General features: G+C 40.2%; 2 protein-coding genes across 3 annotated transcripts in view; both read right to left on the bottom strand.

Moving 5' to 3' along the window:
* The window catches only part of znf512b (zinc finger protein 512B), a 26,812-nt gene extending 18,247 nt beyond the window's left edge, over nt 1–8,565 (bottom strand). Inside the window, exons 1-2 of one of the 2 annotated variants that reach the window (XM_053318428.1) lie at nt 7,625–8,565; nt 6,006–6,140 (exon numbers count right to left, since the gene is read on the bottom strand). In XM_053318428.1, the coding sequence (XP_053174403.1) occupies nt 6,006–6,138 (133 nt within the window). In that variant the 5' untranslated portion in view covers nt 6,139–6,140; nt 7,625–8,565. Of the gene's footprint in view, nt 1–6,005; nt 6,264–7,624 lie in introns of those variants that run through there. The other variant, XM_053318427.1, reaches the window with a different exon arrangement.
* Nucleotides 8,566–14,693: 6,128 nt separating this feature from the next.
* LOC128357607 (sterile alpha motif domain-containing protein 10-like) lies at nt 14,694–67,594 on the bottom strand. Its single transcript, XM_053317972.1, has 6 exons — nt 67,497–67,594; nt 62,389–62,501; nt 39,048–39,232; nt 27,634–27,802; nt 21,613–21,753; nt 14,694–14,716 (listed from the first exon to the last, which is right to left on the bottom strand). The coding sequence occupies exons 1-6, from the start codon at nt 67,592–67,594 to the stop codon at nt 14,694–14,696; spliced, it is 729 nt and encodes a 242-aa protein (XP_053173947.1).
* Between the last annotated feature and the right edge of the window lie 4,495 nt (nt 67,595–72,089).

Raw genomic sequence — 72,089 nt, 5'->3', positions numbered from 1 at the left:
TCAGGGTATGACTCGCTCCCAGCTGTCTGCAACTGTTGCTCCGCACTGGTTAACCCTGACAGAGGAGAAAAGTGAGAAGCAGTGTAGAGAAGAGAAGCGAAGAGAAGAGAAAAGAAGAGAAGAGTCAGGACCCAGGAGTGCTGGCAGCTGCCTAATGATCTCAAATAACCTCTGAGTTCTCCTAGCTACGCCTGCAACTGCTCCCCCTGAGTGCAAGGGTGCACACATTACCAACAAACACACACGCACAGAACAGTCATTTGTTTTCCTCGACAAACACTCACACAGGAGCCTTTGTCTGTGTCTGCACAGTAGGCTTTAGACATACTGTAGTTTAGAAAGACAACACACACAAATACAAACAGCACTCACCGCTGACACAACTCCATGGAAAGGAGTCATAGGATCACTACTTCCTCAATCTCAACGGACAATAGATGGGGAAATTGATACACCTTGACACAGTGCAGGGTAAACAGAGTGTAACCGTCTCCTGTATACGTAAACTACCCTGGCCAACAGTTTTTCCTCTCTGTTTTTACTTTTACTTAAGTTACCATCTCTCACACATTTATTTGTTTAACAGCATGTCAGCCACTTTCACACACACACACACACGCACAAAACACCTCCTACTACTTCCTACTTTCCTACATGTTATATTTCATCCTGTGCTCTCATTTCCTCCCTTCTCTTACACACACAAATACACACACACACACACACACACACACACACACACAGTACAAACCTTTCCATCATATACGCACCTCTCTTTGAAGACGTCCCCATAATTCCCTCCCAGCTAGGCCTGATTCCAGACAGTGAGTAAGAAGAGGAGAGGTGGAGCAGCACCAGAGCAGTCTTGTTACCCAGACACTGACTAACTGAAGGAAAACCAGACTCTCTGGCTCTCACTCACTTGTTTTTCCCCCTCTCTCTATCTATCGCTCCCTCTTTCTGCCCTCCTCCTCTCTCTCTCTTTCTGTATGACTCTTTCTGCTAACCTCTTCCATACTTACACTTGTTGATGCACACAAATACATTTTTCAAATAATGTGTTATTTTTTAGAAATACTTGCATTCTTTGATATTTAGTACAATAAAATAAAACTTTGCTGGAAATGTTTATCAGCCTGTAAGTGTTACCGAGGGTCATGAATAAATATCAGAGATGATAAATACATTCTATAATCTGTTATGATCTGACTGTACAAAAGAAACTGAGGGGTGCCTGTGTCGTCAGATTTCCAAGGTTATCAATTTCACACAAAAATCACAAATCTATTACTGATAAAACTTTATGATGATAATGAAAAAACTTCTTGTCAAAGAACTGGTAATTAGTGGCCAGTCAAAGAAAAGTTGGTGTCCTAAGCAAAACATATTTTCACTGTATTCAGTGGTCTGAACTTTATGTAGAGGCCAAGACTCACCACACAGACCCGTGGTAGACTATCAGTGTACTAGCCCCACTAAACCACACTTAAAGCAGTCAAATCAAAGGAAAGAGCTTAGACTTGAGATTCCTGCTACATTATCTGGTGACTCACAGTACCTCGGCAGCCTCTTCAAACCTGCATTGATTTTACAGCCTTCCACATCAGCTGCATGCTTCATATTATTGGAAACCTAATCTATTGCCTGATGCCCATTTGGCCCATGGCCAATAATGTGTTTAGTGACATCCAATCACAACAGCTTTGGATGACAGGCCACATATGTGGCCAGCAAATTCCTGGGAGACAACAGGTGAACTGACAGTGAAGCAAATAAAACATTTTCAAATCTAAGACTGACTAGACCTAGGATCAGAGAAATATACATAGATCACTAAGGCATGTTGTGGCATACACACAGTGCATATACAGTCACTAATAAAAAAAAAAAAGACGTGTTTATGCAACAGTGCATATACTATATGTGAGCCAGACAGACAATGCCTGCTCCAGACTGTTTGCAGTGCCCTCCTTATGGACAGTGACTCACCAACTCAATCTCTCTCTTCTTCCATTTCCCTGTACTCCTTCTCATCTGCCATCCTCAAGCCTGCCAAATAAAGGTGTGACAAATATGACAAAGGACTCTCCTCAAAACGAGATGCAGCATCAGGCTGAGAAAAGCACCAGAATTCAATTTCATCCCAAAACAAACATTCCACGATCTATAGCTCTTTATTGATTTTATCTTTTGGTATTTCACCAATTTGAGAGACTTAGTGCATCAGTGGGTCGAGAACTAGAAGATATAAGAAATGTGAGACATGAAAAAAGGGAAAGAGAAAAGAGATGAGTGGTGTGGATAGAGGGGATACTGGGTGAACAGGGTAGCGGGATGGAATGGAAGGTAGTAGAAATGGCGAGGTATGATAATGGTAATAATAATAAGTAGGTATGACAAGGAAAAGATGAAGAGTTTGAGGGAAGATGAAATGGAAAGGACTGACAATTATGTGTGAAGAATAGGACCACAAACAACTGAAAGAGACAGAGAGAGAGAGAGAAAGAGAGAGAGAGAGAGGGAGGGAGAGAGGGAGAGAGGGAGAGAGAGAGAGGGAGAGAGAGAGAGAGAGAGAGAGAGAGACGACTGAGAGGCCGAGGCAAATATGCAGGGTCAGCAAATGGGGACTGTAGGCCTGAAATGAAATGATGTTGTGCAGCCGGTGTAGTTGGCCGTTATTTGAGAACACGCATACGTATGTGCACATATGCTTACATAAACACACAGACATGTAAACACAGACACAAAAAAACACACGCACAAACTAGAACATTGAACATTCACACATAACCAGAGGCATACAAACCTGTGCAGGCATAATCATCTAACCCACTTATTACCTACTCCTCCCCATACTGATAGAGACAGCACCTTGCAACACAGGAGCACCCACCACCACCACCACCACCACACACAGCGTGCCCACTATACAATGTGTCCTATGGTCAGGTTGGGTACCTCACCACTCTCCATCAAAGGAGGAGGATGCTCACACATGCGCGTGCTCGCACACACACACACACACACACACACACACACACACACACACACACACACACACACACACAAACCCCTAGATTCCACTCATTATGCTTGCATTAATCTTTGCAGAAACGGGCCTAATCTGAGGGCTTGCCTAAAGAATTTGGCAGATCAGTATTAGCTCTGTCCAAATACGTTTACTTTAGCTAGCTCAGAGCATTGGCAGAGAAAAAAATGACAAAACCATCAAATAAGATGTTACTGTGAAAAATATCTTAAAACGATGAAGAAAGAGAGACAAAAAGAGAGAAAGTCACCCTCAAGACCACATCCTTTCCGGAGGTGTCTGGTGTGGCAAGGTGACAGCTCAACCACACCACTTACACTCTAGGAAAGCCCACACATCTAATTTGCAGTCTTTGTTTCCATGTATGAAAACACAGTAGATTTTCCAAAAACCACTAGCACGAAAACAGTCCAGCCAGACAGTTTTTTTCAGAGTTACATCATGCAAACTTTCAGCCGGGGACATTTACCAATCAACCTGACAACAGAAAATAAAAAAGCCATTTTAAGTCCAAACATTTCACAGGCATGGAGTGAAAAATGAAAAGCAAGCAGCGGGAAGCGGGCAGATTATGTGGTATCTGGTTATCTGAAGAGCACACTGTGTACAATGGGCATAGACTGAGTACTGAAAAACCTCCACAGGGAGCCTTAGATATTGATGCCTTTGTTTCCCCAAACCGAGGCTCATGGCCCCCTTGGGATAGACAAGCTAGCGCCAGACTCATTATGATTAGCACTGTAGCATTTCTACTCATCATTAGATATTGAAAGCTCGAGCCAGTCACTGATGAGCAATAAGTAAAAGGAGGCCAAATTGAAGAAGATGGTTTGGTGTATAAAAAGGCTAAGTATTTATATATACACAGATCTGGAATTTTCCTACAGGAAGCCTTATCACACTGACATGACCCCTTCCTAAAATATTCTTGCCTCACCCTCAAATGCACATATGAGGGTCATAACACACACCAGTTATTGTATGGTGGATAGGGAATACAAATGGCACAATCATCAGGCGCTTAGTTGAAAAAAAAAAGAAGTAAAAATCCTCACGCATCTCTTTTGTTTTGAGTCTAAATTAATACATACTGTTATACAGATGCACCAGGAAGTGTGTGTGTTCCAGTAGTGGCCTTGTGTTTCCCCTTAAGGTTGCTGGGTGTTCTTAGAGAACCACATAAAACTCACTGGCAATGTTACAAACTAGGCCTCTTTAAAGGCTAGGGAAACCCCTGGTAATGTTCCAGATAAGAGCAACTTTCCAGCCAAACAAGACAATTCTTCTAATACAACATAGTGGAATGTAGATTCATATCTTGGGCAATCAAATTGCACTGGAATCTGTCCTTAGCTCAGACATTAAAAAAAACAGTCTTGCAGTATCAAAAACACTGATATAATTATTATAGCCGTATTTCCGAGAAGCTCTGCATTAATGAGAGTCAAACCAGATCTACTGTGGAAAAAGAAAAAGAAATGGCAGTAACAGTAGAGTCTAAAGTTACCAGAAAAAGTCCCGTAAAAACCAGGACCAAGTCATCACCTGAGATAGCATTACCTTGAGACACACACACACACACACACACACACACACACACACACACACACACACACACACACACACACACAAACTCCCACAATCATCAATGTTGCTCATTACTAAACCTCAGCCAAGTGTGTTTCACTCAATTCTAGCCTTCAGTCTCAAAACAATCAAGACAGAACCCACCACCAAGTTTGCACTGATTGATTTGTAAACACATCTTGTTTATGGAGTAATAAAGTGTAAAAAAATCTATAAAACATAAGACTTTGAGAGGCTGCAGAGAAAAACCTGTCACTCAAATACACGGTGTTCTGCTACAATAAATTCTTCAAGAGAAAAAAAAAAACACACATCAACCAGCAGCCTATATACAAAAAATAATTGGAGACCATACAGCAACCCTGTGAGTGTTGACCATAGTAAGGTTAGACAGATAATCAGAAATTGACATAAAAATGAGAGCACTTCAATAAATGGATTCACTAATGCGAGGGAAAAAACGCTCCTATGCTTTCCTGCACTCTTCTCTCTTGGAAAATAAGTTTTGTATTACTGTCCACGGCAAGCAACCAAACACATACACACGTACACACATGTGCAAGAACCCTCACTAGCATGCAGATCCAGCCTAGAGGGATGAATATTAACACGAAAAGAAAACAAATTGAAGCACCTTAGTCTAGTTTTGGTGCTGTATGTGTCTGGGTTTGTGAGGCTATTTTGTAGCAACCAAAACAACTGGGTCATATTAGAACAGCCCCAGTTTTCCAAGACTCTATTAACAAAGTCATAATGATCTGCTGGTTATTGGATTGAAACATAATTCTCCAGTCCGGCTCCCCCATTCCAAAATCTTCCATCTCCATCCAGATGGCTTGGGGTTTCACTCATGTCATTGCTTGGCAATACTTGTTTGTTTGGTTTTCTCACTGTAAGGCAGTCTGAGGAAAAATGTTGTAGTTTCCAGGCCTTTCTGTGGCGCAAGGGGTAGAATTACACCGAGGCTGGGAGAACCATTGATTCTTAATAAAATATAACCCATTCAAAAAAAGCAGCAGAGAGAGTTATGTGTATGGTATGTTGATCAAAACCTTTGGAAACAACAGCAAAGTCCTGAACAGCGAGTCTAGAATGACAAAAGTGCAGCCAATGGAAAGCCAAAGAGACAAATGTGCAACAATACAATAAACTGCATATGTGTTAATATGTCATGTAAGCAAACAAGAGCTATTCTTACGCTGCATCACCAAATGGAATTTATCCTGGAATCAGTCCAGGAGCAAACCTGGGTCACACAAACAAAAGCTCCCCCAGTTCCCACATTTCAAACAATCTGTGGAGAAATGCTGCATGGATCTAAAGTCGTGCATTGTTTTTATTTAACAAAGTGCGGCGGCTTTTCACTCACTATGTTTGTTGTTGTTTTCGGGGCCTGTCGTGTTTCTAACAGGCTCCTGGGGATGTCCGTGTTTGGAGGTCCGGCCCCTTGGCAGCCCTGATGAGGACAGCTTCCCAAGCCTGGGGCCACTTGGGCTCTCCATGCCTGCAATGATAGTAGAGGGTGTAAAAAACACACAAGAGATATAGATAGCTGGAGGCAATATTTGGACCCTTTCTACTACCGCTCATTAATCCTGTTCCATTGCTTGTCAAAACATTATTAGCAATGTCCACTGCATCAATAGTCTGTGATGATACTGTCTCCTTGTTCTACAAAGCAGTTTCTTCATGTCGGCCATCGGTGCTGTCGGACTGAAGGTTATCTGAGTGGAGGTACACACATCATCTGCAGAGGTAATGAGGGTGTGACCTTCCATGTTTCATTTCAAAATCAATATTCTCACTTACACACTAACTCCATGCTCTGCCCATTAGACAAAAGGTGAGCCACAGAAAGGGGAGGGGATGGTGTGGGTTGGGGGGGGGGGGGGGGGTAAAAGCTCCTTTCCTTAGCTGCCTAGTCCTCTTTCTAATTAAAACCAGCGATGCATCTCAGGTCACATGGTCAGCAAGATTTTTTGCTTTAAGTAGGCTAATCCTTATTTGTTGACTACTTGATAAATTACACAGAATTGTCCACCACTGTGTTTTAAATGTTGTGCCATAGCATCCACAGCATGTCATATGTCAGCTATGAATTCTGGGTGCTTGAACCCTCATTCCCCCATCAGCATGGGACAGTCTAATAGATGAAGACAATTGCTAATTATGGTAAGTGGGACTGATTATGATCCAACATGCTTTCTCTTAGCACACATTCATGTCACTCTCCTAATGAATTACAACAGCACACAAAGGGTCACCCAGTGGGGGCCACTCAGTTTCAGTTAACACGCCATGCCATTCTCTGTACATTGAACACTGATGGCTCATTTGTCACTCTGATAATTTGCACAGAGTTTGTTGTTAATAAATCTGACTTAAGAGGCATGGTGAGCTCGCTGCATGGTGCATTTTGCAGAAATATTGCACACACCTACAAAAGACGCCTTCCTGTTCCTGTGTGAGATGTGAGAGTGTGAAGAGAGAGTTGAGAACTACAGACTAGCAATTAAAACTCTATTACTGGTGGATAAAATAATAAAAAGCATTTAAATATCCTTTAATAAACAGTATGCCTGTTATATTTAATGGTGAGATTCAGTCATGATCTCTGTACTTTTTGTACACAATGCATTTTTATTTCTTATATCATTCTTGTAGAGGATCCAACATTTGTTAGCTTTGCTCTGCTCTTGTTTAAGATCACTCATTTCTTTTTAGCTGCTGTTTTTTTTTTAAAGAGTAATTCTACAAGTAAATGACAACCCCACATTATCATACCTTTAGCCAGACACAACAAACCCTGATGACTCCCACTCACATCTCCTCACACAATCTGCTGACAAACCAACCTGGAAATAAGTATTTTAGCTCCGCACGTGGCACACTGCCATGCTGTGTGTGTCAACGGCAAGGTGGTTACAGAGTTGCCTATTTATGTGGTTAACATGAGAGACTTTCTCCCTCCTGCTCGGCCACACCTACCTGAACTGTCGGGCAGTCACCCAGCGCTAGGGGCCGGGTGGCCCCGGGTCACCCACGTGAGGGAGGAGGAGGTCAGCAGACAGGCACCTATAGTGGGCGTTTTTCCACCAATGTTATGTTACATGGCAATCACACCTGCTGTGCGTCAAGGACCGGTCACACCGGGGTTAGGGGGGGCCTGAAAGGAAGCGGACAGTCGTCACCGTCGTCCTGTACCCCCAGCTCTGCAGACGACGACGAGGTGGAAGAGAAAAAAAGAGCACGGGCAGGAGAAGAGAAATTACAATTTCGCCTGTACATGAAAAGAAATCCTGGATACTTTCACCTTATTCCCAGTTTGCAATTGCCTTGCCCCCCTCCTCCTTTCCTGCATTAATATGTATACCACGAGGCACTTCTCCAACCTCTGTCTTCTCGTTAAACACTCCAGAAATATTAGAAATAGCCAGGAAAGATAGGTAGCTCCCCGACTCCTTGAGGAAAAATATTAGAATACGGGATGGTTTATATAGGCAGTGAAGCAAAATGGCGACTTTATTACGAAGGAGGAGTAAAAAAAAAAAAATCCTTGCGCTGGCTGGAGCTAAAGGGAGGCACAAAAATATGTTTAGTGCATTAATTTCGACGACTGCAAGACCGTTGGTTAGAGTAAAAGAAAACAAAGCGAAGGAAAATCAGCAGAAACGCCAAACCTCGGTTGGTTTTGGTACACTCCTCGGTTCCTTACCTCGGGATTATTTCGGTTTTGGATATTATCTCGGCGGCCGTGTACAGTATTACAGTAATGTGTGTTGGGTCATGCGCGTATCCACTCCACCTTTGACAGTTGCAACTACAGTCTTGAGGCAACTTGCAAACTCTCGCGTTATTATTATCTATATCGACCGGATTAATATTGGGCTTTTTTTTCTGTCAAATAAACTCGCTGCGATACCGGTTTGCGCTGCTCTTCCGACGTAACGGCGCTCGTTCCTGACGAAAAAAAGGGGTCAGGGCTTAAATTCCTTAAATCAACCTTCGCCAAGTATTTTGATCTAGTTGCTGCTATGTTCTCCCCCATGCGTCCTCCAGCCTATAACGGCTTCAACAAACGAAAAAGAGAAAATGATAATAGTCCAGTCTGTTGTGGGCTCTTCTAGTTGCCATTACCTTATACTGTAGGCCGATGCTTTCAGTCACTGCCCTCTCCAAAAACCACTGGAATAACAAATATGCCCAACATTTGCGAAAACATATGCAGAATTAAAAGAAAAACGCTCTACACAGCAACATATAATTCATGTGTTCAACCATACCTTATATTAAAGTAGGCTTTTAAAATAAACTGTCATCCTCAAATTCAAGGTCAATATTAAGGCTATTAATCCTATGAATGTTAATGGCAGCGCAGACCTTTTTTTAAGTGTTTAAAAACAGGCCTGTTTTAATTGCTGTTTTAATTGTTGTAGCTGCAGGTTGGTCACTGCTGGTTATATGCACAATACTCAGTTCCTCAGCTTATAATAAATGTTTGACATATGGTGTGAACCCACATCTTATCACAGCTCACTTTGTGAGTCATTCATGGCATCATTGCCACCTCCCTCAGTTTCAGTCAAAACACACACAGAGAGGGTCTCTCTCTTTGATTGGTGCCAGTTATTATGACCTAATATTCCCTATTAGTGGAAATCATCTGAAACCATGATGTAATCTATGTGTAAAAAAATGTTTTCAGCATTGCCAGTGGAGGGCAGGAGAGCCTCATTTTTGTTTCACAGTGATGTATCAGCCCACAGTCTCACTGATGTTTAAATAACTTGAAGTCTGTTTGGTTTAATTAGTATTACTTTTAAATCAAAGAGAGAGAGAGAGAGAGGGAAATAACATTTTCATCCACTGATCACAAAGTGCCATGCAATACAGAGCAGCTTTCTAATATTAACCTGCACACAATTTTATATTTACAAAAAAGGTCACACAAGAGAAGACAGAACTAATGAAGTGAATGATTAAGCAATAACCTCTTTAAAATACATTTAAAACTAAAAACTAAAGATATGAATTATTGCATACATAGGATATGTCTTAGTTTCCTGTAAGAAAAACATAAAATGTCTCTTATTCTTATTTAATAACAATATTCGACGTTATGCTTGGTTGTAACTGCCAACAAATTACTTCCTTTAATGTCCAGTCTGGGTTTGTCTGCATCAGTTTTCCACTAAGGGGCACTGTTGTCTTAAGATTCACCAGGAGCTGCACTTGCATGTACCACAGGTTGTCTGTTTAAAACATGTATTTGGTTTACATCACAATGCCATGTGTGTTAGTAAAAATGCATCTTGGGACTTACCAAATATCTGCTCACTAGACTTGAGGGGGTGCTCAGCTGGTTCATGATACACTGAGCCTGAAATGGTTTCACTGACTGACAGTTGCCATTCCCCTGCAAAGTCTGTCCAGCTGTCAAAGGTAAATCTGCCTGCTGTTCCCTTCAATGGCTGCTGATGAATTGTTCACACAAGGCCTTGTTTGACCCGTGATTAATCCTTTTACCATGGCAGTGATTTATGTTCCCACTCTTCCTCTGCTGAGTGAGCAAAACGCTACTTAATGGTTTTTAAAACTGACCAGGTGAAGTGGTCTGTGCCCTAAAAGGCTCTTCAAGAGTCTATCCAGCAACTGATTGTTATTCATCTTTTGACATTTCAGGTAAAAGTAGAGTGAGCACAAATGCACTTTTTTCATACCAACTTGCTTTGTAGTATCAGGATTAACACTACCACAAAATTAGTCTTTGGCTGTTTATGCCACTGGGCAGCTCCACTGAAGCAGCTGCTTAAGGGCTCCTTAACAATAGTTGAAGACAGAAAACAGAGTGTTTCTCATTCTCTTTCAGTGCTGTCAGAGGACTGAGATCCAGCTGATCAAAGCCACAAGCAGATAACGATAAACAAGCTGGATGGGGAGCCTCAGCGTTTGGGTGTTTTAAAGAATAATGACGAAAGACAAGCTTTCAAAAATGAATTGCACATTTCTAAACATCACGGGGAGAAAGAAAAGACACTTAATATTAAACAGTGCCCAATTAAATGCAGTATCCAACCATCTGCTCCACTGATTTATTCCCTGTCAGGGTTGAGAAGGCCACTGTTCACTGAATCTGTTTATCATACATGTGCCTTGTTATTAACAGGTGAGATGCTTCAAGTCTTTCAGTAATTGGATCCTAGTCTGTGTAGGGACAGAGACTCAGTGAGTGTGTCTCTTTAGGCAGGCAGCACTATTTTGCATTCACAGAGTTAGAGTCGTGACTTGTGGACCTTGAATGACAGGTGACAGCACGAGTGCAAGTTTGAGACATTTTCACTAACAAATACAATGTTCAACCCCTGATATTCATCTCTTTATTTCATACTCTTTATTCAGCTTTGCTTTATTGGTACTTTTTCTTGATGCCAGGATTATTTTTTCTCAACTGATTTTTTTCTGTTTTTGTTCAGGGCCTTGAGTTTCCTTCTTATATTGGAAACTATGGTGGCCGAGACCCGCCATAGCTGCAAATAAAAGCAACGCTGCAAACAAAAAGAAACGCTGCTGCATATAAAAGAAACGCTGCAAATAAAAGAAACACCGCAGCAAAAAAACCCCCAAAAAAACACCGCAGCATATAATAAAAAAACAATGCAAATAAAAAAAAGCCACAACGGAAGTGGATTACCGGGGACTGTTTTTGCCGAAACACCGGAAGAAGAAACAACAACAACAGGACTACGAATTGGAAAACGAACTAGAAAGTAAGTGAAAATGGTAGTGTTTAATGTCGCTACATGTACTTTTTAATGTGTTATTTGGTCAGGCGATGTAGCCCCAGGTTTGAAGTTGAACTGGAGAATGCCGGTGTATTGTTAGCTTCGGCTGCAGACACTTAAAACACGCTGTTCCGCCTACGGGACGGGTCGGAGGTTGGGAGGTAGCCACAAGTCCTTCTGAATGTTTTAAACACCAACCCTTAAACATATTTATTTATGCCGTACATTGTTATAAAGCATAGGTTGCCCTGATTCATTCAAGACCACTCACGAATTATATTGGTTGCTCACAGCCGTAATAGTATTAGCGATTGGCTCGGCTAGCCACTCAGCTAAAGTAAAAACAGATATGATCTCTACATACCTTCAAAGTCTTCCCTTTATCCACAACGATCATCTTATGACTTAGGACTTTCTGTACAGCTCGCCAAGTATCCATTCTTGTGAAATATGAAATCCGTTTCCATAACATCGAAATACTTTCCTCAATATGTCCATGAATTTAGTCCAACACGTAACGTAATAACACAAATAACAAACCATATACGGTCCCTTTTACGTCTTTTCCTGACCTGCACATACAAGCAACAACAACAACGACAGTAATAAGCTGCCAGAACTATGTAGCCGTCAGTTGTTTCCACTCTCGTTAGTGGTCTCCCCGTGTTAGCCGAAGCTAACAATACAACAAGTTCGTTTTCCAATTCGTAATCCTGTTGTTGTTGTTGTTTCTTCTTCCGGTGTTTCGGCAAAAACAGTCCCCGGTAATCCACTTCCGTTGTGGCTTTTTTTATTTGCATCGGTTTTTTTTATTATATGCTGCAGTGTTTTTTTTTGTTTTTTTTGCTGCGGTGTTTCTTTTATTTGCAGCAGCGTTTGTTTTTGTTTGCAGCGTTACTTTTATTTGCAGCTGTGGCGGGTCTCGGCCACCGTAGGAAACTCATTAATGAAAACATACAATTTTATTATGATAATTAATGAATAAATGAATAAGGGAAGGGATAAAGCTGTGGTGAAAAGATAGCAAAAAAGAGGGAACTTGACAGACATATTCAAGATTTATATAAGTTTCCAATTAGGAAGGAGAGCTGTGGATTTTTGTGCCCCATCCCTTTTTCAATGTTCATATGGGCACCTGACTATTGCGAACCTGTCCTTTAAATAAAATCATTTGGTTTTGTCATTTGCATGTGTGTATACTGCTTGTGCATAAACTGAAAATAACACTTGTGGGAAATGAGAGATGTTGCAGTCTCTCTATAGTAAATACAGTAAATCAGGGGTTTTCAATGTCTGAGACTGTGAGCCTCCCAACAGACAAAGCTTGGAAAAACACAAAGGTGTTCGCTGTTTGACATAATTTAACACCACATCAAATACATTAAACTGTTTCTGCCTCTGAGAAAGTGGGAAAAACAGTCAAACCTATCTATCTATCTATCTATCTATCTATCTATCTATCTAAATCACACACATTTAGGTTATTCTATGTGACATGTTACAGTTAATGTAATAAATAATCTAATATTTCCATTTCCTGAAACTGTTTAGAGTCCACCAGGAGAGTTCCACCTCCCACTAAGAAAACCTCTGCAGTAAATTCAGTTCATTATAGTAATAGAATTGAAAATCAGGACCAAAGCTTCATATCAATTAGTTTATTCTAAAAAGACAGCTTTCATCATGTTCCATACCGTATGTCTTCATATCTGTAAAGCAGATAAATATTTTCTTTTTTCTTTTTCAAACAATCCATCAATCATCTCACAAAGTAAACCAAAAGAGTTCATATTTACAGTACATCAGGTAATCCAAAAATAATACAATGTGTTTTTCTCCCTTTAAACAGTCAATTATTCACATTTCCCAAACTCCTTGTGAAAGGACAAATGGAAGGATGTTGGAACGGGAAGTTTTGTTTGTTGGAAGTTTATTTATTTATGTGACTCTAAACATTATCATCATCACACATAGCTGTCTGCTGCTGTCTACGGAGCTCACTTCAGTCACACTGGGTAGACGCTTGCGTCTGGGTAGCTGTCAATGCATTCTGATTTCTGAGCATTTGAAATCACAGTGTCAGTCAAAGTGGGTAGAGTTCAACAGAGGCTTGTCCTTTCTCTTCATATGTGTGTGAGAGATGACAAACACTACGGTAGCACACACTAAGGGAGTAAGTATTCCCTCAGCAGACACTAATACTGAAGATTTCAACTCATTGCAAAAAAGATTATAGTTATTCCTCTTCACTCAATACCAATGGAATTATTGCTTTATCAAGCACAGACAAGCAGTGACTATCACATTACAGCAACTCTGTGTCCTCCGGATTTATTCTATTGGTAAAAGACTAAGGTACTGTTAAAGTATACATAGATTTACAGTGTATGTTATTCTACAATTCTGTATCTATATATGTATATATATATATATTTCTCTAATTTCTCACTGACATACTCCAGATCAGTCACAATACAAAAAGACTGATTGTGGGAATGACATTCGGCTTGAAGTGTTATTGTTTACCCACCAAACCTACAATTCCAAAACAAGTCCTGAGAGGAAAATGCACTATGACCTGTGGGGGAGGAAATTATCAGGATTTTATTGGTGCTAGTCAAATGTATTTAAAACCAACATTATTCTTTTTGAACCGGCTTGGTTTTGCAGCTTCAAAGGAAGATGGAGATCAACTGTGGTCTTCTTTCACTTCATATCCAGTGGCCAAATGGTGGCGCTGCATGTAAATATACTGCCTAATTCACACTATGAGACACTGTTTTCAGTGTCACTGGGTTCAAAGGTTTGAAACCATGCTGAAGAATTATTCATGTAATGACCTTACCCAGAAGAGAGAGAGAGCACACATGTAAAGTTCATGTTATGTCAAAAGAGCTCCTGTTAAAGTTGCAGAAGTAGTCCAATCTGAATGAGACAGAAAACCAAAAGGGAATTTGCTGTGATCTAGCATACACCAGTGGCAGGCCTACATCATCACTTGGGTTGTGATTCTTACATCTTATCACTATATTACAGTGGGTATCCCTTCCTTGAGCAGGGGCTTTGTCTCTGTCTCAGTGTCTGTAAACCAGATTGGCTGTCTTGAATGAGAATCCTCCAGACTGGTTGGCATGTAGTCTATAGCTGGTCCTCTTTCCTTTCACTCGTTGACTCCCCGCTCCACATATCTGAAGACAGCAGTGCTTCCATGGCTCCTAGAGACGTATTGTGATGGGGAATGAGGGAAAGGGCTGCCAAATGGATCTAAGGATGAGCTAAGAGAAGTTTCCAAAGGAGGCTGCGAAGAGAGGGGAGAAAGAGAGAGGAGATGGGGGATACATAATTAGGATTCACAGATTTCAAAAAAAGCAGAGGTTAAAGTGTATCAATGATTTTCTGTGAATGGTCAAAAACACATCTTTGCTGTCTCTATGAATGCACCTTTGTTATCACTCTGTGCTACGCATCTATTTCAATGAAAACATACCTAAGAGCCTGTCAGAAGCACACATATTAGACTCCCAGCCCTCCTGAATTTGCATGTGAGACATTATTCCCCCGTTTATGGAGTAACTGAGTGGCTGGTCTCTCTTCATGTAACACGCCGCACTCAATCACAGAGCAACAACCTCTATAACAAACAGTAATTTAGTATGAAACACTGGTTGACTGAATAAGTAAGAGAATAATGGCAGTGCATGAAGATTGCTGCAATGTCGCTAATGTAAGTAGAAAGACCAACACTGGTATTGTGACATTTTAAGTGTGATTAATGAGACAGACTGAGCAAATACACTGAAAGTAAAAGTTAGAAATAATAAGCGAGCAAGGTTACAAGACAGGCATACAATTGGATTTATAATATATACAAATCCATATTGTACTGTGCTATATTACAGTTCTGTTTCAATACACACTGTGGTTTGTATTGCTGATTGACATATGGGCTAATATACCTTTATAATAAAGGGTATGCCTAAAGACATTAAGTGAAACAGCATGAAACAAAAAAACCTGTCTCTCTCAATGTCATTATCTCTTTTTTTCTCTCTCTCTCTCATAACAACAGATGCGACCAGGTGGTTTCCCTGACAACTAGCCAGTCCGCTCCATCCTGAAATGACACCAAGTGTCAGTGGGAAAGCAGACTTTCCTCTCCTTGTCTGTTGGCATTTCAGCTCTAAGCCCCCCTTTCCTGATAGCTGAGGAAGAAGTACCACCTGTCTCTAGACACAGACAGATGTAACATGGCACTGGAGTGAACCTGAACCAGGAAAGGATGGAGAGAGACAGAGGGATGGAGAGGCATAGAAATGACTAGAGGCTTGTAGAGACACAGAGAGAACCACTTCTCTGATAGAAATCTTTTTAAATGAGCTCCCAATGGAGTCGTCACAGTCTAGGTGCAGCAGAGGAGGAGAGGCGGATGGGAAGAGGAGGATGAACAGCAACTTGGCAAAATTTGTGCTAAGGAGAACTGACATATTCCTCCTTTCTGTTGGTCTGTCACACTGAGTTTCATTCATATTCTAATTCGTAGCTACAGTTCAGCTGGCAGGCACCACATTGAGCTCTGAATAAAGCTTTGTAAGGGTGGGCAACATCACAGGAGCATCTCAGAGCTAGGCAGTTATCAAGACAGTCTCCCATGACAACCGAGGTGCGGCTGACAACAGCTCTTTTGTGGTGGGTTAAGGGTCAAGGGTTGCATTGGGGTAATTTGCACTGTCATCTGGTTACAGCTAATTACCAATGAGACTGTGAAACACGACAGATGGCTACAAACAAAAGCATAAACCAACTGATGAAAATCTGATGTGGTGAGAAGGAAAGAGAGACTGTTTATCATGAAGATAAACCAACAACCAGAGGCTGAGAAGAAGGAGGGCAGATCTCCTACTGGGCTCTGCTCTGAACCCACCCCTCCCAAAGCTTTCCAGATGTTACAACAACCCCTGCATAGTTCACACTACCCTGAGAGAGCTATGGCTCTGGGCTCTGAAGATTTCTTCCTTACCTTTCACTGACTGACTGACTGATGTTATACTGCCTAGCCTGCTGAAAATACATGAAACACAAGTGAAGTGTCTAAAAATACAAATACAAGATTCACGCTAAAAAAAAAAAAAAAAAAAAACAAGACAATACAGTAGCTTCCCCAACCATGAACGAGTGGAGACATAAAACAACAGACTGTGAAATAATGCAATGCAAAGTATCAGCGAAGGTTGAACTGGTGGATCGGCCTAGATGTATGTATACATTTGCATTCAACTTTGATGTTCTGATTTGAATTTCCACACTTCATGAATTTTTCAAATGTTCATGCCTTTAAAATTACAATAAAGTTTGTTCTTTAACGATGACCCAAAACTTTTCCTTAAGTTTTAACTGTACTACAACTAAACTTCATATTTTAAGTTTTTAGTTTACATTACTGTAAAAAGTTTATAGTTTGATATAGTTACAACGGATTTGATGAGTATATTATGTGTACTGAAACTTTTTGACCTGCTCATAGTACTAAGCCATATTTTGAATATGTTGAGCAAAGATATGGAGGAGATACTGTAGAAACAGGAAGGCGTTGTTGTTGTTTTTATTTGTTTTATGGACGTTTGAATCCTCGCCATTTTATGTGAAAAAAATGTGAAAGTGTCTAGCTTCTCATATTAAAATTATTCTGTGATGTGTTTCTCTAAAATTGACTTCAACAAATAACCTGTGATTCAGTGCTTGTGCTCTTCTCATAAAATGCTTGCCTATACAAAATTCATTCTTCCACTGTCTGCTGTCTCCAGTCTCTAGCCAAAATCGGATTCAAATTTACAAAGCAGCTGAAAGGGCTATGCTGTGCTGTCTGTTGTGTAAAACATCAAATTCATAAAATCATAATTACATTCAAGCAGTCTGTGCTTATCCAGCACAGAGCATTCTCAATAGTCTTCCTAAGGACGCATACAAAAGAAAAGTCCTTGGGCTCTGAAGGGTTAATAAACCACAGATAACCTTATTTAATATGATATTGTTTTTATTGTATTATAAAAATATATTTCTATACACCTTTACACATTTTCTATTGTCTCCACAAAACACACAATATCCATCTCATTCTGACTAAAATTCATTTTGTCACATTCTTTCTTTGGTTAATGTGTGAAGAGCAACATTTTCAACAATAATTTGCAACGACGTAATGTGATTTTATGTTGAGTGTGAAATGTTATTATGGCATTTTGAGCAAGATTAGCATGCAGCAGAAAGTAGAGCCCCACAGTCAGAGAATACTATCAGACCAAGCTTTCTTTCACCATCAATGCTCCTTCATTAGCCTCTTTACCCTTCTAATTTCTTGATCTCTGCCATCTGTCAGTTTTAGCTCCTGTTTAACATCTCACCTCCAACTGTAGCTCCCTGTCTTTTTCTTTCTTGTCCCCTTTTCTTCCTTGTATCCCCTCTCCATATTCAGAGTTTATCATTCAAGCTTATTCATATTTTCATCCTCTTTTCAAAAGTTTGTGTGAGATCAATATTTAATTTTTGGAAATCCATTGGAAGTAAATCAGACCTGACAGGCGTTATGTCATGAGGCTCCACTGAATCACAACAGAACTGTAAATGTATTTGGAGAATCATTCAGGGAGAGTAGCTGGAACTGTGTGTTAGGGTGTGTTGAGTACTGTGAACCATAGCAACCTGTGCTTTACTTTAACAGAGCAAATCCTGAGGGTGCATCAGCTGCTGTGCGACAAGTCCCGCTCTTTCCTTCTCACGTCTGGGCCTCATCCTTCCATTTTACCACCACCATGCTTCTTCACACTTATCTACCTCCATTTGCCAGTCAAAACATCAGCACCTTTTCTCACCTGGCCATATCACCACCTTCACATCTTCTGAACCAGGACCCACACAGAGTGCTACTCTATGTTTATACAAGACTAAGAGGTTGGCAATATTCTAGCAATAAGAAATCTAACACCTTTCACAGGTTTAATCATCATCTTTTTAGTCTAGTGTGTTTGCATGCTAACATTTGATAAGCACTGAACAGGCAGGTATTTGGTCATTGAAAAAAAAAGATTGAACCATTTCAAATTTTGACCAGATGATGGTGTTAAATGAAAATTTAATGGATCACTGGTTATAACAAATAATTCTGAGGGAGACATGAATATTAGCACCAAGTTCCATGAAAATCCATCCAATAATGGTTGAGATATTTCACTCAAAACCCCAAAGGTTAACCTTATGGTTACTCTGGAGAAATAGTAATGGTATCACTAAAGTCATTAGTATTCATCCTCTAGGAAACATGACAACAAAAATGTTGTCCATCTAATAGAAGTGGAAACTTGACTCACATGTGGCACTACAGAAAAAGACAGGGAATCCCTAAAGTCCTAAAAGTGTACTGACTTCATCCTCTTGGCAACAAGAATCCCTGTACAGAACTTAATGGCCACCCATCAAATAGTTGTTGAGATATCTGGACCGAAGTTGAAATGTCTAACTGTCTGACATTGACATTCCAACTGCCATGTCACTATTTTGGCTAAAATAACTTGCATACTGTCTGAGTTGTTTAGAGAAATGTGATGGTGATGGCCTTTACATTCTACTTGAATAGACATTCAGTCATTTCAGCAGTTTGAAAAGAGGCTGAGATGCAGATATATGGGTTAACCTGCTGGTTGAACTTTACTGCAGTGTCAGTTGTCATGCTGATAATGACATGATTGTCATCTTATGTTAACTGTTTTTTTAATGTTCCCTCCAGACACAGACCTTCATCACCTCTGCCCTTATCTACCACCTTACCACCACTTTATCACCCCCTCACACGCTTCCTACCCCGTCCTACCTCTGCCACCTCTGAATACCCTCCAACCCTGTAAATCTCAGGTGTTTTATGAGGCCACCAAATTAGCTTGCCCTTATAGCTAAGACTCCCAACCTGCTGGACTGGCAAATTACATTAGCATTTCTCTATTAATAGAAGTGTCCAACAGCAATTTAATAATTTCTCCTGGCCATTCAGTTGCAATTTAATTTGGTTTAATTCAATTCAATTTAATATTTTAGATTTGCACATATGTCATAAAAACAAGTTCCTACACAGCAATTGTCTATGAGCAAAAATGATGACAGGAAACTACACAGTGAGTTTTGTGATCCAATGGTGTAACCATGACATCCTTGGTTTGAGTCCAGACAAGGACCTTTGTACGTCATCGTGTTTTTGTTGCCACTCTCCCGTGAAACCTGTTCATTAAGCCCCCCCAACTCACCAAAAAAGTTTGTTTCAGCTAAAATGTTCAATTTACTTGTTATTAAGCAGTTCTGGTCTGAAACAGATTTATATCATCACCAGTTCAAAGAACAGGATGTTTGGTTTGTGGGGTCTATGATATTGGATTAAAGTTGGAATTAATAAGGAGGATTTCTCTCTAAATTGTTTATTACAATTTAAGCAACCCAATTCAGCCCTGCATACATTGACTGCTTTTCTTCTTTGATAGTTCCTCTAGTTCTTTCAATACAATTGGTTATTTATGCAACTTACTTTCTACTTTTGTTTGTTGATTCAAGAATCAATATTTTTTCTTCAATTCATTTGATCAGATAAGGTTTGTTATTTAAGGTTTCTAAATAGGTATTGAAAATGCATGATTGTGCTATTCCATGACTTCAGATGGACTGATTACATTTCAAAATCTCATCTCACTATCAAAGCCTCTTTATGTGACTTGCTCAATCTGTATAAATTACATTACATAAGATTGCAGTATTGTTCCGATTTTTTTTAAAGTATCACATCTACCTCCTCCTTCTCCCTCTCTCTTTATCTTACTTTGATATTGCTGTGTTGCGGAGCTCTCACAAATGATAAAACTCCACACATAGTTCATGCTGTGTCTACAAAAACACTTTCAGGTCTCAGAGGTGGGCCATGAAAAGATTAAAATGGACATCAAACCCAGACTTGTTTGTATCATCTCTTACAAGCACTTACCTCAAAGCAGACTGCAGTGAGTAGGAATACGCAGAAAAAAGAGTAACATCAGCAGCATGAATGATCAGAAAGTGAGAGTGTGAGCTTGTCAGATTGCAAAGACCACTTCATTTATTCCTTTGAATGAAACTGGTGATTGTAAGAGCCCTTCACCATCAGTTGATAATGATCAGTTGATGGCAGAAACAAGTTCATTGCTCTGTCGCAACCAAAATAAAATTCCATTTTGGTCAGAAGCACTTATGTCAAGGGAGAATGGGCCATTAAGAACAAATGCTTAAGCAGTTTTTAAATAAAAATAAGTATTTTAGCAGAACAGCTAAACAAGAATGTTGCAATTCCCTTTAAATGCTACAGAGCCCCTTCTATTTGAGGAGCTCAGTCAGTATGCTGCTGCAGAATATACACATGATCTTTAAGTTTATGGTGCTCAAAGGATACCCTGAATAAAATAGGTGATCCATGCATTTGGATCTCAATACAAAATCATGAAAAAGTAAGGCACTCCTCATCTATCAAAACATTTAATATGGTTTTATTAGCCAAAGTACCTGTGAAGAGTTCTAAAAACATATATTTGCAGCACATTTTTGGATAACTTTTCTTACAATCAATAGGTACTTTTAGTCATCTTGGTGCCTGCAGGGAACATTTTCTTACAAAGATATAAAAAATCTCCAGGGAGCATTCACAATCCAGTTTTATACAGAGAAAGGAAATTGTGTGGGCATTTTGTTGACTCATAGCCATTAATGGACAGAAAACAACCACCCACAACAATCACCACCAAAACAGGCTTGCAAGAAGAAGCAAGCCACATCAACTTCTGAATCCAGGTCAGCTGTGATTGACTGGGCCAGTTTATTGATGGCTGGATAATAAAAGTGTTTACCGAAGCCATCATTCAGAGGGAGGGCAGCAAATCAAGAGCTCCCATCAATAAAACCACACACAGCCACAAACAATTGCACTTTGATGTCCATCTCCACGAACGGCACAGCAGGTATGCATGCTCTCAAGCTACCTCCTACCAATTTACCCAAACCCAAATGATCTCTGACTGTTTGAAAGTTTCTTTATCTCTCCTTTTCATCTTTCTCTCCCTCACATAAACACACAAAAACACAAATACTCACAGAAATACACACATGGTTATTCACAAAAAACACCTTGTTACTTACTTCTACTAAGCAGCTGCAGGTTGCGGACCTCTTCTCTGACCTGCAGCTGGAGGACTTGTTGAAGAACCTCCTGCCTCAGCGTCTCCTGGACAATTCCCATCCTCTCCAGCTTCTCTCCGTTCAAACGCAGCAATGCCCGTCCTGCAAAGAGAATCCACGAGTGGGTTAGATTTCTGCACTAATTTAGCCGTCTTTGTACCATGTATATCAGTCAAACTTGCTACAAAAAGGTCTTGTTGCCAAGAAAGGTGTCACACTGTAAGCTCTGACTGTGAAAGACGAAAGAGAAAATGCACAATGTTGATCACTTGTACTCACTTTATTAAAGAGTAACTGCAAGTCTAATAATCTGGCTTGTTCTGCCAGCTAGTATTGACAGCATAATTTTTTCACACCCTATAAAACAGTGATGTAGTGACATTTGTTTTTTTATGATTTTTAAAAAAAATGTTCTTCCTTTCCCCAAAATTTAGCGTGGAGTTACTCTCTAACAATGTTTCAGTCCTCAGACCTTCATTAGGTAAAATTCAGCAGCACCTGTAATCATGTAAATGTAAACATAGCCTGGGAAAAAATACCAATTAAAAGCCATCAGGTGTTTTTTTTTTTTTTTTTTTTTTTAATAAGCTATGTATACATTTATTTGGTAACATGGTTTGCCTGTACACAGTTTACTTGATAGAGGTCTGAAGACTGAAATGTATTTTACAATGAGGAATCAACAGTTAGCCAGGTGGTAAAATACTTTACTAGACAGCTTATTTAGTCTAATGTGAATGTGTCAAAACCATAAAACAGCAGAGTATGCTTCTTTCATTTGGCACCATATAGTGCATACAGAATAAAACTATATTGGGATTTTAACCTAACCCCCCCCCCCCCCCCCCCGTCCCATTTGGTTTGAATACGAGAGTGTACATCTTGCCTGTGTTGACAATGTGTTTGCAACTGTAATGTTTGACATGTTGTGAGCGAATATGCATGAGTACATTTATGTTTTAGCTCCTAGATTTAATGTCTAATTTATATCTACGCTACAGCCTTCTAGTCAGTAGCAGTAAATAGTCTGGCATAGTGAGGCTTACTAAAGCTGGCTGTTTACTGGGGCTGAGTTTTACTACAGAGTTTGGCACTTAACCCTTGGGACAGCCACATTTAACATACCATTACCCACAGTATACAGCTTTTACATCTAGGCTGCACTCACACAAACAACAAGTTAACAACAAAAAAACGTGGGCATATATATGTAAACGCACACGCACACACACACACACACACACACGCACACACACACACACACACACAAAACTATAGGTACTACTATAGGGGAACTATGTCCTTCACTGATGCAGACAGAAGAGGAATCCATCATACTTGCAGCAGCTCTGTAGGATGCCCTAATTCATAATTAGACTCATTATTCATGTAGCTCACTCTCCATATCATTCCATCCATTCATATTTCCTTCTCCTCAATATCAGTTTATCCTCAGCTTCTCTGTTTTTTTCTCCATTTCTGTATCTGTGCATTATGTATTAAATTAAGCATGTATGTATGTATGAATGTACTTGATACACATGGTTTTCTCTCTCTCTCTCTCTCTCTCTCTCTCTCTCTCTCTCTCTCTCTCTCTCTCTCTCTCTCCCTCTCTCTCTCTCTCTCTCTCTCTCTCTCTCTCTCTCTCTCTCTCTCTCTCTCTCTCTCTCTCTCTCTCTCTCTCTCTCTCTCTCTCTCTCCTCTCTCTCTCCCTCTCTCTCTCTCTCTCTCTCTCTCTCTCTCTCTCTCTCTCTCACACACAGACTTAACATGTAGATAATAAGCTACAATTTTTAAACCATGTTTGATGTTTCACACATTTAGCTAATAAGCATGTCTGTGGGAAGAGTGCAAGAGAAGAGAAGAAAGAGAGAAACAGAAGAGAAGGAAGGTAAAAGACAGAAGAATTATAGTACCTTGTCGCCTGTCCCTTTCCTGAGCCCATGAAATATAAATATCCTTAATAGAGCGTTGGTAGTCATATTTCATATGAGAGGCGGTAGGGTGAAAGATGGACTTGTGTGTGCAATAGTGAGGCAGACTGACCCTCTGAATACGGCCCAGGCTAAGTGTAAGTGCCTCTAAAACCATCTGAAAAGACAATTGTAAGAGACTCTAAATTGTAAAGTAATAACCTCCATGTATAAAACTAAAACAGATACTAAAAATGTTAGGTTTCATAATGTCCATGTGAGTCTAACAGATCCATATTCCACAACTGGGACCCTTTTCTTCACAGTTCATGTGGTCAGACTTATTGACAGTCTTTGCATGTTTGCAACTGTATGACTCATTTGACTCATCTGCTGACCACTGCACTCTCACAAATCAAACTGCAGCTCTGTCTATTTCAGTCTTCTTTTCATATTCTTTTTTAACTTTACCACTGCATCCTTTACCAATGAATCCTTTGGAGGTAAACTGAATTTCAGCCTGAAGCCCAACACATTTGATGAGAGTATTGAACGTCTAGAAAATTCAGACAACTGAACATTATATCAGGAAGCAGAAATCGTGAATTTTTTTCACAACTCTTTGAGATATGATATATAGCTCCCACTGGAAACAGGCGAGCCAAATGAGGAAAGAACTGTAAGCCAACCTTTGAAACAATACAGACAATACATCTATAGTGGGCAAGGCTCCACTCCTCAGGAGACAAAGCCATGATAAACCAGTTAGTTTTAATAATGGTCTAATGGATGTTTGTATGTGTGTAATGCATGTGTGTGCACGTGTAGTTTAAAGACAGATTATCTGCTTCTCCTTGGAGTCCAGGTGCTTTCTGTTTCCAGCACAGAGAGTGTAACAACCCATTTTGTGTCTGGGGGATACGACAACAATCGTTTTCCATTCTTTTTCCGCACAGTATCAGTAATTCTTTTACACACGCTCTGTGTCTGCACACATACAAACTTCAACAACCTCTTCACCCCATCTTCCCTACAGCCCTCTCATGTGTGCTTGCCAACAGCAGTACCAGTGCATCCTAGAAAAAACACTGCCCTTGGACTCTATGAGACAAAGCAGATGAATGGAGCTAGAATCAATTCCCCTCAGACAGACTTAATACAGCTCTTAATAATTGCCTGCAAATAGGGAGAGTAGTGCTGTCAAAGGGAGAAAAGACACAAAAACAAAGCTGTTCCAACACAGATCGCTTCTCTCAATTTGGCTTTAAAATAAATTGCTTATTAACAATGTCTGTGGGCAAATGGGAAGCATTTCTGCCTTGGCTTGGACAATAATGACTCTTAAAACAGTCTCAAAAGCAATCCAAGAGGGAAGAAGATAAATACTTCCTTATAGAGGAAAAACCTTTAGATTAAATATTTGATAGTTGACCAATTCAGTGCATGCTTTTGGTGAAGGCGTCCATATTAAATTATACTGATGTCAACTTGTACAGTAGCATCAAGGTTAAGCATGTGACACTCTCTATTTGGCTATCAGTCACTTTTATTTCAATTTTAGTATGTTATATACACTGTATGTTCTCTCTCTATCTTCCTCATATCTGCCCTATCTGCCATTTACACCTGGTACAAAACTGTGACCTGTATTAGGGTATTTTATCTGGATAAGTAAAATTTAAAATAAATTGCAAGCTGTACAATAATGCAGTAGCGGCTGGAATGCAATCCAGCCTGCAAAACCACATCTGGAGTTGCTTTATGATCAGATCTGAATCTGTGAACCCAATCCACACACTGTAGCTTGCAGTCATGGGAAATAATCTGAGCATGAGTTTAGGCAGCAGGTGACAGTTTATTGACTGTCTGAGTGTTGAAGTATTCAACCCTGCTGACCTACAGCGTGTTGGCAATTTCCTATCACAACGCAAGCAGGATGTAGATGGGACAATAAAATAAAAACACCTGGTGGGCATGCACACCACATGATCAGGTGTCATTACTTGAAGAACTAATCTAAATACAAATCAGATTATTAATACTGGGTCAAAACAGGGCTTCTGCCATTAAATCAGTAACACAGCATGACACAGCATTAAACTTTCAGTATAATCTGATCCATAGCTGATACTGTGCTGAAATTCCACTGCGGTGGTGGATGAAGTATTTAGAGCTTTTTACATAAGGAAAAGTAATATAAACACATTTTAAAAATAGAAGATCTGCATTCAACACATGTCTATAAAGTGCTCATTATGCTAAGTAGCTCATTTCAGGGTGTTATATTACAATGTCACAGAGTTATTCATAATGATGCATGACGCTGCAGGCAGCATGTGTAATTGTAAATGTTAAATACATTAAAATACAGCTAAAATAAACTAGTTAACTAGCTAACTAATAAACTAAATAGTAGTGCATCACAGTTTATCATATCTTTAGCATGCAGAGTCTTAACCGGACAAGCAATTAATAACTACAGAATTATACTCATATTCCATGCTTTTAAGATGCAACTAATTGAATTATACCACTAGTCAAGTCCAGTTTATTTGTATAGGGCCAAATCAAAACAGAAGTTATATCAGGACACTTTTCACATAGAGCAGGTGCAGATAGTACTCTTTAATTTAAAGAGACCCAACATTCCCCCTTTAGGAAGAGCTTGGCAACAGCATGAAGGAAAAACTGCCTTTAACGGGAACAAACTTCTAGGTGGGCAGCCATCTGCTTTAATATTGCAATTGCTGAAAAAAATGTATTTTGTACTTTCCTAATCTGGTTTACTAGTAATAAGGTAGGACAGATGAATAAAAACAGCAGTGATCAAATTAATAAATATTTACAAAAGATGATGGCATGAATGTTGACACATAAATTAAATATAAATGCGAGGGACACAGAAGAAGCTACACAGATCTCCTCAGGCAGCTTGCTCCGCTGTAATGGTGCCCTCACTGAGAGACTGAGAGAGACACGGTTACTTTTGGGTCACTGAACTAAGATGATACAGACAGAGAATCCATTTTTTGACTGTTAGTCAGATCCAACATCCCCTTGTGTGTCAAATAAGGCAGAGCATTTGTATGTAGTAACATTTATTGATGTGATTCTTTGATAGCAGCCATATGCATCAACAACAAAAAGACATATTCACCCAATTTGCACAAGAAAACACTGGCACTAATAACCTAGGCAAAATTAAATCCAGCTGGATATCAGCAAGTGAATACATAAGGATAATTGGATCTAAGCCTTTCTCTCTCCCTCTCTTTGTTTGAGAATACATAAATAAAATTCATCAGTTCCGAGCTTGGGTAATTATGTGGCAATGGCAGCATTGTAAATCCAAAGCCAATGTGTATGTGCAGTATGTGTCTGTGTGCATGCAAATGTAGGGGAGTGGTGGCTGACCCTACTCAGCACCAAACAGCAATCTGTTCTCTGCAAAACACTAAAAAGGAAACTGCTCAACCGTCTGGTCTATAAAGGCTGGGCATGTGTGAGCAGACATATGTGTGTGTGTGTGTGTGTGTATGAGTGTGTACACATTTGTGCGCACCTGCTCATGTGTGTCTATTGCTTTGGTTTGTGTGTATGGGCACTTGCATGTGTTTAATGCACATGTGTCTGTGTGTGTGGCAGTGGGTGTTGTTTGAACTTGAAACATGATAACCCACCATTTTTTTTGCAGCTTTTCTTTTCTTCACCAAAAATAGGCTGCGCTCCTTTCGTTACCTCACATGAATGACTTTTAAATCTCCTTTGGAGAGATTTGAGTGTAAACCTGTTTCCAGCTGAAAAAGCTAAGCTGTGGAACCACAAACCCAAAAATAAAACTTGCGTGAGATTTGGTAAGCCTTTTATGGCATTGGTTTGCAATATCTTAGTCCACAGAAGCATCACTGTTGTGCTTATTAATAGGAGCAGGGGTCAATGAACAAGGTCAAGCAACACCTTCTTCAAGACTTTGTCATTTGTGCACTATAAATTGTTGCAAAGATGAAAATTTGAATTACATCAAAGAAAGCCCAATTAGACAATTTCATATATTTGCATCTTACAGTACCTGTAATCGCATGATGGGAGAAGGCCTCTACATAGGTCAGGTAGTTGTGAGGGCAGTGTTTCTTAAGCCACTTGCAGACGTCCTGCTGAGTCCACAGCACCACAGGTTTGGACAGGCTAGAAAGCGTCGGACTGGTGTGATACACAGTAAAGGCTTCACCCGGTCGCAACTGAAACACACAAGAAGCAGAGGATTTTTATTGCTTTTTAAGAAGATAATCACCTTGTAATTGCTCAGGCTTACTTAATTATGCAACATGCTGGATTTTCTCAGTAATGTGAAATTAGCTGAGATGATGCATCGTAATGCCACAGTTTGCAGCAAAATCCCTTCTGGAAGTCTAGTAAATCACAAAGAAAATGTGCAGAGTGCACATAAAGTCATTTAATGGAAAGCAGCTTATTAAGGGTCTATACAGTATTGTGTGGCCTGCAGTATTATATTTCTCATTTATCACCGATACTCTACGTTAAGCCAAAAATGTAAATGTTTCCTTTAACCACTGCTCTTATTTGCATATGAAATTATTAGCAAAAACAATCAAATATATTTAAATTAGCTTGAATGTTACCCAAATTAACTGGGAACACAAGGTTTAAAAGCTTGCAGGCACTGAAGGGCAAACAGATATTTTTCACCTTTCAACCCCAATTTAGAGAGAAGGATGCAAAGCCGCTATTTCCTCAGCATCACCATATTTTCTCTTACATTATTCTAATTATGTGCAGAGTGGCAATTCATCCCATTGTCAACAACATATCTTGATACAGTAATTACATTCCATGTATTATTTCTCCCAGCATGGGCACTGACAGGGAGGTTGGTGGCTGGTATGGTTTGTGTCTGGGGGTAAGTTTTCTTGACAGCAGCACCTTCATTATACAGTCAGCCCAGCATTAGTGTGATTCTGTCATCTTTATGTTTCCGTTACATGAAAAGACATCTCTTCTCCTCTCATATTCAATTTCTCTCTCTCTCTCGCTTTCTCTCTCTCTCTCTCTCTCTCTCTCGCTCGCTCGCTCTCGCTCTCGCTCTCTCGCTCCTTTAAAGACCTTCTCCTGACCCCGAAAGTTGAGACAGCCAGCTTTTCTTTGTGTGTCACGGCCATGTGCGGGGAATTATTATGGACATTAATAAAGTCACAACCAGTTTATATGGGCAGAAAAGCACAACCATCTCCCTTGTCCCCTCAGCTCTCTGTCTCTGCCTTTCTCTTGTGTGACTTACTCTCATATCTAATCCATTCATTCATGCTCTGACTGAGCCAACTCTACAACAAAGGCTTTGGCTGATTTTCAACAGAAAAACACAGAACTGCTGCCAAACGTTCCACTCCATAACTGACTGCATTTAATGGGATTATGTATGCTGAAATGTCATACACACAAATGCAACTTGCATGCCCAATACACAATGTTCCCCCTGTCGCTTATTCATTAATGACACAAAGAAAAGCTCACATAGCACCTTCACATTTCAATATACTTTAAAAAAGACACAGGTTCATAACTATTTACATATTTACCAGCCGCTGTAATGAGATCTCCCATCAATTTAAGCACCAATCAGCCCTATCAAGTTCTGGCTGGTCAACTTGCTCAGTGTGTTTTGCTTTGTAGGCCTTAATTGAAAACAACTCCATTTCTCCGCTCCAGTGTGTTTGCTCTTTTCCTAATTACACACATACTTCTACCCAGACTCAATGGAGCACTGAAGCCATTTTAATAACCCAAATTTATTGCTCACCCCATCATTAATTGAGATTGAGTTGGGAAAGGTGTGGAAATGCTCGCTATTCTGCATGATTTAGTATGGACAAGAGAGGGTAAAAATGCTCCCTTATCTTTGGATGGCCATTACATCAGCCTGCAGTGAAGCAGTAAGCATGCTGATTTAGTCCCATATCATCTTTACAATCCTCATATTGACATGGCCAAGTAAATATTGCAGTGAGTGGGGGCAAGGGCCTGGACAATCATTAAGTATAATAAATTTAACATGGCAAATCGATCTTTAAATCAAGTCAAAGGCAACAGAACCTGTTGTTTGTTCGCTCAAGACCAACTACAAAGGCCATAATCCTCTCACCTGCATGGATTCATGGAAAAATACATTTTAAGGGATGGTGAGTTTATTTTGAGTGAGTTTACAGTATTTTGGGCTGTACAATCCAGGTTAAACTGCTGGTAATTGCAGGGGAACTGTAAGTCATCTCACTTTGAATTATTTTCTTAGCTTCAAGTGGGAAAAGAGACAGATGAGTCGAGGTAATAGGATAGAATAGCACATGTTATGTTTTTGTTTTTTCAATGTTTATTAATACGACTTTAATTATTAACAACACTTTAATAGGCGATATGTTACATTTTTACATGGAATTGTGTTAAACAAAAAAAGGGTTACATTAAAATGATGTGCTTGTACACAGTAATGGGCAGCCCACATCAGCACACATGTCTTGATGTGCACCATCCAGAGTTGATACTCCCACTGTCCTGTTTCTCAACATGGATGTGCCTCAACTGGTCAGAGAAGCAATGGATTTCTCATAGCCACCCCATGGATCAACACATCTCAGCTACTGTACTGTGACTACTTCTTCTGTCTATAGTGTGTGTGCGTCAACTGACATGTGTACTGCCATGTGCGTTGCACTTGAAAGTGAAGAGGAGAACAAGAGCAGATTTCCCTGCGGGCTCGACAACCCATAACGTTGATACATAAATCAACACTATCAAATACAACAGTTAGAGATTCGGATGGCAGGTTCATTATAATCCAGGGAACTGTTTATGAGTAAATAAATTTGAAAAAATAGTGTATATGCTTCCAAAAAGATGACCCAACAATCTGTAATAACTTATCTTTAATAGCGGCTTCACTACAGGGGCACTAAATCACCACAGAACAAATAAAATGTCCTTGAAACCCACTGAGGGATCATTTTAGAGGTTTTGATAGTCCCAACAGCAAATCCTATGAACAGATACAGATCTTTGTGTATAAAGTTGTAATGATAAATCATTTAATCTTTCATGACTCACATTTATTTGACTGTGCAATGTATGTCATGAAAAACTAAATAAACTACAAAGAAGATAAAGAAAAATGACAGACTGATAGACAGGATAGAACAAAGACAGACAAAGAAAGACAAAAAGGAGGAGAAAGCATTGCGGGGGGGGGGGGGGGTACTCTATGTGAGTAATGGCCTTCATCATCAAGAAGCTGACAGAAGGGAAATGGAATGATAGCTCCCCATCATCCCTGCTTCTTTCTTTTTCCTCCCTCGCTCTTCTCATCCATCAGAGTGTATCTCCTCTGGCCAGTTCTCTGTTGTCCCTGTTCACCCTTTACTAGCTCCCCCACTCCTCCTGAGACCTACTTCTGTCCAGCGGGAGGAGCTCCCTCATTCATTACGTGCAGGAGAGGAGGGGAGGAAATGGAGCTGAGGGGAAGTGGAGGCATATAGGCAAAGTGAAAACTGTATATGGAGCGGAAGTCTAACGAGAGATGGACGATCGGAAGATAGAGAGGAGGATTATAAAGAGGGGGAAGGTGCATGCATTGATACATTGCAGTCAGCACCAAAAAGGCTTGGATAGTGAGCCAAAGTCAACTGTATTTAATTGTTCAATTCTTACAAATTGGATTTAAAATGTTTTAAAAATTAGTAGAAGCCCACGCTGAATTTGAAAAAAAACAAACAAAAAAACAAAAACAAATGCGAAAGCAGAAATTACAGACAATTAACTTTAAAGGAAAATATTGACATTTTAAAAAATATGATATATTATATATAATATATATATATCAGAGGACCAATATCACTTTTATATCCATAGCCTGAAGCTACAGCCAGCAGCCAGTTAGCTTTGCTTAGCTTAGCGTAAAGATCAAAGGTTGGAAACAAGGGGGAACAGCTAGCCTGGCACCATTCAAAAGTAACAAAATATGCATCTGCAGCTCTAAAAAAATGATGTCTAATTAATTAACACCTCATTATAACTCCTCATTGCACTTGGCCAAGATATAGTCTGGCACATAACTTTACAACCTTATAAACCATGACTTCTCATTTTCACACTTTAATTTTTCTACTGATTAAACGATGTGAGTGTTAATTTGTAAGCTTTAAAGGTGCTAGTAGGAGGATTTTGTTAGCTAGGCTATTGCCCCTTTTAATAGTAGGCCAAGATAGCCAGCTGCGGGCTCCAGCTTGATGTTTAACATTCAAATATGAAAGTGGAATCAATTTCCTCATGTACCTTTTAACAAGCAAGCAAATACTGTGTAGTTCAGGATGTGCAGGATGAATGAAAGTCAAATACACGGTGCTAGTGGAGATCACACAACAATGCCAGTATTAACTAATATTAATGGAAATCCACACCTAGATGAATTGTGGTGTCTAAATCATTTTATTTTTAGGCTTCACTATATATCCAACATGCTCTGTCTAGTTATTGCCCATATTCCTGCTTCCTTACATCCCTCTTCCCTTTCTTACACACGCTGACTTTCTGCTGTGTACCTCTCCATTGATCATTCCGTTTGTTTCCTCGAACAGCTTATTTATTTGTCCTTCCCTGCTTACTTTGTTCTATCATGTCTCTAACCCCCCCGCCCCCTCCCCACACTTGCTCCTCATAAATTTTATCCTCTGCCTGCCTGACACCCTTCCTCCCTCCCTTTCTCGTTTCCTCCTTTCGATCTTTCTTCTGCCTTGACTTCTGAGCACCGAGCTACTTTCTGTCCTGTCTCTTACTGTAGCTGAATCTGGGATTAGCCCAAAGTCAGGGGAGCGTGAGGAATCCTTAAAATTCACTCTTTGTGACCGATAACACCTCTTGTCCAATGTTTGCCTCTGTCTTTGCCCCTTCAGACCCTGCCTCAGATTGATCAATGATGCTATGCCAATTAGCAGTCAAAATCCGAACCATGTGTGTACTTGCGTACATATTTGACTGAGTGAATCAAGGCTTTATTGTATGCTTGTCATGTACTGCAGCTCACACCTACCTTCCCCTCTCTGCTCTGCATCTCCTCTTGCTGTCACTTCATCTCTCTGCAGGATACTAAACACTCTTCTTCTATTTTCCTATGCTCTCCTGTCTGACCTAACACCCATCTCTTTCTATCTCCCTACCTAGTGTACCTATCTATCTCTTTCTTTGCTGTTGTAACAGAATCTGATCCTCAATCTGCCGTTTCAATCCCAAAGACCATGACAGATCCTGACACATGATCTGTCATATCTCCCTCATGCCTCTCTCCCCAACTTCTCATTTCATCTTTTCCTTCATTTCTCTCTTCTCAGTAGTGCCAAATCCTCGCCTTTGTCCCTGGCAGTTTCTATTGCATCATGTAGCACCCTGTGTCTCCTGCTGCTCACTCTAGCCCTGCACATAGTGTATGGGTGTTTGAGATTCTCAAAATGTTTATATGTGAGAATTTGTGAGTGTCTACTCGACTGTTCCAGAGAAAGTGTGTGTGTGTACGTGAGTGAGTGAGTGAGTGTGCGTGAACTGTCAACCTCTGTTAGCTTCGTATAGCTCTGCCTTTGGCTGTCCGCAGGACTCGGAGTGTGTAAATGTCTGGTGAGCGGGCTCTCAGTGGGAGGACAAAGGGCCAGATGGGATTTTCACAAAGCTCTCTATTTAGCATGAGTCAAACATGTGTCTCAGACAAAGCAACACATCACTGAGTGGCAGAGCAAGGACAATGCAGGCTAAAGCATTTCTGCCTCACTGCCCTGCAGCTCTCATATTTTTCTCTTTCCACTGTGTCTTTTAAATCTCCACTGTCCACTGCATTATCACTACACCAGCCAACAGCAGCCACCAAGATAACGCCTTCAGCATTTTCTGATCTGGTGCCCCTATTGGCAGCATGACAGCAAAATAGGTTGTTTATCAGTCCCTTGCAAGATGACACAAAAAGGATTCATAAAGGTATTCTCTGACTTGCCACCTCTACGAAGATTGGTCAAGTTTAAGCAAATTAAACTTCTTGGTTAAGGGTTAGGTTGTGGTCATGGTTACAAGAGACAAACTGTTGCAAGGAGACATGATGCCAACCGCCTCCGGGATCAAAGTCAGACACTTTGTACACTCAACAATCCAGCTGACCTCTTCTTTCATGGCGGTATAAAGACATCACATTACTTCTGCCTTCTGAGTCTGAGAGAGGGCAATCATTATTTACATAACAAGAGGTTGTTTGTCAGGAAAACATAAGTTGTTTTAAATTACACACCATCAATGCAGTAGTTTTTTCTGATAATATACTATAGCATCCACTGCTCACACTGATCGGCACTAATAAGAATTGGCCAAACTCGAAATCAGTGAAACAAAACACAATTTTAGGATACTGACTTCTATAAAAAGAAAATATAAAAAGTGATCCACTTAGGTTATGGTGTTCTAATGATGGTTGCTAACAATGACAAAGTTAACATACTGATGTTAAGGAGGTATAATGTCTGACTTACTTCAGCATGTTACCATGCTCACATTTCCTGATTAGCACTTAACTGAAAGTACAACTGACTCTTATTTGTTTTGCTGGTATTCGATCATAAAACAAAGTAATGGACAATTGAATGACTAAAGTGATTACAATTTATCCTGAGGGGTGCATCAATGTCTGCATATCATGATAATCTAATAATTATCAAGACATTTTACTAAAGTGTCAATCTCTGGGGAATATGAATGTCTGTACAGTACGCCAAATAATCTGGACCTAAGTAGTAGACCAACTGACAGACATTATCATCCACAGAAAAGAAAATCACAGATGAATGCAGCAATATTTCATATACCAATATACCAGCAATATACCTACATTATACCATATGCATATAGCCTCATACTGTCTAAAAGCAGATTTCAGGTCAGTATCTGGGCACAAAATAACAATATAAGCTATACTCATAAGATATTACATATTGTATGCATGATGGTGAATAAAGTGCAGTGATGGCACAGAGCAATACACTGAAATGTTGATGTCACTGCAATTGTGAGACTATTTTAATGGTATTGTTCGAATAGCATTGCCAAAGCACACAAGCAGAACAATCACAACAACATTAGCTCGACTGGAGACAACCATCCTAAAAATTTAAGTAGTATCTTTACGTTTCCCTGGAATGGAGTGGTCAAGGTTAGAAGGTTTTGTGTAGTATATTTGTGTGGTATCTCTCCATTGGTTGACTGCTTTGTGTTGGTGTCAGCTCAGAAGGTCAGCCACTGTGTTTTGTAATGAGGAGGGCAAAATAATCACAGAGTGGTCTTTCTCATTCACCCACCCCACATGTCAAATTGGTGAATAAAGGCTTTACTTTCTGGAACAGGCTTGGTCCTGATACAGGAAAAAAGGGCATAGTGGCTGCTGTTACTCCAAAAATTGTGTCTCTATTATTCCAACTATTCCCCAGTCTCGTCTAAAGGTTCACCCACAAGCTGTGCGTCAGACAGCAAAATGAGCTGTCCACATCACCCCTCCCTTTACCCCATCTGGCTATCCAAACAACAGCCAATTCAAGGATGGCACAGAAGGTGTGCAAACTACACAGTGACTCATTATTTGGAAAAATCACATTACTAGATAGGCTTGCTTACAAGTTCACCTGCAGCAACGTAACAACATAAATGAGTATATAACCTCTGTTTTAACAACATTATATCACGTTTTCAGTGCAAAATAATTTGCAACTATTTGATACTTTTTTCAAAAAATGTTTTAAAAGATTAAACAAGTATCAAAAGAGTTGCAGATGAATTTACTGTTAATTGACTAAAGACCTTGTTGGTCAGTACTGCAAACGCTTTGATGTTAGGAGCATGTTTGGTGAGTCAGGTTTATGTAAGCAAGAATACCAATCTAAGATTTCTGTTCTCCCTACCTGCTGTCACTATTTCTTGTCTCACCCGACTGTCTGGTCTGCATCAACGTGTGTGTGTGTGTGTGTGTGTGTGTGTGTGTGTGTGTGTGTGTGAGAGAGAGAGGGAGAGAGAGAGAGAGAGAGAGAGAGAGAGAGAGAGAGAGAGAGAGAGAGAGAGAGAGAGAGAGAGAGAGAGAGACAGAGAGAGAGAGAGACAGAGAGACAGAGAGAGAAGGATGGGAGTTTGTGGAGTGCATAATGTGTTATATTAGCTTTGTTAAACAGATAAGGAAGATTCCCTAGGCCCCACCTTATACACAAAAGCTGAGCTGTGTTTCACTTTACTGGCTCCCTCATTAGAGATGATGTGTGCACAACCAGAGTAATGGAGAATAATCTAATCATCACTCCTGAGAGAACTGGACACACAAACACCAATCCACACAGCTCTCCCTCTTTCACACACACACATACACACACACACACACACAGGCATGTGCATATCCATACAATACACAAAGATGCTTGAAATTACCGATGCACAAATGGGCACTGAAGGATTGTGAATGCACACACACAAACACACACACACAAACTGTCAGACACACACTGTCACACGCACACACACACACACACACACACACACACACACACACACACACACACACACACACACACACACACACACACACACACACACACACACCAGAGAGAGCTGGACTACTCTCCCATTTGTTGAATAATGCATAAAGAGGCTTGTTGCCACAAGGAAATGATAAGCCTTACTTCTCATGGTATAGAGGAGGTTTAATTATCCAGTCTGTGTAATCACATAGAAACAGCTTCCCACTCGTCTTTTATTAAGCCTTTTATAGCTATTATAGCTGAGGGGCCACTCTTATGAATTATTGAACACTCTTGCAGTGCATATGTACATCTTAAAGCCTCACAGTTGCAAACTTTCTTAAAGGAAATGGGAAGACTAAACAAATGACCTCCACTGGGCTATCAGCTCTCTTTCATGTAGGAAGCAGGAGCCAAAAAAGGAGGCTGTTGTGTCATATGCTGTTTTAGGTCAAACACAGGCGGAATGCCTTAAAATAGATTTTTTTCCTGTATGTTTTGCCTCTCTCTGGTGCTGCACAGATGGGTTTCCATTTTGCACAAGAGCGATGTGTGAAAGTAAATGATGCTCTGGTTGCTATGCTTACATTATACAGCTGAGACATTGGGCCACCCTGCAGACTGCCTGCATTCCTCACCAACAGCAATCAGCACTGAAATGAGTTTCATATCCTCTGTGTATACCAGTCAGTTCTGTTAAAGCTGATGCTGAGCTGAAAAACAAATCTCAGAACTAAATGAGAATTTCGGGCATATAGGACATAGGAAAAGTAGTATTCATTGTGTATTTCTGTATTAGAAAGCACACTTTCCATGCAGTATGGGCTCCTTTGTACGAACAAGCACTGTTACGTCACAAGCAGTGAGGTAACAGTTCTTGTACCTCTCCTCTGTTATATAACCAGTTTGTCTCTGGTGGTGTCTACCAAAGGCTCAGGTGAGACCAGACACCATTATGTACAAGATAAAACAATTAGACTTCCTGCTTCCTCTAATATTTGACAGTTGAGCACTGTAGCTATTGCACTAATGTGCTCTCTTGTCTGTCTGATGAGAACAGTTTCTCTGCTCCAGTGTATGTATGGCTTTTCCCTCCATGTCAGTACAGCTTCATGTACCACTCTCTCTGTCTCTCATACAGCTATAAAGGCTGCTTTGAATATAAGTAAGTTTTATACACTACCAGTAAATTTACACAAGACAATATCAAATTACAAAGCTCCCCTGAAGGGAAATAATATTTTCTTAACTAAGCTACCTAGGGAAAAAAAGTTCAAACTACTTCATTAAAATGTTTGACTGTGATGTAATTTAATACAAAATTAGAGAAGTGAACCAACCTATTAATTATAATTCTGTTATAACATACAATTTTGAATGTTGTAGGTGAAATAAAGAGCCAGAGATGGTTTATGTTGCAAGGCAGCTGGATTTGCAAGATCACGCATGAATCCATCTTGTCAGGCTTGACCAATCAGAATCCTAGAACTACTGGCATCTACAGGCGTGGTATATTGAGAAATGATAGTCCATGATGGACGGTGATAGAAAGATGGTTCATCTAATCACCTGCAAAGTATTTTTTTGCTCTAAACAGTTTCTAAGGACAGCTTCTCAGATGGTTTTGTGTGATAAACCATGTATCTACAATATCCACACAGATACTTACATTTATGTTTTATCTTTGCATGCAGGAATAAAATGAAATTCAAATTTGGCTTACATTTTTACACAGAATGAGGAGTGTCTATTTTGTCTCATATCATTTACAATAAAATAGTGCTTTGATTGGAAGTAGGAATAGGAAGGAATATCTTAATGGCCAGTATGAACAGTATACTAGAAAAGACTACAGTATACAGTATGAGGAATGATTACAGCAACCAAAGCCTCTTTCAGTGTTACACCTAATATATGCACACCTAATGATGTAAAGACATTGATGATCCATTTAAAAGACACATGGGAAACCTTTGATTGCTTTGAATGGTTCTAAAAAGTTGATTAGTTGATAAGGATAAAAAAATATATACCTATCCTATCCCAACCTACCCAAAATGTGATTATTGTTAAATTCCTTCTTCTTAGACTGTGGCAAAAAAAAGAGTGGAGAAAAAGCAATATTTTCTTTTCCAACGCCACTATTGGCACTTTTCCACTATACAGTTCTAGCACTACTCGGCTTGACTCGACACGGTACCAGGAACGACCTTTTCCATTACTATGGTACCTACTGAACGTGCCTACAAAACTTTGTTTTATACATGACACAAACACATAAACAATGGAGGACATGGAGGCGATGGTGTACTTGTTGCTGTATGTGGCTTTTTGTCAAAGGCAAAGCAAGAAAATTGAGCCGTATGGCTGTAACGCTGTTGCCGGTATTTCAAAATGCTGGGTTTGATTCTTGTGTGGGACGGCTCATGACTTTTCCAGTGACGACACTCTGACCAATCAGTGGCCGGCAGTCTGTTGACGTCACATTTAGTATTGGCTCAGCTCGCTTGGAATCTCGGCAGAGCAAAGTACTAGGCACCAGGTACTATCCCTAATGGAAATGCAAAAAAAGTGGAGTCGAGCCAAGTCAAGCTGAGTAGTGCTAGAACTGTATAATGGAAAAGCGCTGTATGATTGCCCAGTGGCTGGAATTTGTTCCTTTTCAAGATTCCAAAATCACTGACAGATTATGCACACAGCATTTCACAGTAGATTGCTTCACCAGTGAAACCAAGAAGGCCTCAGAAGTTTTCTGTTTGTTACGGTCCAATCTTCCAAATTCTAAGCAGAACCCTTCTTGCCTGAAACATGTTATTTCAACGCAGGATTTTTTCACAAAAACTCATTTGAAAGTTATTCACATGCAGTCAAAACAGTCAAACTGATGTCTTCATACCTGAATGCCCTCTGTGCCGGGCTGCTGCAGTAGTTTTACTGTGCGTGTGTGTGCTGTTTTTTGGCCGCGGCCATCGTGCCAGGTCAGGTTGCTGCCTCCGGCACGGCGCGGCAGCTGGTAACTCAGCTCCTCAGCAGACACCGTGTGCTCCAGGGAGGCACGGCAAAAGCTGAAGCTGGACGCCGCTGAGAGGCCAGAAAAGAAGAGCAGGAAGAGACAAAAACAGAGAGCGATTAGCAGAGGGAGAAGACAGATAAGTGCTCACTTTGTTTTGTCTTTGTTTAAGAGGTTTGCATAGCCTACACATTGTCTATGAACCAAGCAACAGGAACAAAAAAAAACTACAAAATAAATGATTGATAATCCTCTAAGAGCTTAACAGGCTGCATTCACTCCAGATTACACACTTTGAGTACTGACTATCATACAGTTACAAACAGATGGCTGTTTGGTAATGGTGGTGGGCACCAGAGCTACTCCAATGTGATCTCCAATTATACTGAGTGCATATTCTCAGAGGCAGCGCATCATTTTTGGAATTGTGTCTCTCCTGCTAGATTAGTCCTTGATTATTTAAATCCTACATCATGAATATTTGATGTTTTTTCCTTCCTTCCTAACCTCTGTATATTCTTCCCTCCTTTCCTCTCAAGATTGCGTTAGTTGCAAGACAATTCCAGTGAAGCAGACAAGTTGTCAATGGATGATCAGAGGGCAGTTCTGGAGCTTCAGGGCATCTTCTGCTGTTTACATCGAGTTGAACAGGCTACTGTACTGCGCTTGGTCATCAGTGGCAGTGGATTTATTTTTACCAGGGCAATTGCTCCCCTTACCTTGGCACTAATTCATTAGTAATGCAAGTGATAAAAGAGAATACTACTGCACATCAGCCAGACATCAGAAAGAAGACAGCGGAAGGAAATGCTCAATGGAGTGTGTGAGGGACACACCTGGTTATGGTTGGCTTTCTGCAGTTTCCTCATTTTTTTAAACATTGTGAAAATATGGAGAAGAAAAAGATACATCTCACAGTTAAGGTAAAACTGTGGTGAAGAAGGAATAGTAGTACAGATACACTTCAAATATACTTGAATTGAAAATTTGGTGGGGGATAAAATCAGATGATTAAATACATATATACTATATGTATATGTACTGTATGTAAAGCTCCAATTTCCTATGGTAACTGGTTTCCAAATTTTGAAATCCATGGTTTCATGTAGTTATGTAGTGTAAACCTAGTCATTGAGACAGAACTGCTGATGATAGAGCTAAAAGTAGAAGGAAGGCATACTCGATGTTGCATTCATTACTTTTTAATATGAAAAAACTCTCTTTACAACAGAACAATGTCAGAACATTCTGAGAGAAAAGCCTCATTTCATCACCCATGAATAACTTCTTAATTTCTTTTCCTCTCTCCTCAGACTCCTTGGGGACCAGATTTAAAAAAAATAAAAAATAAAAAATTAAGGAGAGATTGGATTTATTTGAAGTATATCAAGTTATGTAAGGACTTAACAATATGTTCATCCATTTGTCCATTTATTATACAGCTTTCTTAAGGTAAGTTTTATATTTCCATACCTCTTACTAAGAAAGTGAGTTGAATAGGCATGATGATATAACTAAGATGTATGCTGTAAAAACTTAATGGAAGCAAAAAAACTAACAAAAAACAAGTAAAACAAGAAGAAACCTGCCATTTCCTCCACCAACATGGGCAAACAAGTCTTCCTGGATTTCCATTTTTGAATTGTACAACAGGCTTGTGAGAGCTGCTGGTTGACAACTGATGCTTGTGGGAACCACCTGGTTGCAGATAAAGGTGGGGGGTGGGAGATGAACACTTTTTCTCAACCCAGAAGTCTATTCAAGTGAGCAGCGGTGAAAAAGAAAAAAAATCCCTGTCAGGAATCACTGATGTGTAACCTTTTGTGCCTCTCTCCCTTCGTATACCGCTTTCTCTCTCTGCTCCTGTCTCGTGCTTCACCCCTGCTGCTTTCCTGCTTCCTATATTTTACTACTTCTGTACCTTCTTAAACAGCAGCATCTTCCTCGTTTCCCTCTAAGGGCCTTTCTCTGTCTCTTTCTAGCTGGCATGTTTTTGGGGTCGTCGGGACAAACCGAGCCTTGCCCTTATGTAATTACTGCCAGTCAGACTGAGGAGGAGGAGACAGGAGGAAGGAATGTGGGAAGCTAAGCGCCTTGCAGCCCTAAAGACCTGCCAATCCCATAGAAAAGAGACAAGGGAGAAAAGTGCAAAAGCAAGACAGACAAGAGAGAGGGCGCAAGACAGAAAAGGAGCAGTGCTGTAAATTAACACTAGATCCATGCAAACTGACAGTAAACTGATCAAACTGTATCAAGATAAAAGAGCTCAGCAAAGAGGCGGGGAGACATGTTAATAGACCATGAAACAACTTCATTTCATGGAGGTGCTAAAGACAGAGTTTTCCAATTATTACACAGACACCCCCCTACACTATATAGACACAACTTTTAAAAGATGAAGAAGTGCAGCATCGTGACTTCCAAGGTCCACTGAAATTTCAATCTCTGCCATATCACCAGACCGCATCACCTCCCAACAGTCATAAAACGAAGACAAAACGCTCATTCTGCAAGCTTTAATGGATTTGGTCAACTTAACCTCTTGGCTTGGGATATAGCTGAGAATTTAAAATCAGCAATTAAATATCCATACTTTCTAACAGATGTGTCTTTTTACACTGACATTGCAACATATTCAAAAGTCGCAAAGGTTTAAGATGTGCAAATATATTTCAAATAAACCTAAATGAGAGGATTTAGCTATGGACAGTTCAGTGTCTTCAAATGAACCATCCTTACCATTCAGCTGTAGGGGTTATCTGTCACCGTTCTTTGTCTGTCTCAACACGCATTTGATCAGCCTGGACATGCGCCAAATCTCCTCTGTCATATTCATCACCAACGGGTGTTGTATTATCTCTCGCTGCCCTTGCTGATGACTTTTATCACCTCCAGTTGAGGGAGGGGAGAGAAGACGCAGGATGATGGAGGGTGGATGGAAGCAGGCGGGATGAAAAGCGAAAAGCATGATATGTGTATTATGAGTTACAGTCAGTGAATGAAAATGCTCAGTGATGTGGTGCATTTTTAAAAGCTTAGAAATCTGTAACTTTAGCTTGACACACAGAGAAAAGGGAAGAGGGAATGAACTGCTGGAGGTACAGACTGCCAAAATCAAGGGCAAAGTGTCAGACAGGTGTTTTGTGTGCGTGTGTCTGTTCAGAGGGTAGGTAGGTCAATACGACTCAGCCCAGTGAAGTGTAACCTCATATCACCTCCTCTTGACTGAACAGCATATCTGCTGTACAAAGTGGCTGCTAAATCTCAGAGGTATTCCCTTTTGAAAAGGTAATTAAGCTGTTAGGTACGGCACCCTGGAAGGTCGTTCCAAGCCAAATCCCTCAATAGATTAACATGGCATCACTGGACATTACTTATTTGACTCCAAAAGAGAGTATCTAAATTAGTCTGTGTGGACTATTTTGCTGTGTGGGCTTTTTTATAAGAGTTTGATTTTTGAATAACCTTGGCACCAACTTCAGGGTGCTTCAGTGTGTGTGTGTGTGTGTGTGTGTGTGTGTGTGTGTGTGTGTGTGTGTGTGTGTGTTCACCTCATCCTTTCACATGAAGGAAGAGGCAAGTGGTCTGGCTAATCCACCTTATTTCAAGCATCACAGGGAGGGTGCGGTGGTGTATTTCAGCAGCATGATATTGGCATCAGCTCTCTCCCTACCAAGCACCTCTTATTCAACTCAGTGATAAAATTTCTATTTGCCGTACAAGTTTTATACGAAAGACGAAAGAAAGAAAAAAATCACTGTCATCCTCATTCGCCTGTAATCGGCAAGGGGGTGAAACTTCATCATGAAGTGATTTCATGCCTGTGTAACGCGTTAAACCTGAGTCCTAAATATAACATCCAACAGCGCAATACTACCAACTCTGTGTATGTCTAATACACCTACCAATGATCCAGATTTGTTGGTATGTTGAGGGGAAAAGCAAGGGGCTATTTACAACTCTACCACTCCAACAGACCTGGTCTTAACCCAGGAAAGAGCCATGAAATTACTCCGTTTTCAAAGAGCACAGGGGGGGATCTGGTTGCAGTTTCAATAATAAATATAAAACCCAGGACCCCAGGTTTTTTCCCCATGATGCATTGCAGTCTATTATCCACTCTGACATGAGACATTGTTGCAGAGGCTGGGGCTGAGGTTTACATTTCACAAACTATCAGTGTCATGGGGACACACAGATAGGAAAATAGGAGTAAAGAATGGACATCCACAACACAGGCTGATTGAAGATAACAACACACCGACTCTCATTAAGACACGGACGACAGAAATGCCAACAAAATCTGTGCCTATGAATGTGTGTGTCAGCAAATGCTTGCATGCTCATGCATACATGAGTGTGACTTGCAATGCCAGCACGAGGACTTGCACATCCACACATCTGTATAATCCCTGTCTGCTTCGTTTGGGCCAGTGGATCTGAATAAAGCTGCAGAGAGTCTGCATATGCAGCCATGTGGATGGAGGCTGAATTCTGGATTCAAACTGCAGGGTAATTATGGCTTGAAATGCACAGCGTAACCCAGAACACAGGTGGAGTTGGCATTTCTGTTATGATTCTGCTAGTCACAAGCCCCATCTGCACCCTGAGCAGAGAACACAGGCTGGTCTGAAAAATACCAGCCAGGTCAAACTTGGCTTTCTCTCTTTAGGAAAATGCTGTGAAGAAACAGTGTAGGAAAGTGGTAGGTCGAGCAGCATTGAGGACAGGATGACTTTGATTCTCTAACTCTCCCCTCTCTGGCCCCCACCACACTTCCGCAGAGACAGACAGAACTATTGATTATCCATCACTGTGTCAGAGAACATACAATTATAGATCACTTTAGATAAAACACACACACAGACAGGCACACACAGTCAACCTAACTCTCCCACCAGAGGCCACTGGCTGTCATATTCAGTCCAGCTGAAAGGATCTCAACTCATACGACATGGTCATGCCCTTTTAAGAGGATGAAGAAATGAAGCCCAGGGTAAATGTAGGAACAGAAAGACAGAGAAATTGGCAAGATGACAAGTCACAAAAGAGAGAATAGATGGAAAAATTAAGCTTCAGAGCGGGGCATTAATATTAATTGCATCAGGAAATGAAGAAGAAAGAAGGAGGGAAACGCTGAGGAGATGAGTTTATGAAGATCATATGATTGTCTGTTGTTTCTCCCCTTCACAGCCAAGACCTTGTATGATGACACGGCGGGACAGATTAAATCTCACTGACAATCGATAATTTAGAGCGAATGTCAGATGAGAGGAGAAGGAGGAGTGGGATGAGGTCAAGTAATAGGATGTGAGGTGTGATCAGGCTTGATTAAACTGAGAGAAAGATAAAAGCAATGAGTTCCTTTACATGTGCAACAGTACACTGGTTAGCTAGTGTTTTGGTTTGTGGAGTATGTTGTTTATTTATTGTGTATATTCTGGTTTGAGAGACCTGTATATGCAAGCTGATAGACAGATGCTACTCTGATAGAAAACAGAATACTGCAAAACCCTTTGTACAGGTTTCTGATTATTTTCTGCCATGTGTGAAACTGTATCAACACAAATTACAGAGTAATAGTGAAACCACAAATATGATGAGAAATGATGCAACAATGGCTATACAAATTGAAATGAAAGTGAAACTCTTACTCCTTTAATGCTGTCAGCATTCAGGTGTCTGCATTTAATGCTGTCTGTCTCTACACTGTGCAAAGAAAGATCATTCTTTATTTCACAACTAAATCAAGTAAAGTGGTAAATGCAGCAGAGGTCCTGCTTATGGTTATGATTATGTATATAAGGATTTAACCAGATTTCTCATGTTCCATGTACGTTATATCTAGATTAATAAGATAGTAAAGACTGGAAAACAAATGTGCATGTATATTTAATGTTTCTCTTTATGAGATCTTTCAGCAAAACACTTAAATGTCAGCCTCCAGTCAAAACCATGTTTTTCTTCTTCTTCCTTCAGTTAGATGATTGAGCTTCACTGTGCAGAATGATGGAAGTTCAGAATTTGACACAGGAAGGATGGATCACAATCAGCTGTTGAAGAATAAAGTTTCTCTGAGCCCATCCTAAATCTGAGTTTAATGCGTGTACCAACAGTATGTGCCCAGTTTGTGACATTACAACTATCGAGCCAATCAAGGGTGTGCATACAACCTACGCAAGTGTGATGTGGAAACCTGAAACCTTCAGTGCACATACACTGAGAAGTCGGAGATACGTTGTGTCATTGAATGATGAATCATTGACTCAGGATTTTTGGATGAGGGAGAAGGAGAGGTCATTTTAAGATTTTTTAACAAAGTAACAGAACATTTTTGGTGGAAAAAACATGTCAGATACAATTTATTATTTCAATGAAATGACTGTGTGTTCGAAAACAGTGTTTGGAGGGAGTCTCTAAGGAAAGCAATATCTCCACATGTAATGTAACTCAATCCCCTTCTGTATTTTCACAAGATTTGAAAGAAGCAAAATATTAGAGAATTGGGGATTTAGATAACACTGCTACAAGCTACTGCACTCATATCATGTAATCCAACTACTGACACTGTGCTCTCGTCCACATACAGAAGAGCAACACAAGCTCCAGTTAGCTGCATTTGCATAATGAATCCATAGCATAATCATCATAGTGGATCTAAGAAAAAATAACGCATCAGTGTTTTTCTAACGAAGCATTAAGTGCCGGAGATCCTCAAGGGCAAACACTATCTGTGTGAATCTGCATGCTCTTGTTTATGACTTATTGAATTATCATTCAATATATCACCCAAACTGGTGGAGTAATCTGATGATTAATCTGTCCACACAGCTAATAGACTGTTATCATTCACAACTCATGAAAAACTTTGACAAATCTAACCAAATTTGCCTATATTAGACTCAGATGGCATCAAATTGGATAGAATATGAAATGTGTAAAATGATATTAAAAAGGTCAAGCAGAAAGCACATAACCTTCTGCATGTTTAAACAGTTGTAAATTTCATGCTAGTGCTATCCACGAGCAGGCAATCTAAAGGTTAGGCTAAATTGTATTTGATCTGATTGGTTGGACAATTTAGTACTGTGAAAGGTCAAATGTTTAACTATTAACTGATCACACTAAAGATCACACTAAATTTTACATTTACACTTGCAGATTCACAATTCAAGATTACAAATGTTTCAGAGTGGTAAAAGTGAGAGAATGGCACCATTGTGTTCTTCTGAATTACTGTCATTATAGCTGTCACATAAGAATAAGATTATTCTCTAGCTTTCAAACCTAAATGTACTCTGTGATCTAAAATGTCTTCACAGTTTGTCTGTCATGAAAACTGTCCTCTTCTCTATTCTACTGGAAAGAATCCCAAATGAAAGGGAAATAAAATGAACAGAAGCACATACAGTAACTTCTCAGCTTAGACAAGATTGGCTTGTTAAATATTTAGTGTTTGTTTACAGCTGTTCCCCTGAGTGGCAAAGTGTACTGTCTGAGTGGATTAACGGATGTTTGTGTACAAAATATTAAAGCTCTGAAATACTCCATTTCCATCTTAACTTACCATCACATCCCTGACAACGGCACATACAGAATTTAACAGCAAGATATTAGTAATTTAGCAGGTTACAACAAAAATGTCTGCAGGCAATGTAATATCAAAATGCTAAACTTTTCATTTGAAGTGCAATTTAAGCAAATCATTTGGAACCAAGAGCCATAAGCCAGATGGTCTGCTAATGAACTCTAAAGTGATTCAACCAATCAACACAAATTTTTACCATTATGTTTCTTTTTCCTTCTGAACTTGAATCAACGACACAGTTTACAAATGCAGTTAAAAAATGTGGTATGCTAGTTCATTGACTTCACAACACAAATACCTTCAGTGATAGCCTGGAAGGCCGTCCGGCAGGGATCCACCACACTCTGTGGGCTGACCATACAAAAACCAGCTCTCACATGATATCTCTTTGTCCATAAGTAGCTGACCGCCATCTGCAGAGGTTAAACTGAACCCAGAAGAGTCTGTGTACAACATCACACTCATACATGCACAAACCAGCCAACAGTGATGAGAGCTTAGTTCATTGTGCCTGTCACATGTGGTCTGTAAATCAATGCAGTGCACTCACACTGTGGCTCAGTGAGAGACAGGGATATGGAGGGGTTCAGCACTCAATACTTTATTGAGTGTCCTTAAGCCATGACTATGACACAAGTACTCTACTTTGCTCCTGTATGTCAATGTTTGTAGACCTCTGTGACATACAGTATTAGAGTAAAAATGTCTGACCAATGTAGCGTGGAAAAAAATAACAACTGGTCGATAATACATATGTATACACACACACACACACACACACACACACACACACACACACATACACACACACACACACACACACACAAACAAACACAAAGGTTATTGAGCACCAAAGGGTTTGCAAACAATGAAGTGAATAAATGACCGTTAGTTGATAATCTGCTCTACACACCATCCGTGCTTCCACACAAAGAGACCAGGATGAGGGGATAAAGGAAGATAAAGAGGAATGAAAAAGAGGAGGAAATAGGCTTATAGAATGGGCGGAGGGCTGGTGGAAAAAAAAAGAAGATAAAAGTTAATACTCCACAGAAGCTGAGAGGTAAACAGAGCGAGGGAAAAGAGTGTACAGGAGAGAGAGAGAGAGAGACAGACAGAAAGAGAGAGAGAGTGAGAGGGGAAAAGTGCCAATGAATTTGAAGCTATGATAGATGGAGACAGCAAGAAAATAGCAGACAAGGAGTTAGTTTGTCGATTCGTAAACAGCATGAATGATCAGAAACAGCAACTCGGTGGCAGCGGTGGTAGGAGTGTAGGAGTGGAGCGGGTGGTGGTGGTGGTGGTGGTGGTGGTACTACTTCTGTCAGCCAACTGAAATATAACTCAGAGCTTTGAAGTTCTTAAAGTTTGTTGTGCTCCCGTGCGATTTGATCCAGGAGGCTGCTTATAATCTTTCCCTGAGGGGAGGCAACAGAGAGAATGAAAGAGGAAGAAAGGTGGGTAGAAGATGCAAAGGTTGTGGCAGGGCACCGCACAGGAAGGCTTAGGCAATACTGCTGAGAGAGGTGAGTCGAGAATTGCAGCACCACCACTGGCAAAAACGATCAAACGGGGAGATCAAATAACACTGCTCTATTTCCGCTCATACACGTTGCAAAGACGATTTCAACAAGCAACAGAAGATGTCAACTTTGCCAGCACACTCTACTTCCTTTTTAAGTGTGCGGTTTAAGCTTGATAAAGATGAAACATGATTTTCCCAGCAGCTGTGGCAGCAGCAGGTGTCTTTAGTGGGACAGTGAATTGTATGTGTGCACAATACAGTCAGCCATGTTTGCAACAAGCCCTTCAGGAGCTTCCTTGTTTTTCAGTCTAACAGCGAGACAAATTAGCTCACACCTGGGGGCACTCGCCCATTCTCCTTGTCTCTGCATCCACTCTCTGCAACCCCACCTGTCTCTGTGGGTCTCCACTACATGCTGTGCTGATTGGGGGTCTGTCTCACCCAGCTTAATTGCCATGTTATCAGCTCCACTCCACTCCACACTGCCACTTCGCCTGGGCCTTTCAGTCAGATGGACATGCCAATTACTTCTCCTCCACACACACACAGACACACACACACACTCGCTTTTGCTCGCTCGCATGGTTTCCTGAGGCTGTGCTGTCAGGTTACATAGCAGACAGCAGCTGGTACAAAGCGGGCAGTTTGGGATGAAACAGGGAAGAGAATCAAAGCTCTTTGTAGAACTTATGCACACACGCAGACAAATACACACATCAGTACACATAAAGTCCCGGCAGGAGCTTCTTGTCCGGGCCGAGAGATCCCAAGGGAACCTAGCTACTTTCCTTTCCCTCAGATCCTTTACTCTCTAAATACACACACACACTCACACACACACTCTGTTTCATTCATCCTCTTTTTCTTACCCTGCCTCACTACTTATTTACTTATGGGTTTTTTTTACCTTTAAAATAATAGTTCCACATTTTGGGAAATACACTTATTTTTTTCTATCTTGCCAAGAATTAGATGAGATGATCCGTACCATTGTCTGTATGTGAAGCAAGAGCCAGCAGGGGACCTACGGTGGCCGAGACCCGCCATAGCTGCAATAAAAGTAACGCTGCAAACAAAAACAAACGGTGCTGCAAATAAAAAGAAACGCTGCTGCAAATAAAAGAAACGCTGCAAATAAAAAGACACACCGCAGCAAACAAAAAAACGCTGCAAATAAAAACAAACGCCGCTGCAAATAAAAGAAACACCGCAGCAAACAAAAAAAAAAAACACCGCAGCATATAATAAAAAAAAACGATGCAAATAAAAAAAGACACAAGGGAAGTGGATTACCGGGGACTGTTTTTGCCGAAACACCGGAAGAAGAAACAACAACAACAGGACTACGAATTGGAAAACGAACTAGAAAGTAAGTGAAAATGGTAGTGTTTGAGGGTGACTTTCAAGTCACTGACTTGTCTGTTTCAGCCAACATGGGGATGAGGATCGGAACTGCAGACACTTAAAACACGCTGTTCCGCCTACGGGACGGGTCGGAGGTTGGGAGGTAGCCACAAGTCCTTCTGAATGTTTTAAACACCAACCCTTAAACATATTTATTCATGCCGTACATTGTTAGCAAGCATAGGTTGCCCTGATTCATTCAAGACCACTCACGAATTATATTGGTTGCTCACAGCCGTAATAGTATTCAGCCACTCAGCTAAAGTAAAAACAGCTATAATCTCTACATACCTTCAAAGTCTTCCCTTTATCCACAACGATCATCTTATGACTCAGGACTTTCTGTACAGCTCGCCGAGTATCCATTCTTGTGAAATATGAAATCCGTTTCCATAACATCGAAATACTTTCCTCAATATGTCCATGTATTTAGTCCAACACGTAACGTAATAACACAAATAACAAACCATATACGGTCCCTTTTACGTCTTTTCCTGACCTACACGTACAAGCAACAACTTCTTCCGGTGTTTCGGCAAAAACAGTCCCCGGTAATCCACTTCCGTTGTGTCTTTTTTTATTTGCATCGTTTTTTTATTATATGCTGCGGTGTTTCTTTTATTTGCAGCGGCGTTTGTTTTTATTTGCAGCGTTTTTTTTTGTTTGCTGCGGTGTGTCTTTTTATTTGCAGCGTTTCTTTTATATGCAGCAGCGTTTCTTTTTATTTGCAGCAGCGTTTGTTTTTATTTGCAGCTATGGCGGGTCTCGGCCACCGTAGGTGACTCACTTAACTCAGCAGAAAGAGTGAAGGAAGGTGGAAACAGCTAATCTGGCTGTGTTCAAAGATAAAAATAAAAATCTTTAACCTAATCTTTTGGGTCATGCTAGAAAATAATAAGTGTCATCTAAACATGTCAGAAGTCAAAAGTGTTAGTTGCTCCAAACACCCACACTCAAAGGTGGGGTGAAAAACTGTCCATCATAGAGAAAGACAATAATAATTTAAATATGGGGATAGCAGTTTACGCTTTCAAAAAGTCTAATCTGGACTTGATTGTACACCTAAAATTGACTGAAATATTGACTTAGATTAAAAAGCTATTCAATCATCTGACAAGCCCTGATGGTAGAATATACTGGTCCCTTAACCCTACCAGCACGTCCATCGCTCAATATTTGGCATTAAACTTATAGTTTAACAGTTATATGCTGGAACTATTTCTTTGCAGGTGTAATGACTTCCTGAAGTCTTGTCACCACTGTGATGTTCAGATTAGCATATAGGTTGATTTTTTTCCTTTGAAAACATCCAGATTAACTTTTTCCTTTATGCTTTAATAAGATCATCTATTCGATTCTCATCTAACTTGCAAAAATGTGAATAAGCATATTTCTCAAAATCTACTGGTTCTAACAATGTTTTGTCATCCTGGCCTAACAGCCATCCTGCTATCATTTGATCAACATGAAATTGATCAAGAATTATCTTGGTACCAAATTTATTTTTTTTATTTTAATTGAGTCACACATCAAGAAAGAAATTGTTGCTGAGAAAAGAATGGCTGGTCCCAGCTTCTCAAATGTAAGGATTTGTTGCTTTTCTCAGCTGTACATCACTGAAGATTGAATATACCTTGTTTTGCTCTTTTTTTAAACAGCAATTTAAAGGTGGGGTCTTTAGAAATTGTCATGGTATGTCCCAATTTCACATTTTTATTGACTCAAAAAACCCCTCCAAGATTCATCAATAATGAAAATATATATATCTAATATGAAGCACACAAATAACATTTATATCTTATTTTAAATAGAATCAGCATCTAATAAATATTTCAGTGCCTCTTTCTCAGTGAATGTGATCACACAACATTCTCACTTATTACTAAATGCACCATCCAAAGCTACGAAAATAAATCTCAAATCAAATTTAAAAAACTCAAATTGTTACAGTAAAGGTCATTAATAAGTAAGTCATTAGTAATTAGGTGATGAAGAAATTTTCCTTATCAGTTTTCTGTGGGTAATACACCACAGAACTCCATCAATGTCAAGTTTTCAAACACTATCAGCTCTGTGATAACTCCCGTAATGTTGACTTCTAAATGACACCAGATGTTTCGTAGACAGCACTATGAAGTAGAGACTGCCCCAGGCTCTTCTTACAGAGACACCGATTAATCAACCTCAGTGTTTGTGTGTGAGCATTTATCGGTCTGTGTGTGCTTGTTAAGGCTGACACTGCAACCTCTCATGGTGTGTGTCACCACTTTTTCTGTAATTCACTTCCAACATTGCAATGCCAAGCCAGCTCTCATTCCTCCTCTCTCTCTCTCTCTCTCTCTCTCTCTCTCTCTCTCTCTCTCTCTCTCTCTCTCTCTCTCTCTCTCTCTCTCTCTCTCTCTCTCTCTCTCTCTCTCTCTCTCTCTCTCTCTCTCTCTCTCTCTCTCTCTCTCTCTCGCACTCCACTGAACCATTTCCTTATTATCACCCAGCTACTCAGGACGTCACAGACAATCACACACATGTACAGACACACACACAAACTTAAACACACTCCAATTATTCCGCAGACACATCACGTTAACAATGGAGCATTAATAGCACATGCGTGAGCAATCCCATTTTCTCTCTTTTTCTCTTTCTATCACTCTCTCTCCCTTTCTCTCTCTCTCTTTCTCTCTCTCACACACACACACACACACACACACACACACGTCTGTGCCATTACATCTACTCATATCAATGCGTTGGCTGATTCTGGGCCATTTTCACTTTAGATGAGGGAGGACAAGAGAGAAGAGCTAATTATTTCACTTTCAGTCAAATTAAGTGCACCTCGAGCCCATCCCACCCCAGATCTCCCAGTGCAGTGACAGTGCTTTTCACTGCTGTCACCCATTATGAAAACCTCTCTAACAGTTATAGAAGTTTAAGAAAATCTGTTTCATCTCTGGTTGTCCATTTTGAAAAGATTTTCCTCCATCTATTGAAGACACAGAGTTTCTTGCAAACTTAATACGTGACTTGTGTCAGTTCTGATTCCCAGCTGAAAATCTTCCTATGTGCCGCAGTCGGTGTGGCATGCATATATGTTGCTTGAGCTTTGTGTGTAGAAGTCTGTGTCTAAGTGTGTGTGTGTGTGCGTGTGTGTGCGTGTGTGTGTTCATTCCTGCCAAGATCCAAAGCCTGCAGAGCACCAGTGACCTGATATGTAGGGCGAGACCGAAACGCTGGGATGACAGCTTAGAGCCCGCCCCCACTAACTCTGAGTGACAGCCTTGTAACCTCGTCTGCCTCCTGCAACAATAGTTTGGTCTTGCTTCCAATTTAACGTCTGTCATTCCTAGCTCAATGTAACAACTATGTCTGGGTCAAATTCTGTAAAAGCAACACAACCAGACTTAAGAACAAGACAAAACCAAATGAAGTGGAAAAAGAGAGAATATATGTTTTTAGGGCGCTATATTAGGGCAGCTGTGACAAACTGATGGCTGTGTATTTCTTAAAGCTACTGTCAAAATCTTCAAAAGTCTTATATTGCTCCGGGTGCTTGTGCGGAGTCAAAAAACATGGCTGTTTTTTCTGTCTTTTAGTCCTACAGCTTTTATGACCAATACAGAACTTAGGCAAGCACATCCCACTACCTCTGCCTCTATCTCCCACTCTCACGGGGCAAATCCCTCCTAATCTAGGGATAAGGTACAACAGCCGCATGTCTCAGTGGATTTCAACAAAATCAGGTCAAAAGGGTGCAGAGAGGCAAAAGAGCATTATTGCACACAGAGTGCACAGAGTCACAGTCAGATTTCTCACCAGACAAAAGGTAAGGATTAAGATAACCACAAATCCAAAGAAAGCTAGTGTAAAAAGAAAAATGATGAGGGAATCCAAGAAGAAGAGCACAAATTGAGTTTAGGCGTCAGCTACATGTGCTCGATTGATTTTGGGAGATTCGAAAGCAAGAAGCACATCAAACTAAAATGTTTTCTGCGTGTGTCTCAAATAGGATCTGTAGAGATAGGATCTGTGTGGAGTCTGGCATCAGAGCTCTAATCACTGAGAGTGAATCATTTAATAGCAAGTCAGAAAGGGGCACATGAGGTAGTGGGTTACATTTAGGCTGAAAGGGATCTCTTCTGTTCAGCCTCCGGGACATTTTCTGGGCTGTGACATTAAGAAAATCAGAGTCAGAGTCAGCTCTCATTTGTAGACGAAAATCAGACGCACACAAACAGAAAATAGCATGTCACGTTAAACTACTGACACATATCCATGTAGTTTGAATACATTATATATATCTGCAATATGTATTCACCATGGTGTGAGCCATTTCTTGATAATGCCATATGGCTTTTATGTATCTCTGCCAGGGCTTCCCTTGGGCTCAGTGAGTGTGGCAGGGAAAAGGGAAAAGTTTGTGAAGTGAAAATCTCACATGTTCAATGAGCATGCAAAGGATTGTTGGACTGACGTGATTGGGGAGGAGCTTTCTTTTTAAAGTGACTCCAGAGAGATACCATCGGGGAGATGACAAGAGAAAGAAGAGAGAGAAAAATAACAGAAAAATAAGAGGACGAGATAGTCACAGTGGTGAGAATGCAGTTTAGTTGAGAGAACATCCAAAATAAGCCAGTTAAATGTGTAAATGCATTTTCTCTCTGTTTGGACCCTCCATCCAGAAAAAAATAAATCTTAGAACTTAGAACAGTCTTGGTGTTTTGCTGTGAATATTTTACAAAATGATGTAAGCAGCTCAAATGTTTCTGATCTGATCATTTTAGATGTCAGTACTGCCAAACACAGTGCAGCTGCTGTCATTAAGCTGCAAATGTTGATTTTGTAACAAGACTAAAAAATGTTTTATCGCTGCAACATAGCAGCTTTAGAATGAATGCAGATTATCTAGTAGCATACATAAGGTGCGGTTATACCACTATTTCATATTTGTCCCATTATCTTACAACAGGAACAGGAAACATTGTAAGTAAGAATAACTATATTGTGAATTCTGATGCATTAAAACACTCTAGATGATCTTGGAAAGCAGGAGGATTTAACAGGCTGTGTCTATAGCAGCAAAGTAATAAAGAAAACTTTCTGTCATCTCTAACTTTCACTCATTTTAAATGTTAATGTAGCCGATCACACAACTGATGTCATTAACAGCCATGAAATAATGATTTGGTCAGTCGGTTTGACTGTCCCACTTCTTTAAAGATGTTTTGTTGTTTTGAGAAGTGAAAAGAGGTTGAGGTTGGATCTAAAAAAATAAATAAAAATGCTAGTATGAATGAAAACATCATTTTAAAAATGTGATGTCATAGTTTACACCTAGTCTGAGAAGGAGCAGGAAAAACAGACAATAAACGCAGTGAATGTGTGAAATAAGGTAGAAAGAATGTTAGTTCCAGAGGTTAAAGAGAGCGACAGAGAGTTGAGCTGCATTTAAACAACTCTTCCTCGCCACCTCGGCTGTGGAGCTGACACACTGACACTTGGCTGCCTATTGACATGGTAAATTGAGGGCCCATTCAAGCAGCACTGTGACAGTCAGAGAAGGCAATACTCTATCAGAGCAGTATACACACCACATAATTACAACACACATCAAGGGACAGAAATGGAAAGCAGAGAGAGAGTGAGTGTGTAGTTGGGAAGGAGAAGTATAAATGCAACAGAAGGTGAACTGTATGGAGGTAGGACCAAATAACATGGGTGAAATGTAGATTGGAGCTTAAAGACTAGGAAAAGGGAACAGCTAAAAGGATGAGAAGAAAGGAGGACAGACAAGAAAATAGACTTCTGTTTTGGGGAGAGGTATGATTGACACACACACACGCATATTAGGATAGTTATGTATGCATATAAAATATCTCATATGCAGATCAAGCCTGCCACAGATCATGCTACTTGATCGTGAGTGGCAATGTAATTGCTTTTCGAGTGCATGAACATGATCTGTGCTACTGAGTGTGCAAGGATGCCTGCCTTGTTAGGGTGTAGCAGGAGCCATTAGCCATTTGGTTTAATGGGCAATCTGCACCACAGACTGCACTGACCCCCGGCGCTTGGTAGGAGGAGCAGGCCAACCTATTAACAAAGAGTGAAAAGCTCAGAGCTTACCCTATCACACAAGGCCACACTTAATTAGACTGTTTGTTTAGCAGACTCTAATGAGAAGATAGCGAGTGGGTGAAAAGGTTGACTGCTCTCCTTGAAACTGCAGGCTGAAAGACATCAGGATGAGTTTGAAGACACAAGGATGTTGGTGGAACATTGTGTTTGTCGCTATCTCATTTTGTCAGGACAGATGATAATGACGGGGAGTAACAATGGAAAATATCCATAAATGGTAAATTGAGTCATTAATAACATGATCCAGCCAATAACATGATTATGGTTTAAAATAAAACTAAACAAATGCTTTATCTGAAAGGCCAAAACACATTGATCAAATTGATTTTGTGTGTGTGTGGAGGAGAAGGAGGGATACAACAAGCAGGAGATGGAGAGAGACTGACAGTGATTGAGTTTATGTGTTTTAAGTCAGTAAGTAACAACAGTGGGGTACATGAGGGATACAAGCCCTGTATGAAATAATACCTAATTAGTGCAATCCTTCAGAAAAATTACATCTCTCTTTTTCATCCGTCCCTTCACCCTTTCAGCCCCTCTCCCTTGATCCTTCTCCCTGTGCAGAAGGCTAATTAAAGGAGAGAAATTGGATATGGGCCTATGCGCACTCTAATTCAGCGAACAGGAGGGAGAGGGAAGTGGGGAGCGGGGGGGGTGTCGGACCCGAGACAAGGGCACTGGATCAGAACGGTGAGGCCTTGTCATTTCTCAAAATATTGGCAGGATGGCAAGGTTAGCAGTGAGGGCAGACTGGATGAGACAGTTGAAGTGTGACGCCTCAGAACAAGAATCCAAATTCCACAACACTGTTTTAATCCACTGCTGATTTATAGAGAATTGTGCGCTCCTCTTTTACTACTGATTCATCCACTGTCCATCCCGCCTCTGCGCACATGGTTCAGAGGTCAAAACAGTTGGCGGGTTGGTCTCAGAGGACCACTTGACAGATCCATTAGATCAATAACTCATTTCAAATGTTCTCAATCAACACCAACTCTGCAATGGAAGTCTGAGTCTGAATGTAATTGATTATTGCATTACTGTTATAGTGAGCAGTCTAGGTGCTAAGTATTATGCATGAGTTCTTTAAAGGATAACTCCTTTTAACTGCAACTTCAGTCTTATTTTCATTGATAAAATCCACAGACGACTTCTGTACAAAAATGAAGCTAATATGACACTTCATTCATCCAAATTAGTTAAATCAAGACGATATCTTTCAAAGTTATGATTATTGATAGATTTGATTAGATTTGATTACAGTGAGCAAAATCTGTTTCAATGTTCAAATGTTCATATGCAACCCAGTCTCATATCAAAATGTGTAATAGCTACGTTGGTCCCCAGCACAAAACATATTAGTTTAAACAGCTCTATAATTGTGAGATTTCATTATTTTATTCTTTGGTCTGAAAAAAACATTTAACAATTAGATTTTAAAGATCTGATAACTCCAATGTATTTCTCACACCCAAAAGACCCCTGGGGTTCATACTGCCAACTTCGAATCATGGGGAATATATCAATGTACTTAAAAACTACAATTCCATTTAGAGACACACTATAACATTTGTTATGAAGCGTACAAATCAGCAGACATACTTACACTTCTCCTGGTTTCAAGAGTAGGTTTGTAATTATGTTTACAAAAAATATACACTACCAGTCAAATGTTTTAGAACACCCCAGTTTTTCCGGTCTTTTATTGAAATTCAAGCAGTTCAAGTCCAATGAATAGCTTGAAATGGTACAAAAGTAAGTGGTGAACTGCCAGAGGTTAAAAAAAGGTAAGGTTACCCAAAAGATTATATAAAAACACTTAAAAATGTAGATCAGATACAGAGAAATTGCAAAGAAAGTCAAGGTGTCAGTGAGTACAGTTTACTTCACCATCAAAAAGCACTCAGAAACTGGGGGAAACTCTGAAAGGAAGAGGTCTGGCAGACCCAAAGCCACAACAGAGTCAGAAGACAAGTTTCTGAGAGTCAACAGCTTGCGTGATAGGCGGCTCACAGGACAACAGCTTCAAGCACAGCTTCATAGCGGTCATAGTAAGCAAGTCTCTGTTTCAACTGTGAAGAGAAGACTTTGAGTTGCAGGTTTGACAGGTCGAGTTGCAGCAAGAAAGCCATTGCTAAGACGTCAGAATAATAAGAAGAGGCTTGCCTGAATGAAAACATGAAACACCACCAATGGACTACTGAAGACTGGAAGAAGGTGTTATGGACTGATGAATCAAAATTTAAAATATTCTGTTCATCACGCAGGAGTTTTGTACGCCGTCAAGTAGGCGAAAGGATGGTTCCTCAGTGTGTGACATTAACTGTCAAATATGGAGGAGGGAGCGTGATGGTCTGGGGCTGTTTTTCTGGATCCAGGGTTGGCTACCACAGCATGTGTAGGGGTTCATCCTACAGCAAGATAATGACCCAAAACATAAGTCTAAGCCTAAAACCAAGATGTTAAGCTTGAAAACATTTTTTCAATAAAAAACTGGAGAAATTGGGGTGTTCTAAAACTTTTGACCGGTAGAGTATATTTTTACTAAATATATCATCACTAACCCATCTATCACAGCAGAATAGATGGGTGCAGTGTATATTAGACTTACACTGCATCTAGTTGATCAGGGTGAAAAAAACTGGGATAGTTTAATGGGTATTGTATGAAGTTATGCTCACTGTCAGTGGCATGTTAATCTACACCTTTGGCTTTTTTACAACTTGTCTTATAGCGGTGTTACAGTGTTTCCAGATGGACATTACTTTAGTGAGTACAGTGTTGTCATAACTGATAGAGATGATGGCTAAAATTATGATAACAATACCTAAATTATAAAGATTATTTATCCAATAATATGTCAGTCAACTGACAATTTATGGGCACTTTGCAAGACTTTCAATAATGCTCTCAGATTTCCAGACATCACACCACTCTGTCTTTATTCCTCTTTCTGTGCATGTAAAATCAGCAGGCTCAGGCCAGGTGCGGATATAGAGCTGGGTGGATCAGAGAGTTGATGATGGATGAGTGTTGTGTTTGTGTGTGTACGTGTGTGTTCAAGAGGATTGTCCATGCATTATATTGAGTGACATGCTCCCTGCTGTGAGGAAGCAGGGGATGATGATGGACAGGGGAAAGAGGTCAACAATCTGCATGCTCTCTAACATGCACACACACGCATCAAATTTCAATATAACCCCACTGGGCCACTCTAACTGAGAGGGTTAACACACTATTACCATATTACTTTACTACAGAGGCCAAAAACATTTGCCTCCAGCAGCAAATGCGCCAAATGGATGCTGTCTCCAGCAGGCGACGGAATGCACGCCTGGAAAACAACAAAGGGTGTATTTGACTGTGTAAAGCTAACACTCCACACCCCTGCCTCCCACATTGTCCCACCCACTGGGGATGCAAGCTCCCCCTTTGCTTCATCTGCATGTTCACATACACAAACACATAAACAAACACACACATGGACCAAAACACATATGCACAACCACATGCACATGTACATATTGGATTCGTGTGGCATAGCAGGAGCAACCCACTTTAAGGGACAAATTATTACACAGTTGAATGAGCACACGACTGTGTGACCTAATCATAAGACAGAGTGTACTTGTGTCCTCTGGGGGTTTTGAGGAAAGGGTTAACAGCAGTCTAGAGTATCAACAGTTTCTGGGCTTAACGCAACAAAAAAGATCAATGATTGACATCTTAACTGTAGTTGTTTCTACACAGCACAAGATAGACAGTTGGATATGTTGTATATATTTGTGGTAAAATGACAGTTGCTATTATGTCTACAAGCAAGTAATTCATATATTCTTCTTCTCTGATGCCTATAATATACTTTTCTTAGAAGAAGCATCAGTGGTTTCATGTCATTTTAGTGTGCTTTAAGGAAGAAAATTCTATTGAATCTTTTTTTATTGAGAGACATCTATTTTATACATGTTTCTCTCACTTCTGTTTGCCCCCCTCCTACTTACATGTCCATCACGCAGGCACCAAATAGACATTACCCCTCCTACAGCGGACTGTCTACCCACATGCTCAGAGAGACATGGCGGATCAGACAAATACAAGGGTTGTTTTTGAATTTGTCTCCAGCTGCGTGGTAGACTCCATGTTGGCCTGTCAGGTTGATGGTGAGCCTGGCTTGTGGCATTCTTTTTTGCTTTATGTGTAATGTATGTCTACAAGTACACGGATGGATGAAGCCACACTGGTATTCTCTGCACCCGCTCAAATGTTTGGATATACTGCATGCTGAGTTTAACTGCCTCTTGGAGTGGACACATATGCAACATACACACTGAGCTGCCTTTATGCTTTCTCTTGATTGAACCATGCTGCTCTCTCTTCCCAAAACCCCCTGCTCCTGTGCACTGGACAATACAGTAGCATCATTTTGTATGACTGCTTATCTCAGATATGACAATACAGCCAGATGTCCTGGGCGATTTAAGCAAATGTCTGATGAATTTCATCTACTCTGAACAGCCAAACATGGAGGGGACATAATTATATAGTGTGACTCGTTGTGCAGCAGGCAGCGAGGAGGAAAATGTAATTCTCTCAGCAATTTACATGAAGATGAGACAAAAATGTCTATTATACCATTTAAAATGGGGAGCACTCGTTGTAATTGATAGTGTCACAGGCCTGTAGCCGACAGCCCACCTGACAATGAAACTGTAATCTCTGAACAACTGGAAATCAATGCGAACATTACCAATCAGCTCAGCTATTATACTGCACATACCTCACCAAAACTCACATTCAACGTGCCTCATGAGTTGCATTTTTTGAGAATGCAGTTAAGGATTAGGGAGCCTGTGTTCCACAGATTCAACTTTTTTAAGCAATAATATTCCCAGCTACAATAAACACTTCTGTATCAAAACCATACAACAATTTTGAAAGGTTTACTGAATTGGATTTCAAAATGTCAAAGAAAATAGTCTCAAATATGAATCTACCCTAACATGTATCTTAGTAAAACTTGCCCCTGATGTTGCTTGTCCTGATTGCCATAACTGGTTGTAAATCAAACGCTGTGAATGTCTTCAAACAGCACTACAGTCTTTTCGGACCAAGACACATTAAAGTTTGAGTGGTACAGCACACTGTCAGAGTGGCATCAAAGCCGAGGGCACTGAGTAAATTAATGATGCTTAAGTAAACTATGGATTAATTATAGATAGTCCACTGTGTCACAAGGCATATATGCATATCTGAATGAGTGTTCCCACCTGCAGCCATGCTAATGAAGAACTAACCTGCTTCAGTAGACAGAGGACAGATGGAAAACACACTTGGTGCTACAGTGATGCTCTCACAAACATTATTGCCCTTGATTAGACTTAAGGTAGTGAGCCTGGAGCAAATACCAACCAGCCAAGCACATGGAAGATAAAGTGGCAGGACAAAAAATAACCTTAAAAAACAAAATAAAACAAAACAAAAAAATATAAACAAATTTATAAAAAATTGTCAAATCAGAAATTGAGCTGAGGCTGCATAAAATGTGACCATCAGTTAAAAATGTTTAATCTATTTCAGCATTTCTCACAGTAATGTAAATGTAAACACACAGAATTGATATTTTCTACATATATAGGTTTTGTCAAATGTATTTTGTTTATTATGTAAGTTTGCTTATGGTATTGTTTTACTGACAAAAATAAATACAAAAGAACCAATAAAAATGCCTGGAATCCATTCATTTGGTTTCATGCATATAAGAAAAAATATTACATTTATTTTTTGTGTAGGAGAGACACAGAGAAACATGTGTTTACACGATTTTGTCTCTATTGTGAGTCAAACAAAAGAATCAAGAACAAAGAATGATGCCTCATTGTTATCTTCCTTAGCTGGATACCAGCCGTAATTTATTCAGGTGAGGCAGGTGGTGATATAAGGCCTAAAAATATATTCCAATATAAATAGACCATGGAAACACCGAACTACCACTGTAGCCCTCCTTCCAATAAAACAGATACATTGTCAGCTATTTAACTGCAATGAATATTAAAATATTCACACACAAAAATAATGCAGTCACTGAAAAAATCAGTGAAAAGCTTATCACATCTTTCAGCACCACTCTATGATTGGGTCATTACTTCATTACTTAGTTTCTGAATGAATGAAGTCAAATTCAAGTCAAACACAGAAAAAGTGGCGTTACATTTATCTTGACAGACTGACAGCAACTTTGATGATTTTTTTTTGTCAGGATAATGAAGCTGCAGAAGGTTATAATAAAACCAAGGAAAATACAAATAACACAATATGGTCTCTCCATTAACTGCTTATGCTTTTTAATAAGTCTTCATATTTTGTAATGCAATTTTTTAAAAGAAAAAGTGCATGTCCTGGAAATATTGTAGGAGCATGAAAACACTGCTGTGGATCTGAGATGTTGTCTATCACAAAGTTTCTATAAGGTCACTATAAACTCATCACTGAAAGAAACAGTCACATTAAGAGCCTGTGTGAATACTATGGAGCTCATAAAGGACGTGTCAGAGAAGAGAAGGAGAAAATGCTCTTACCGTCCACAGCCATGGTCGGTCTCAGCGTGTATCTCTCCGTGGTGTCAACAGCACTCTCCCATTCTTCTGCCAGACGGATGAAATGCACTGCGTGTCTGCCCCCGTCTAACCCACTATGTGAGCATGGAGACAGCTCTCACTGTAGTCGTAAACCACTGTGGAAAAAAGAAACCTGGTTCACACTCTCCCTCTCTCCCTGTTCACGGCCATTTGTTCTTCGGGACGCCGGGGGGACCAGTCCGATATGAAGCGGCTCCTTCTGAATCCCCGCCCCCTTATCCGTACCTGACCGCCCGGAGACAAAAGGTCATTAAGCCCCGACAGCTGTTACTAGATACGGACCACATACACCTCTCTCTCTCTCTCTCTCTCTCTCTCTCTCTCTCTCTCTCTCCCCCTCTTTCTCTCTCTCTCTCTCCCCTCCCTTCCTCACCGCCTCTCTTTCTCTCTCTCTCTCTCTCTCTCTCTCTCTCTCTCTCTCTCTCTCTCTCTCTCTCTCTCCTCTCCCCCCCTCACCTTCCTCTCTCTCACTCACTCACAGCACACACACGCACGCACAATCACACACAGCCCTTTAAAAAAAGAAAGAAACCATTGGCTACAGTAGGTTACTACTACAATAACACTGTCAATATGATGAGGCATAAAAAAACCCTATGTCACTTTACAGTTAATGTCACTTGAGCCAATTCCCATACAGTCACCACACAAGTGAAATTAGGGCTTTTTACAAGATTAGTGTAATCCTCATATTTCTGTAATTGCCATTGTAGAGAGACAGCTGTGGTAAGATTGATTATCGGTGCCTTTCAATTTATTTGCAATATTTGTCAGGCAGTTTACACTGATTTTATAATCTGTTTCAGTGATCCAAACACAAGAGGAGAGTAGAAACACATGGCCATTCACACCTGTGTATATCAAGGAGTCCAGCTGACTGCCTCTGTTCAGATTTCATTACGTACTACAGCATTTCCGCAAGGGTCAAAGGGCCCCACACAAAGTTATCATGTCAGTCTGTCGCCAGACAAGCACCACATTCGTTTTGCACAAGCTAGCTAAGAAAACAAAAATGTTTCAATAACTTAAATACATTTATGAGCTATTCCAGCTGCAGAGATTGACAGGACAAAGCAATTTGGTGTTGGAGCTCTGTCACCAAAATAACCACCATGTACTGCATTGATGACATATTTTCCTGTTATGTCCTTCAAAGGGATGCATCAGGATGCAATGATGTTTAGTCTACACTACAGATATGTGGTCAAATGCATCTCAGACCACCTCGGGAAGTGGTCTGAGATGCATTTGAGTGGATTCAGTGCCGTCCACCTGATCGCCCTAGACACATTTTAAAATCAAGTGTCAAAAAGGGTCTTTGCGTCTGACTGAAAGTAAACTCTCTATAATGTCTTCATTTGAACATCAGAAAATGAAAACTGTTCAGTGTGTGCCATGTCATTTTATTTTTGCAGTTTGTAAACTTGCAGACATGAGCGATTGTCCTGCATTCTCTGTGAAACAAAGTGTGGCGACCTCTCCTGCTACTACTCTTCTTGGCCAGGTTGTGTCCTCTCCTCCCCTTTCAGGAAGCAGAGGTCATCAGTGGGAGGAGGTTCACCTGTGTGTCTGGAGAGCCTACTCAGCTCATTCTGCTTCCCTCTCTCAGCTCCGACTTTAGCCAGCATTGTTCAATTCAGACTTGCAGTATTATGAAATGCTATGCATAAGGCTGTATTAGTACCCCCAGTGGCCCCTGGGCACTGACGCTTCATGTTCCCCAAACAACTTTTATTTTATTCCAATTGGATTACGCCACTGTTGGGTGGAAACATTGACCACCGACATTGACCATAATTTCAGCATCAAGAGAATGGGTCAAGCCTTGGATCTTATTTCTGTGGAGCCCGACAAGCACACACATTTTTCCCCCATCATTGAGGGCCCCTTTCTGCTCAACTTGCCCAGATTGCCCATATGGTAGATCCGGCCATGGCTATGCAGTGTTTTGGCCTCTGATTACTGTCAAAACAAATTGATCTATCCCTCAAACTGAATGTCTTGTATCATATTTTATCATCTCACCACTACATGCAGCATGTCCACAATAATAAAGACTGTTTTTGGTCCAAACAGGGTTCAAACAGAATTTCAGTCTGGTGTAGACACTTTTTAAACTAAGCTATATGCTTAGTATAAAAAGTGCAGTGTCAATCTGGTCCTGCAGGAGCAGATTTAACAAAAAATATGCAATAATTTGTGTTATAGTCCTAATGACTAATTATTCCAGTTAACATGAACTTCACAGTTAAAAGCCTCAGTGACTTTTTGAATGCAAAATGTAACTATTTATTTGACTTATCAATACTATACTTACTTTATGGTGAGTCCTCTTTCATCTTATATGTGCACAAAGTACATTAAGTTTTGATTGGGTTACAGAGTAACCGAGCGAAAACGTCAAGTATAGTTACATTGTTTAGTTGAAGTTCATCAAAAGAAAACTAATTTTAGCAATTATACTTTAATAACTAATAATAATTGTTTCACTAAAACATATTGGTTCTAGCTTCTCAAAAATATGAATGTTCTGCTTTTCTTTATTGTTAATTGAATATCTTGGAGTTTGGGACTGTTGGTCAGACAATACATATGAAGAACTTCCCTTATGCTTGTTCAAATGACACTAAAAACAGTGTCTGTTTCCTGATATTTTTTCACATTTTATAGACTAAACAATGAATTAATTATTCCAGACAATAATCATTAGTTACAGCCCTGAAGTTGCGAGCAGTTTAATTGATATGGTCTTTAAAATAAATGTGAACCTGAAGAAGTTTGACTGCAACAACTGAAAAACTGAAATCCCTCACCTGTGAAGATGAGGCAACCAGTTACTGGAGTGCGGATACATGGCTAATAAAATAAACCTTCAAGCATCAACACTGTTTCAGCATATATTACACAGAGATTTCTTTGAAAAATCAAAGAACCTCAGCTCTCATGCTCCAGTTCAGTTTGTCGCAACCTCACCGCTAGATGTACACACTACACCTGAAAGGAAAGAGTCATTGATTTAAAAGAGAGCAGATATGAGAGAAGATGTCAGTGTAGCTGGGTTAAGGTAAGTTTGATTTAATTAAATTCTTTTGAGAAACTCTTTTTTTTTATTACACTGGTCAGAATGAATCACATTTGTTAGATTCAGCAAGTCTCTAAATCGGTCTCTTATTACCTTTACCCTAGCAGGGTCTTCTTGTTACAGAAGACAGTCACACAGAAAAAAGATGGCATCAGTCAACACTTTGTGTGCTAAAGAACTGAATGGACTTTTGAATGGGACCTCGTACAGGTCAGTGGACCCTTTCACACATCCACACATTAGTCTCTCTGCCACACTTTTTACTCACACACAGTTATTCTCAGTCACTCACTCACTAATATTCACTGACCACTCATTCACTTTCTCAGTCATTCACTCACAACATACCCTTATAAATACACACTTAACTCAGACAGTTTGGATACAGCTTGTATTAGAGGAGCATGTTAATATCTTTTTATAATGTTTTATATTTGTATTAGTGTACAATGAGCAGACAGACTGCACAACTTGTTTAAGTATTTACTTTTTAAATGACTGAAATTTTATTTTAATAACCTGGAACAGCTCCATGCTTTGTTAGTTCTATTACTTTCTAATTTATGCACAAATGTTTAGCATCTTCATTTAAAATGTTAATAAATTGAGACATTACTGTCAACTCCTTGACTATTATTTGTCTTAACATTTTAATTCACAGTTCAAATGTCTACATTTATTCGGTGTTGTAAATACTGTCAATGAGTAACAATATCAAGTCACAAGGTTTGGGGGAAAAAGATTAAAACATTTTATTTAAATCTCACTGTAGTCCCCATTGCTAGTCAGTTACACAATAGTGTAGTAGTATGTCATACATATTACAGTTTACAATAAAAGTACTTGTTCTGTTATTATGGTTTACACTGACTCCTGTCCTTATGACTTCAAGCTCAGAAAATTCTGACCCATCATACCATCTCATTTTAATGCCTGACAATTATCCCATTATTAAATCCTGGTGTATTCATGATTCAAGGCAAGTGCTTCTTAATCGTGGCCCATGTTTGGCCTCTGGCCTTTAGCCTCCATCGAAGAATCCCTCTCCTCTTTTTTTTCATATCTTAATTCCTAACAATTGTTCACATGGGTGAATCACTCCTATCACTGTGTGATTGTCTGATGCATTTTTTTATATTCTCATTATCTCCTCTTAGAATTGAATCATCCTGATAAGTATGCTTTCAGTGGTCGTAAAGACTAGAAAGGCACTATATAAGTGTCCATTTACCATTTATTTTGGGGGATCCTGTTTAATCCTAAGGGCCATGCTTCGCTTATTAAGATGCGTCACCTCAACTGGGTCTAATCGCCAAAATCTCTGTCTTTTTTATTACCATAAACAGTGTTATTCACTTTCAAATTATCTCTCCTTGTTGAAATGAAGCTTTTTGTGTGAGTTCAATAACGACGATCTCTATCATCACAATGCCTTTACAAATCATTGGTGAACATTACTGTTTCCTTCTATAATATTTGTCCGTCAATCCACTTCCCCACACTGCCAATATCCCTTCATTCTTATTCTGACATCACTACACCTGGCCAATGATCTTTCTGACTGCTTTTCTTCTGGCAAATCAGACTAGTAGTGCTGCTCTTTAAATATCATTGTGATTCTGCACTTTGAAGAAGAAGTTTTCTCTATCGGAAGACCCTAAGAGCAGAGTCACACCAGCATGCTCCATTGGGCCCTGTGAAAGGATGCCAGGTTAGTGTGAAAATCAGCCTGAGGGACTGTGTGGGTTCAATCCCCAGTTCTGACAACACTGCTCCCTTTAAGGAAATATAGATGCTGAGACACAAGGCTGTTTCCCATCAGCTGACTGAGATTCTCTCATTCCCTTTTAAAGCGACTCTTACCTTTCTTGCATTTCACACAGCACTTTGAAAAAACTTGAACAGCAACAACCCCTACTCCCTCCTATGTCCCACCCCCGCACTCCCTTCCCCTCCACCACCACACCCTCCCCATCCCACTCCGCCTCCACGAACGCGCACTACAATAGTGAAGACCAAATAATTTTCTTTTTCCCCGTGGGAGCTGCTGGAGGTGGAAGCCATGGCCCGCAGGCAGGTTGCTCGGCCAATCATATCATTCGGATCGAATGATATGATTGGTCAGAGTTTTCACAGAATATTATGAGAATGGAATAATGATGAGTTTCTATGCCTGGTGGATCTCTAACATTTTAGAGTGCCATTACCTTATTAATAGCATTTTAACCTAAACAAAAAAAATGTGTAAAAATGTAACAAAGGTAAGGGTAGCTTTAACTGTGCATTCAAACTAACACACCAAAACAATAAAGACACTCAACATACTGGCATGCCTACTGGAATGTACTTCCCAACATGCATTGCAGCAGTAGTGTGAAAATTGTGCCTTTTTAAACATATGAGTCAGAGGAGTTGGGCGGTTTTCTCTCTGGTCAGCATTAAAACAATTCAAACCATGATAGATATGCATGTTTCTCACTTGATGCAAAAGGTTACACATGCGACTTTTATATAACTGCACCCATAGGCAGCACTACAATATTAAAAGAAAGCAGCCAGAAGTAGCAGCAGCTGATGGCAGCAGGCAGCGGAAGCAGCAGCTTCAGCTAGTAGTCTACCCATCTAACAGCAATCATGTGTATTTACTACAGGAAATGCACATTCTTGTTTGATCTGTCATTTCTTTCAGCATCCAGCCTTCTTTTCCATTCACTCATGCTTCTACTTACATTGCTAATTTTACAGATTTTGCTACACCTTATTTGTCTTTGTAACTAGTTTAGTTAATTTATAAATAGTTTACTTTCCTGAAAGTATTTTGTGTGCTTTCCCTCCTTTGTCTAAACTGTAAGCTGGTTCAAGCTAAATTAAAAGTCAGCCACTGTATCAGACCAACATAAACATCCTGGCATGCATTCATGAGTACAGCAAGTAAGTCAGCCAGATCAGCAAGTTGACAATGTGGATCAGTTGTGGTATGCAGCTTTCTGTCTTTACTTTCATTCAGACTTAAAGATGTTTGTTTCAGTTTATATCTGTTGGTCAAAACTGAAACAGCATAGGCCGAGATATCTTGGTCTCTTGTATGAATCAAGCTTGAAAAACTGCTGGATCTTACAACTCCTGTAAAAGAAAAACTCCCCAACAGAAGGCATTATTCAGCTCAGCTTTTTTTTTGCAAAATCTGTGGATTTTCCCTTTAAGGTGCTGCGCTTAATTGAAACAGTAAGTCAGGAGTGTGTCAGTCTATGTAAACACATGGTCTTTGCACAAATCAAAAAGCAGAGACGAGGAGGAGATCTGCTCTAAGCTTACAGAAAAGCCTAAAAACAGCCACCCCCCAGTAGACACCCACGTCAGCCATGATTTTCCTGTCAAACAGTCGAGTTTCACTTCAAAGATGAGAATTTGGGAGCAAGTTCTGAACGTGTCTTTGCCAATGTAATCTCTCCACATACCCAGCTAATTGATTCTGCTGGCATTCAGATGCATGCAGACCGCTTAGCGCCAGTGCTGTTTTGTAGAAGAGTGAAAAGATATGTCCCTGAAAGACCTCAAGAAAGTCCATCAGTCTGTGGGAGAAGATAAGAGCCCTTCCTAAAACCGGGGAACTGGATCATTAAAGGAGGAGCAAGGAGGAACAAGAACTTTAGCTGGTCCATCAGGGCTTCACCAGAGCTGACTTGAAGTGAAAGCACTATATACTCACTGATACAAGCATACACTCATACATATTTATGCCTAATGTTGCACAAACTGTCTTTCTTTTCATCAAACATATGGTGAAACACACACATTTGCACACACTCATTCATACTCTTTGGGACAGAGCTTAATTTAGAAGTGTGCTACTGTGTGCTTGTAAGGACATTTTGTCCTGTAAAAAATTGAGCAGTCAATGCTTGTATCTTTAATTCAGGGGATGGTCAGTGCAGTGAATAATGAATGGACTGGGACCTGCAGAGATCAAAGGGTAGGACTTGCTGAGCATCAGTCCATGGGGCGTCAGGTGGCTGAGACACAGCAGCTACTCTCCTGTGGATGTTTGTACGGCATTATGTGGCACATACAGTGCAGATAAACATGAGGTAACAGGGGCTCAGGGGAATGGAATGGCTTATTGTTTTTTCCCACTCTTTCCTTCATCTGTCATGAGTTTTCACTGATAGTTCGGTTAAAGCATTTTTTCTGAGTGATAAGCAGGCTGTGAAGGGGAATAATTATTGTAACTCTGTGAGTGTTACAGCCTATACATTACTTCCTGTAACTAGCAGATGATGCCATTAAACTTTTAGCGTGTACTGTCAGTGTCATGCCATTACATATGGCCTGTTCTCGTCATGCCAAGAGAAGGTTGTTATTTTCTGTGGCAATGCAACACAAATGCATGCACACACATCCATACATACAAACACACAACTGTTTTACATTTTGGAAAACAGCTCTAACACAAAAAAACCCCAATATGTTTGTGCTGCAAACAGCCAGATTGTGGGTGATAACATTAAGAAAAATGGGCTTCTGCTTGAGCTTTCTTCGAAGTGAACACACAAGAGTGAAAGAGCCTCAGGAGACACAGAGAAGCTATTGATAATGAAAGTGTGGCATCAGCTTTGCCAAAGCTGGTGTCATGGTGAATGGCTGTCCCTGAGTTGGCTGTGAGAAATATTGGTGCCAAAAAGAACAGAAAAATAGGAAGAAAGGAGCATGAGGAGAGAGTGGACTAACCTTGGGTGAATCTAAATGCTCAGAAAAAAGAAAATAGAGACGATTCAAAGAAGTTGGGTTTCAATGGAACATAAAAGTTCTCTTCTGCTCGTACTTAATCTGATCTGAAAGGGAGGGCTCTTTCAGGTGGAAGTGAAAGCAATCTAATGAATTCCCACAGGAAGCTATTTACTCCACTGAGATGAGTTCAGATGATAGAGAGAAATCCACTTTATAGTGTCAAGTTGTGGCCCTGAGCTGTTTTCTTAATCAGAGACCTGGGGGAGTTTTTGTAATTCGGTGTGCATATAGTGCCCTCCTTCAGGAAAAAAGCAGTGTCCTCTCAGTGGATTTATTCAGCATCAGGAGCAAAAGATGACATAACCTATCTGAGAGATATATTCCCTTTGCCTCTCCCTGGTTATCACCTTGCGTCTCCTGCTCTACACCCTGCCATGCATGTTTGTGTGTGCCTGTGCACTGCATACTTATGTGTGATGTTTGTGTATGTATGCACATATGTGCAGAGAAGGAGGGGTGGGACAGGAGGGTGATTCTTATTCTGTTCACTCTCTAACAGTGACCTCACTCTTATGCAAATAGCCAGTGTAACAGACAGCATCTGAAGCAAAGACAAACACATCTAACGCCACTGAACACAAATATCTATATATTTATTTTCTACTTATCTTTTTATCCTTATTCTTTACACCCTGCTTCCTCTCCTGTAAAGCAAAATCTTACTAAACTGAATATAGAAGAATGTCATCCTCAGGCTCTGGCTGAATGTCATCGATTCCTTTGATACTGTTGCACAAAACCAATGCTCTGGGTGAGAGTTTATATGTGAGAGGAAAAGGAGTGACTGACAGAGAAAGAGAGAGCGACAAAGACAGGAAAGCTGACCTTATCTTCTTAATAAATATCTATACAGACAGGGACCAATTAAAGGAAAAATCCTGAATAAACTGGCTTGTGTAGACATCTTGACTTTTCATTGTAGGAAAATCACAATGGCTCTCTTATATTCAAGTGTCCCATGTAAGCAATGACAGTGTGACAGCAAGTCAACATGCACATGTCACAATCTGCTCCCCAGTCCCTCTCTGCAGCCACTCACTCCCATCCCCAGCGCTCTGCATTACCTCTCCCTGGTCTTTTTTCCTCTTGCCTGCCACTCTACTAGTTCACCAGATGCCCTCAGATTTCTCTACAGACCTTGCTATTACTGCAGTAACCTCGTTCCCCTCACCTGTGCACCTTGCTCATCTCCCCCTGATTTTTCTCTGGTCCAGTTTTTCAGACAGATATTATGATTGGTCCAAGACTAAAGACAAGTTTCTTTGAATATATCCATTGAGAAAGTGGAGTCTTGGACATAATCCCTGTCTTCTGGGCTGACAATCACATTTTACCTAAGGTGTAGGTGTCTCATGCACACACACAAACTATCAGAGAAATACCTATTGGCTTTTCTGGGTTTTTGGTTTTCTGTTTGCTGTGTTTTCATCCTGCTTTTCCCTTCACACCTGGCCTGTACCATCCTCGTTAGTCCGTCCCTGCTCCCTGTATTTTCCCTAGCCACTCAGCTCCTTGCCTGTTCTCTTTCTAGTCAACTTTTCCCCATTGCCATGTTAGTTCAGTTTGTATTTTAGCCCTGGTTTTCTGTTCATTCCTTGTTGGATCCTTTGTTCTGTTCAGCTCAGTTTTGCTCTGCCTGCGCTTAAACTTCAATAAAGATATATTCTTCAAGTCTCTGTTGCCTGCAGTCTCCAGCATTTGGGTCCATCTGCTTTTGTCTGCACAACCAACACAACAGCACAACACCAAAACCCTGAAACCAAAGCAGCTT

Source organism: Scomber japonicus, chromosome 4, assembly GCF_027409825.1.
Source record: "Scomber japonicus isolate fScoJap1 chromosome 4, fScoJap1.pri, whole genome shotgun sequence".
Taxonomy (NCBI): Eukaryota; Metazoa; Chordata; class Actinopteri; order Scombriformes; family Scombridae; genus Scomber; species Scomber japonicus.
This window is presented reverse-complemented; position numbering and strand designations above follow the sequence as displayed.

Excerpts from the sequence above, each read along its gene's own strand:
- LOC128357607 (XM_053317972.1), bottom strand. The coding sequence starts at position 67,594 with ATGGCTTCCACCTCCAGCAGCTCCCACGGGGAAAAAGAAAATTATTTG. Across the intron at positions 62,502-67,496 it reads GGCGGAGTGGGATGGGGAGG|TGGGTTAGACGGGGGCAGAC; the intron begins GTGTGGTGGTGG and ends ATGCTCACATAG. Across the intron at positions 39,233-62,388 it reads ACCGACCATGGCTGTGGACG|CGGCGTCCAGCTTCAGCTTT; the intron begins GTAAGAGCATTT and ends CTGGCCTCTCAG.